The 72,089-nt window shown below is 39.3% G+C and overlaps 2 protein-coding genes across 5 annotated transcripts in view; one reads left to right on the forward strand and one right to left on the reverse strand.

The window, feature by feature from the left end:
- Nucleotides 1-19,200: 19,200 nt before the first annotated feature.
- LOC113881926 (chorionic somatomammotropin hormone 1) lies at nt 19,201-31,890 on the forward strand. 3 transcript variants are annotated; one of them, XM_027525056.1, is made up of 5 exons: nt 19,201-19,410; nt 26,675-26,859; nt 28,464-28,571; nt 30,588-30,744; nt 31,482-31,890. In XM_027525056.1, the coding sequence occupies exons 1-5, from the start codon at nt 19,239-19,241 to the stop codon at nt 31,553-31,555; spliced, it is 696 nt and encodes a 231-aa protein (XP_027380857.1). In that variant the 5' UTR covers nt 19,201-19,238; the 3' UTR covers nt 31,556-31,890. The 3 variants fall into 3 exon arrangements, with proteins under 3 accessions (XP_027380857.1, XP_027380855.1, XP_027380856.1); XM_027525054.1 differs by having other exon boundaries at nt 19,202-19,410; nt 30,588-30,767; XM_027525055.1 differs by lacking the exon at nt 28,464-28,571 and having other exon boundaries at nt 19,206-19,410; nt 30,588-30,767.
- A 32,901-nt stretch (nt 31,891-64,791) lies between these two features.
- The window catches only part of PRL (prolactin), an 8,645-nt gene continuing 1,347 nt past the window's right edge, over nt 64,792-72,089 (reverse strand). The window contains exons 2-5 of one of the 2 annotated variants that reach the window (XM_027524257.1): nt 70,422-70,603; nt 67,970-68,077; nt 65,763-65,942; nt 64,792-65,134 (exon numbers count right to left, since the gene is read on the reverse strand). In XM_027524257.1, coding sequence (XP_027380058.1) covers nt 64,943-65,134; nt 65,763-65,942; nt 67,970-68,077; nt 70,422-70,603 — 662 coding nt within the window. In that variant the 3' untranslated portion in view covers nt 64,792-64,942. Of the gene's footprint in view, nt 65,135-65,762; nt 65,943-67,969; nt 68,078-70,421; nt 70,607-72,089 lie in introns of both variants that reach the window. The other variant, XM_027524256.1, reaches the window with a different exon arrangement.

Below are 72,089 nucleotides of genomic sequence, written 5' to 3' on the forward strand. Positions count from 1 at the left end.
GGATTGAACCTTCAAGGAATTTAATTCACTTGGTAAAACTTATGCAAACTAGACAAGGAATACAAGGTAGAATATGATCAGTTCTGTAAAAGAGATAAGAATCAAGTTTTACAGAGCATAGGAGATATTTCCATTTGCTGGGTAATTTGGTAAAGATTCACTTAAACTTAGGAAATGTGGTTTCTATTGCTACATTTGCACCAAGTTTTATAAGTTTAGATAAGCGACTTAATCAATATTGGATTTACTAATATATCTTTAACATGGGAGGATTGTCTAGATAATTTCCAAAGTTTCTTCCTTTTCTAAATATCCAGTGAATCCCACTGGTTATTGTCTGGAATTAAATCCTTTTACAAGCCAAGAGTAATGGCTGAAATATCTACAAAATTGTATTAAAAAGCATTGAAATTTTTTCTCTTCTTTCAGTTTTTTAAAAATATAATTTCCAAATAAAATGGCAAGATATTTAAAGTATACATGACAATTTAAATACGTATACATTACGAATGGATTCCCTCATTGATTTAATTAACATATCTATTAATATCACCTCACATATTTACCTTTCAAGATCTTTTTGGTGAGGACTTTTAAGTTTTACTCTCTTACATGTGTGCTAAGTCACTTCAGTCATGTCCAACTCTTTGTGACTCCTGCCAAGATCCTCTGTCCATGGGGATTCTCCAGGAAAGAACACTAGAGTGGGATGCCATGCCCTCCTCCAGGGCCTCTTCCTGACCCAGGGATTCAACCCACGTCTCTTATGCATCCTGCACTGACAGGAGGGGTCTTTACCATGAACACCACCTGGGAAGCCCCACAAATGTCAGTAACACTTTACAAACCGTAGTCACCATGTTACACATTAGATCCTCAGACCTTATGCATCATCTTACAGCTTAAAGTTTGTGCACTTTTACAAAATTTATTCTTAAATCATTGACTTCTCAGCACTTATTTTTACATGACCTGTGACATGTTCTTGTATTTATGATTTTGGAATCAGGAAGAATGATGTCCCACTCCTGTTGTAAGCAGTTTAGTGATAGATCTTTAAGGGATGCTCTTTAACTAGCAGATCCAAAGCCACCCCTATCATTGTCAGAAATCAAGATGATTTACACAAGTAAGGAAAATAAAGAGAACTGGCTTCCCTGGTGGCTTAGATGATAAAGAATCTGCCTGCAATGTGGGAGACCTTGGTTGCACCCCTGGGTCAGGGAAGATCCCTGCAGAAGGGCATGACTATTCACTCCAGTAATCTTTGTCTGAAGAATCCTTTGGCCAGAGTAGCCTGGCAGGCTACAGTCCATGGGGGTCATAAAAAGTTAGACATGCCTGAGTGACTAACAGACAATAAACTTTAAAGATTAAAGTTCATTGCTTTAAAGGAATTAAAAGGAATTCCTTAAAAGGAATAGTAAAACTGTTTGAGACAGGCAAGAACAGGATACATGAACACTTTCAGGCCCACAGGGCAAAGAAAGAAAATGGATATTGCAGTCTCTAGAGAGACTTGTACATACCTGCAGATAAACTTGAGGGCTTCTGACCAGAGATCTGGCCTTCAGTGGAGAAACTTGGTCACATCCCAGCAGGAAAGGAGTCTGAAAAGAATCAATCCACTAATCTCTTTCTCCACAGACTCACCAATCTCTTTTGTACACCACTGGCCAAACTCAAGTAGAAGTCAGAGGCCAGGAGAGCTAGAGGGATAAAGTCTGGTCTTCTCAGCCTCTAAAGGTTCATAACATAATAGAAAATGATCAACAGGGTTCCTGAGGGTCATATAAAGAATACCAAACACACCCACCACTTCTTGGTAGAAATGCTTTCTTTATCTTAATCTAGTTGTAGTAATTTTTGCTAGACTTTTAGAAACACTGGGTATGATTAACTTTAGTGGGAGAAGTTAGTTTCTGATTTTACCTAGTTTGAGCATTTGTCACTGCATTTCTGGTATGATATTATTACTAGGAACCTAACTAACTGTACCCTTGATTCACATAAACCCATTGAAGAGATAGGTAATATGACCAGACTTACAAAGGGACCAGAAACTATCAAGAGATGTTTTTATACATTGCTGGATTCATTTGGCTCATTTGTATGTGTAAGAGTAAAGACTTTTAATTCCAAATTTATGAGAGGTGTTAGTCTGAAATTTCCCTTTTTTGTACTGCCTTTGTCTGATTTTGGTATAGGGCAATACTGGCCCCATCAAATTAGTTGGGAATAGTTTCCTACTCTTTTATTTTCTTGAAGAGATTATGTCAAATTGATCTTAATTTTTAAAATATTTGTTAGAATTCTCTGGTCAAACTATCATGAATTGATGATTTCTTTTTCAAAAGTTTTATATTACATTTTCAATGTCTTTAAATGTTATAGGACTATTCAGATTATCTATTTTTGCTTCAAATATTTTGAGACTGTGTTTATTGGTGTACATGTATTTAGGATTATTATGTATTCTATCTGGATTGATTCTTTTATCCTTATATAATGCCCTTGTATTCCTTTGTCTTCAGAAATTTTCTTTGCTCTAAAGTCTAATTTACCTGATATTATCATATTTTTTATCCTTTTATTTTCTACATATCCTTGCCATTAATGAGTTCCTTGGGCTTCCCTGGTGTCTTAGATCATAAAGAACCCACCTGCAATTTGAAGACCTGGGTTTGATCCCTGTATTGGGAACAGCCTCTGGTGGAGGGCATGGCAATACACTCCAATATACTTACCTGGAGAATCTACTTGGACACAGGAGTCTGGCAGGCTACAGTCTATGAGGTCGCAAAGAGTCAGACATGGCTGAACAGCTAAGCACAGCACACAGCACACTGAGTTTCTTTGAAAGAACATATAGTGTTTCGTGTTTTGTTTTTTTTTTAATTCACTCTGACAACTCTGTCTTTTGATCAGTATATTTAGACCATTTGTAGGTTAGGTTAATGATATGTTATTGCTTAAGTCAAGCTTCCCAGATGGTGCTAGTGGTTAACAACCCTCCTGTCAATGAGGAAGTGTAAGAGATGAGGCTTTGATCCCTGAGTAGGGAAGGTTCCCTGGAGGAGGGCATGAGAACCCACTCTAGCATCCTTGCCTGGAGAATCCCATGGACAGAGGAAGCTGGTGGGCTACAGTACATGGTGTCACAAAAAGTCAGACACAACTTAGGAACTAAACGACCACCAGTATTCCTTCACCTTTATTCCTGGGGAGGAATGGCCCTACTCAGGTTGCCTTCTGATGGTAGGTTGGAGATCAGAAATGTTGGGTCTGTGTTGCCTTCTTCTGTTAGGTGCTGCTGTCTGGCTCTTCCAGTTCAGTTCAGTTCAGTTGTTTAGTCATGTCCAACTCTTTGTGACCCCATGAACTGCAGCCCTCCAGGCCTCCTTGCCCATCACCAACTCCTGGAGTTTACTCAAACTCATGTCCTTTGAGTCCATGATGCCATCCAAACATCTCATCTTCTGTCATCCCCTTCTCCTGTCTTCAATCTTTCCCAGCATCAGGGTCTTTTCAAATGAGTCAGTTCTTCGCATCTGGTAGCCAAAGTATTGGAGTTTCAGCTTCAGAATCAGTCCCTCCAATGAATATTCAGGACTGATTTCCTGTAGGATGGACTGGTTGGATCTCCTTGTAGTCCAAGGAACTCTCAAGTGTCTTCTCCAACACCACAATTCAAAAGCATCAATTCTTTGGCACTCAACTTTCTTTATAGTCCAGCTCTCATGTACATACATGACTACTGGAAAAAAGACAGACTTTTGTTGGCAAAGTAATGCCTCTGCTTTTTAGTATGTTGTCTAGGTTGGTCATAACTTTTCTTCCAGGGAACAAGTGTCTTTTAATTTCAGGGCTGCAGTTAGCATCTGCAGTGATTTTGGAGCCCAAGAAAATAAAATCTGTCACTCTTTCAACTGTTTCCCCATCTATTTGCCATGAAGTGATGTCACCAGATGCCATTATCTGTTTTCTGAATGTTGAGTTTTAAGCCAACTTTTTCACTCTCCTCTTTCATTTTCATCAAGAGGCTCTTCCAGTCTTCAGGCTCTAAACTAGTTCACCTTCCTCTTGCCAACCATAAATGGTCTCCTTTAGTGGCCTCTTCTTATTTCCAGAACAAACAGAGGAGTGGGCACAAAGAGATCAAGACTATCTTGTCTGAACCAGAAGCCCAAGGTGTGTTTTATAACCCAGGGAAGAGATTTCATGGAGGGAAGTTGAGGAGGAAACTGGAAAGGAGTCCATAGCAGGCTGGAGATGAAAGTCGTGGAGTCCCTTTCTTTAAAAGTCATGGGAAGCTTAGAAAGTATTTATTCTAGGTGACATGTATATTCAGCTCTGAATGAGTACACTTTCTCTTTCAGCAAACTGTAAGTCTTTTGTATTTTTTTATTAATATTCCTTGCAAATGTATATGTATAATGATATCCACACAACATTATATTTATTCTTCTAGGCCATTGTTCTGCTTTTATTATGACTTGAGATTTAAACCTTTGTAAAAAAGAAATCTATTGTAGAGTTTGGATTATGTAGCAGTAGATGAATTGATGGAATAATAAAAGAACTAATGATGATTACTTAATTGAGCTTACAAAATTTTATATATGCATATGAAAATTTATTCACATATAATTTTATTCTTGGCCCCTTGTGGTATTCTGAGAGCTTTGGTTGAAGTTATATGTAAAAGAAATTTCTTTATTATGATAGTTAAATAACTGTGGGATAATTATGTGTGTACATTCAGAATCCATTAGTCCAGTGGCCATAAAAATAAGTGTCCTTATCCTCTGGGGAAGAAAATGTTAGCCTTTCTATTTCTATTTATTTTTTAAATTTATTTATTTATTTTAATTGGAGGCTAATTACTTTACAATATTGTAGTGTTTTTTTGTTTTGTTTTAATTTTTTTGCCATACATTGACATGAATCAGCCATAGATGTACATGTATCCCCCATCCTGAAACCCCCTCCCAACTCCCTCCCTATCCCATCCCTCAGGATTGTCCCAGTGCACTGGCTTTGAGTGCCCTGTTTCATGCATTGAACTTGGACTGGTGATCTATTTCACATATGGTAATACACATGTTCAATGCTATTCTCTCAAATCATCCCACCCTCACCTTCTCCCACAGAGTCCAAAAGTCTGTTCTTTCTCTCTGTGTCTTTTGCTCTCTCTCATATAGTGTCATCATTACCATCTTTCTAAATTCCATATATATGCGTTATATATATGGCTTCCCAAAGTCATGCCACACCCATAGACATCCCAAAACCCACTACTGGACACTTTATTGCACTCCAGAGAGAAAAAGATCCAGCTCTACCCACCATAACACAGATGCAAGCTTCCTTAACCAGGAAACCTGAAAGCTATTAGTCCAACCCCACCCACAGAGAGCAACCTCCACAATAAAGAGGAACCACAAACTTCCAGCCTACAGAAAGGCCACCCCAAACACAGCAATCTAAACAAAATGAAAAGGCAGAGAAATATTTAGCAGGTAAAGGAACATGATAAATGCCCACCAAACCAAACAAAAGAGGAAGAGATAAGAAGTCTACCTGAAAAAGAATTCAGAATAATGATAGTAAAGATGATCCAAATCCTGAAGACAAACTGGAGCTATACATAAAAGACTAGAGAAAACGTTTGAGAATATGCAAGAAAAGTTTAACAAGGACCTATAAGAAATAAAAAAGAGTCAATCAATAATGAATAATGAAATAAATGAGATCAAAAGCACTCTGGAGGAAACTAACAGTAGAATGACTGAGGCAGAAGATAGGATAAGTGAGGTGGCAGATAGAATGGTGGAAATAAATGAAGAAGAGAGGGAAAAAGAAAAAGAATTTAAAGAACTGATAACAACCTCAGAGACATCTGGGACAATGTTAAATGTCCCAACATTTGAATCATAGGAGTCCCAGAAGAAATAGACTAAAAGAAAGGACATGAGAAAATATTTGAGGAGATAATAGTTGAAAACTTCCCTAAAATGGGAAAGGAAATAGCCACCCAAGTCCAAGAAACCCAGAGAGTCCCAAACAGATTAAACTCAAGGCCAAACACCCCAAGACACATAGTAATCAAACTAATGAAGATGAAACACAGAGAGAAAATATTAAAAGCAACAGGGAAAAGCAACAAATAACACACAAAGGAATCCCCATAAAGATAACTGCTGATCTTTCAATAGAAACTCTTCAGGCCAGAAGGGAATGGCATTACATACTTAAAGTGATGAAAGAGGAAAACCTACAACCCAGATTACTATACCCAGCAAGGATCTTATTTAAATATGGAGGAACAATCAAAAGCTTTACAGACAAGCAAAAGCCGAGAGAATTCAGCAACACCAAACCAGCTCTTCAACAAATGCTAAAGGATCTTCTCTAGACAGGAAACACAGAAAGGGTGTATAAACTCAAACCTAAAACAACAAAGTAAATGGCAACAGGATCATACTTATCAATAATTACCTTAAATGTAAATGGGTTGAATGCCCCAACCAAAAGACAAAGACTGGCTGAATGGATACAAAAACAAAACTCCTATATATGCTATCTACAAGAGATCCACCTCAAAACAAGGGACACATACAGACTGAAAGTAAAGGGCTGGAAAAAGATATTTCATGCAAATGGAGACTAAAAGAAAGAAGGACTAGCAATACTCATATCAGGTAAAATAGACTTTGAAATAAAGGCCATGAAAAGAGACAAAGAAGCACAGTACATAATGATCAAAGGATCAACCTAAGAAGAAGATATAAACATTATAAACAGATATGCAACCAACATAGGAGCACTGCAATATGTAAGGCAAATGCTAACAAGTATGAAAGGGAAAATTAACAGCAACACAATATTAGTGGGAGACTTTAATACCCCACTCACACCTATGGGTAGATCAACGAAACACAAAATTAGCAAGGAAACACAAACTTTAAATGAAACAATAGACCGGTCAGACCTAATTGATACCAATAGGACCCCAAAACAATGAATTCCATCAAGTTCTCAAGTGCACATGGAACATTCTCCAGGATAGATCACATCCTGGGCCATAAATATAGCCTTCTTAAATTCAAAAAAATTGAAATCATTTCAAGCATCTTTTCTGATCATATTGCAGTAAGATTAGATATCATTAAAAAGTGAAAGTGAAGTCGCTCAGTTGTGCCCAACTCTTTGCAACCCCATGGACTGTAGCCTACCAGCCTACTCCATCCATGGGATTTTCCAGGCAAGAATACTGGAGTGGGTTGCCATGGGGCGGGGGGGGGGGGGGGGGGAACTATTAAAAATACAAACACATGGAGGCTAAAAAACATGCTTCTGAATAACCAGCAAATCGCAGAAGAAATCAAAAAAGAAATCAAAATATGCATAGAAACAAATGAAAATGAAAATATGACAACCCAAAACCTATATGGAATTCAGTAAAAGCAGTTCTAAGGGGAAGGTTCATAGCAATACAAGCTTACCACAAGAAACAAGAGAAAAATCAAATAAACGACCTAACTTTATACCTAAAGTAACTAGAAAAAGAAGAAATGAAGAACCCCAAAGCTAGTAGAAGGAAAGAAATCATAAAAATTAGGGCAGAAATAAATGAAAAAGAAACAAAGGAGTCTATAGCAAAAATCAACAAAACTAAAAGCTGGTTCTTTGAGAAGATAAATAAAATAGACAAACCACTAGCCAGACTCATCTAGAAAAAAAAAAGAAGGATCAAATCAACAAAACTAGAAATGAAAATGGAGAAATCACAACAGATGACACAGAAATACAAAGGATCATAAGAGACTACTATCAGTAACTATATGACAATATAATGGACAACTTGGAAGAAATGGACAAATTCTTTGAAAAGTATAACCTTTCAAAACTGAACCAGGAAGAAACAGAAAATCTTAATAGACTCATCACAAGTGCAGAAATTGAAAATGTCATAAATGTCATAAAAAATCTTCCAACAAACAAAAGCCCAGGACCAGATGGCTTCACAGGTGAATTCTACCAAAAATTTAGAGAAGAGCTAACACCAATCCTACTCGAACTCTTCCAGAAAATTGCAAAGGAAGGTAAACTGCCAAACTCATTCTATGAGGTCACCATCACCCTAATACCAAAAGCAGACAAAGATGTCACAATAAAAGAAAACTACAGGCCAATATCACTGATGAACATAGATGCAAAAATCCTCAACAAAATTCTAGCAAACATAATCCAACAACATATCAAAATGATCATACATCATGAACAAGTGGGCTTTATCGCAGGGATGCAAGGATTCAATATTCACAAATCAATCAATATGATACACCACATTAACAAATTGAAAAATAAAAACCATATGATTATTGCTGGGGACCAGCCCCGGCTGATCCAGGGTATTCGAAGGAGAGACGGCTTAGGCGACCTATTCAAATGTTAATTAGAGATATAAAGAGTAATAGAATGAGGATAGATCAGTAGGAAAATTCAGTGGAGAAAAGAGGCTGAGTAGCTTGGTTTACGCAGAAAATCAATATAACCTGTGACACCAGGTTAGCTCTGACCACAGAGGCCGCAGGCGCCCTCTCGAATAGCGGAAGGTGCCCCACCTTAGACACCTTCTCGAGTGGGTCTTAGAAGCCCAGGCAAATAAATGGTCGCAGAGGATATCCGCGCTCCAGATGGAGACTCAGCTGGAAGGGAAGAATGACATGGGGAGACCAAGCGTTGGTGAGCAAGGCCCGTAGCTTTATTTTCAACAGGGGCTTATATACCCTAAGTTACACATAGAGGATAATAGGGGATGCAAAGTCAGCAGTCTTTGATCCTTATCAAAAACCAGGGTTTCTTTCCTGCAAATTTATCGTATACAAATGGTTTAGGTGATTTACATCATCTTCTGGCCAGAAGGCCTAGTAACATTTTATGACTCTTGACAAGGACTTATCAACAAAGACTTATTTTCCCTAAGAGTAATTATTTTAAGGTTTGGTGCCATGTTCCGAAGATAAAATTGCATTCCTATAGGGCGGATGTGTAATGAGTTTACAACAAAGGAAAGGATTTATTACCTTAAGGGTCTAAAGTTACTAACACCAAGGCCACTACTTATTTTTTCTATATACCAACTATATTAATTAATACACATTCAAGGATACAATTCAGGGGATGTGAAAACTTGGCAACAAGCATTGGTTCATCAATGAAATCTTTTACTAGTTTTATTCTGACAGTTTCTAACTCTCTGAGAGGCTCTAAGCTATTTGAATATCTTAAGACTGTAAACAATCGTATGCATAGCCGTAGGAGTCCGGGTAAACTTGTCAGGCGAGTTAGAGAGCCATCTGAGGGGTTTGGATTTAAACACTCCTAATTGCCCAGGAACTTTTATTAATTGGAGCTGTAAGTTAACTCTTTGACAGAGAGAGTGAGATGGTGGTGGGGGACAGCCCCCAGTAAAGTCAGAGGTGAGAGCACAAAGCAATAAAGTAGGCAGACTCTGGTTTTTTGGGAGTAGATGCTCGAGAATATCCGGGGGGACTCCTGAGGCTCGATCCCGCCTTTGCATATGCTGAGCCTCCTTCCTCATGACCTTTGTCACGAGTGGAATGTCTCTCGCCGGCTCCCGGCAGATTATCTTAATAGATGCAGAGAAAGCCTTTGACAAAATTCAACATCCTTTTATGATAAAATCCCTCCATAAATCAGGCATAGAAGGAACATGCCTCAACATAATAAAAGCCATATATGATAAACCAACAGCAAATATTATCCTCAATGGTGAAAAATTGAAAGCATTTCCCCTTTCAAGTCAGCAACAAGACAAGGGTGTCCACTCTCACCACTACTATTCAACATAGTTTTGTTAGTTTTAGCCACAGCAATCAGAGAAGAAAAAGAAATAAAAGGAATCCAGATTGGAAAAGAAGTAAAACTCTCACAGTTTGCATATGATATGATCCTCTACATAGAAAATCCTAAAGACACCACCAGAAAACTACTAGAGCTAATCAATGAATATAGTAAATTTACAGGATATAAAATTAACACACATAAATATCTTGCAATCCTATACACTAACAATGAGAAAACAGAAAGAGAAATTAAGGAAACAATTCCATTCACCATTGCAACAAAAATAATAAAATACTTAGGAATAAATCTACCTAAAGAAACCAAGACCTATATATAGAACTATAGAACACTGATGAATGAAATCAAAGATGACACAAATAAATAGAGAAATATACCATGTTTATGGATCAGAAGAATCAATATAGTGAAAATGAGTATACTACCCAAAGCAATCTATAGATTCAATGCAATCCCTATCAAGGTATCAACAGTAATTTTCATAGAACTAGAACAAATAATTTCATAATTTTATGGAAATAAAACAAACCTCAAATAGCCAAAGCAATTTTGAGAAAGAAGAATGGAGTGGGAGGATCAACCTGCCTGACTTCAGATTATACTACAAAGTTACAGTCTTCAAGACAGTGTACTGGCACAAAAATAGAAATATAGATCAATGGAACAAAATGGAAAGCCCAGAGATAAACCCATGCACCTATGGACACTTATCTTTGACAAAGGAGGCAAGTATATACAATACAGAAAAGGCAATCTCTTTAACAAATGGTGCTGGAAAAACTGGTCTACCACCTGTAAAAGAATGAAACTAAAACACTTTCTAACAACATACACAAGGATAAACTCAAAATAAATTAAAGACCTAAATGTAAGACCAGAAACTATAAAACTCCTAGAGGAAAACATAGGCAAAACACTCTCCTATGTAAATCACAGCAGGATCCTCTATGACTGACCTCCCAGAGTACTGGATATAAAAGCAAAAATAAACAAATGAGACCTAATTAAACTTTAAAAGCTTCTACACAGCAAAGGAAACTATAAGCAAGGTGAAAAGAAAGCCTTCAGAATGGGAGAAAATAATAGCAAACCAAGCAACTGACAAAGAATTAATCTCAAAAATAGACAAGCAGCTCATGCAGTTCAATACCAGAAAAATAAACAACCCGATCAAAAAATGCACCAAAGGACTAAACAGACATTTCTCCAAAAAGGCATACAGATGGCTAACAAAGACATGAAAAGATGCTCAACATCACTCATTATCAGAGAAATGCAAACCAAAACCACAATGAGGTACCATCTCATGCTGGTTAGAATGGCTGCTATCAAAAAGTCTACAAACAATAAATGTTGGAGAGGGTGCAGAGAAAAGACAACCCTCTTACACTGTTGGTGGGAATGCAAACTAGTACAGCCACTAAGGAGAACAGTATGGAGATTCCTTTAAAAACTGAAATAGAGATGCCATATAACCCAGCAGAGGATGTGATGGTTGGATGGCATCTGACTCAATGGACACAAGTTTGAGTAATCTCCGGTTGGTGATCGACAGGGAGGCCTGGCATGCTGCAGTCCATGGGGTCGCAAAGAGTCAGACAGGGCTGAGCAACTGAACTGAACTGACAACCCAGCAATCCCACTTCTGGGCATACACAGTGAGGAAACCAGAATTGAAAGAGACACGTGTACCCCAATGTTCATCACACCACCATCTACAATAGCTAGGACATGGAAACAACCTAGATGTCCACTGGGAGATGAATGGATAAGAAAGCTGTGGTACATATGCACAATGGAATGCTACTCAGCTATTAAATCAGTTCTAATGTGATGGATGAAACTGGAGTGTACTATACAGAGTGAAGTAAGTCAGAAAGAAAAACACCAATACAGTATATTAATGAATATATATATGGACTTTAGAAAGATAGTAATGATGACCCTATAAGTGAGACAGCAAAAGAGAAACAGATAGTAAGAACAGACTTTTGGACTCTGTGGAAGAAGGCGAGGGTGAGATGATTTGAGAGAATCGCATTGAAACATGTATATTACCATGTGTGAAATAGATCACCGGTCCAAGTTCGATGCATGAAACAGGACACTCAAAGCTGGTGCACTGGGACAACCTGAGGGATGGGATGGGGAGTGAGTTGGGAGAGGGTTTCAGGGTGGGGGACACATGTACATCCATGGCTGATTCATGTCAATGTACGGCAAAAACCACTACAGTATTGTAAAGTAATTTGCCTCCAATTAATATAAGTAAATTAATTTAAAAAATAGACATATCTAAGTCTTCAATTTCCCTTAGAAAAACATTTTTTACCATGAGGCATAGGAATTTGCCTTTGTAAGAAAGACAAAATTGGATACATAATTACTTTCTTTGATACAAATGTAATATTCAGAATATAACCACATGGATTTGAATATACCTACAGGAAGACCGTATCTCACAAATATACTTTTGGGTTGCTTAACTGTGGCCAAACAAGAATGGAAGACAGCGCTCGTTCATTTGTTGGCATGTCCTACACTAAAACTGGATTTCCCAGGGGGCTAAATGGTAAAGAGTCTGAAGAAGATGCAGCTTCAGTCCCTAGGTTGGTAAGATCCCCTGGAGAAGGAAATGGCAACCCACTCCAGTATTCTTGCCTGGGAAATCCCATGGACATAGAAGCCTGGTGGGTTACAGTCCATCGGGTCGAAGAGTCAAACATGACTGAAGAAACAGAGCACACAACAGCTTGTTTTAAACCTGCCTTTTCTTAATCTTGATATTCTTGGGTTCGCTTGCAGAGAAAGCAACAGGAACTTTTGAGAGAAGAAATGTCTCAGAGCATAATAGTTTGCTGCAGAAGTTTTCAGATCCTGAACTATGCAAACAAACATTCTGATTATCCCAGAGGATGCAACGGTTAGCAGCAGAATCCTCCTTAACCAAAGGATTGCACCAGTAGATTTTCGTTGTTGTTGTTAAATGAAAATGTCCTTTAGATATATTTATTTTTGATGTGTCTCTTCTGTGTGGCCATGGCCTCTTTTGGTTATGCCCATTTAGTAGTTTCCAATCCCCTCCTCTTTCTTTTTGTTCAAAAGTCAAAATTATCACACATCATCTATAATTACTACATTCAATTTTGTAAAATAAAATAGTACATAAACACAGGGGGGAAAATGAGTACAGACGCTAAGCTTTAATTTTTTTTCTCTTTACATGTCATAGATCATTCCTAATTGGATAGTAATGTTTTTAGACTCAAGGGTCTTACCAATATTTTTCATTTTTGTTTTTATTGAAATTGCTCCCATCACACTCACATGTCATTCATTTCAGTTCAGTCACTCAGTCATGCTTGACTCTTTGCAGCCCCATGAACTGCAGCATGGCAGTCTTCCTTGTCCATCACCAACTTCCCTGTGCATCACCAACACCATCACCAGCTCAGTCATGCCTGACTCTTTGTGACCCCATGGAATATACAGTCCTTGGAATTCTCCAGGCCAGAATACTAGAGTTGGTAGCCTTTCCCTTCTCCACGGGATCTTCCCAATCCAGGGATCACACCCAGGTCTCCCACATTTCAGGCAGATTCTTTACCACCTGAGCCATAAGGGAAGCCCAAGAACACAGGAGTAGGTAGCCTATCCCTTCTCCGCGGATTTTCCTGACCCAGGAATCAAACTGGGGTCTTCTGCAATGCAAGCAGATTGTTATTATCCACATGTCATTAGGATCATTACATTATATAATTATAATAGCAAGCACCATGGGCATTAACAAGTATGAGGACTAACAAAACAGTCTCTGCTGAGTGTTAACTCACTTGAAGGGAGCTGCAAGGGGCCAGTTGCAGAGGGCCCCCAGCCCTGGGGTCACTACTCAGCCAGCTCTTGGCACTGATATTTATGTTTTAGAAGAGAAAAAGGCATTCCTACAGGAGTTAATTAAGTGGGAATAATTTGGGTAAAAGTTCATATGTGCCAATGTTCCATGAAAGACATTGCAGAGGACCTTGATTTGAAAGACCACAGGGCTCCCTTGTGGCACAGTGGTAAAGAATCTGCCGCTGATGCAGGAGACACAGGTTTGATCCCTGGTCTGGGAAGATCCCACGTGGCAAGGAGTAAGGATAAGCCCTTGTGCCACAACAGTTGAGCCTGTATTCTAGAGCCCTGGAACTGCAACTACTGAAGCCCACGAGCTTAGGACCTGTGCTCCACAACAAGAGAAACCACTGCCATGAGAAGCCTGCACACTGCAACCAAGAGTAGCCCCTGCTCATCACCACTAGAGAGAAGCCCAAGCAGCAATGAAGGCATAGCGCAGACAAAAATAAATCAATAATGTTATAAAAAAGATTATAAAGTCTCTTTCAAATCTAAAATCATTTGTGATTGTTAACAATGCATTCTATGAAGTTTTTTTTTTCCCTCATTATATGTGGTGTTTTCTCAAGAAGACTACAGAGCCTTTTAGGGTAGAATATATGTGTTTCACTTATTTGTATCCCATGGACTAAATATTGCAATGTTCTATCCAAGAGGTGTTTGCAGCATATATTTAAACATTAGTAATTACCTCCTGTGTTATAGCATGAGTGATATAGACAAAAATGTCTTTAGTATAAGATGATCCCAGTCACAGTATTTTCTCAGTGTTTAGCCATCTGAAGGCTGTTCTCAGTTATCCCAAATTGATGTTGCTTTTTATCAATTATCATGACATGGAACGGTTTGGGAAACTTCAAGGCACTTTCCAATTTATAATGACATACAAGCTAACTGTTAGGATTTGGTAAAAGTACCGCTTGTGGTATCATCGGAAGCACTGATCTGCCACTTAAAAGTGTTTAGGTAGAAATGAATGATTTCTTGATAAGAATCTGCCTGAGTTCAAAAGAAATTTGCAACATGTGAGGCACTTACACAGTGATGGCAGAAAATATGCTACCTAATTAAAGCCTAAATAATAATCAAGAATCTAGTGGTGAGTTTTCTTGCCACTCCTGCTCAAGAATTGTGGATCTTGTTTCAAATGGGGGTAGGAAGCAGTATAGAGTTTCCCTGTATGTGGTAGCATGAAAAATTTTCATTTCTATATCTACAGGAAAGTATACTGAAAAAAACTGGTTAAGTGGCTGTCATAAAAGATGATCATTGAATAACTTCATAGCTCTGATTATCCTTTTCTTGATCAACTCACACACACCCTTTGTTCTGTCTCCACTGTAAGATTTCCACAAAGGGCAGATTTGGCTCAAACACAATGTTGTCTATTACAGGGTGCACACATCCGATAATTCTTATGAGTAACATCATTTGTCCACTGAACAAATTAAGGATATTAAGAAACCTGATGCAGTAGAAACATAGTGAGTATTTGTTCCAGGCAGTTGGCATTCACAGTTAAGAAATTTCCCTGTTTTTTTTTTTTAATAATTATACTTTTTAAGAACCGAATTATGAAACATACCAAGAGTTTCTATAAAGAGCATTGCATGCAGCATTTTTATTTAGTTGAAAATAAGCAAACTCTTGATTGCTTAGTGAAATTGTCACTTCCAGTGGCTTTTCCCCCCTGAAGAATATTCCTCCTAGTACTAAAATTGCAAAAGATATAAATTGATGAAAGAAAAAAAGTCTTACACAGTTATTCTGTCTTAGAGAATCTCATTGAGTACCTCAAAGGTTTAATATTCCATTGCTGATGGTCAAAATCAATTCATCTTTCAAGTGAACTTCAACAGAAAATCTTCTTCTGGCTTCATAATTCATGTAAAACATTGTTGCATTTCTCAAATGTCTAGTTATGCAGTCAGTATCTAAAAAAATTCTTTCTTAAGAGTTAGTGAGAGATTGAAGAAACCTCTGAACTCTCTCATGTTTACAAATGCAGTCATAACTAGTCAGTTTAATAAGCAAAGAGAAGTGGCCTGGGGCTGAATATTCACTATCAAACAACAAACCTTCAAAAATCGTCGCTGCTACCTTTACACGATAAACACCACACACTGTACATCGTAGGGGCCTAAATTAATTTGGAAATCATAAAATGTCCATGCAAAGTTACAAAATGGATGCAGGTAGCAAGAAAAATACATTCCACTAATATTCCAGTTGTGTTGGAAAGAAGATCTCCACAGCTGCTGTTTTTCAAACTTTCACCAATAAGAAAGCAAGGTTCATGGGATTCCAAAAGGTCTTGCTGTCCCCAAATCTCCCTCCAGAGTAAAACTGGCACCAAATAGAAGCAGGTAAGCACCAGGCAACACATACCAAAAATCAATGACTCCTGAAAATTTAAAGCAAACTTAAATACCTACTCACCCACAATAAGCCAGTCATAGATCTTTGTTTCTGTGTCTTCAGCAAACTCTCATCTCATTAGAGATGCCTGGAAAAGTCTGGAAGGAGAAATGAAGGAATGTGTGTACATCCCTCATCATCTTTGGTTTCATGCAATCTGTAATCATTGTAAATTGCTAACAACTAAAAAGGTGTTTACAAATATCAACAGAAATAACCTAAACAAAATCAGAGCCAAGGTTTGCACTTCTATTACTCACCACTGTTTGGACTGGGAATTATTAAACTTCATAGATTAAATAATTACTGATAATCAGAAACTAGATTCACCTTCCACATACGAAAAGCTTGCCAACAAGTGAATTTCTCCCCTTATTGACAAAAACAGATACGGCTATCTATATGGCAGCAACTTATCTCTATCCTCTTGGCATTGCATAAGTAATCCCCCAGTAATATGATTTATAAGACACCTGTCAGGGAGAACTTAAGGAAGATTAGAAGATGATAAAAATATAACTTTAAATTTTAGCACTAAATTCAAGATCAAAATTGAATTAGTTTATGATAGATTTCACAAGAACGTTCTAGATTATATAAATTTTCAAAACACGCAGATATACCACTAAGCAGTCACTTATCTTCAAAATACTATTTTAAAGTATATGTTCTATTATCAAAAGGAATTTGGAACCTTCTATTATCTAAAACTGGATCTAAAATACTATTCCTAGGGCAGAAAAGAGGAAAAAGCAAGTATGAACCTTATGAGTCACACCAGCCCTTCCCCAAGGTAGCAGTAAAATGGAGTGAAAACTGGACTCTCTTGATGAACACACATGGGCTCTAATCCAGGTGTGGCCAGGGCAGGAGATTCAACCTCTCTGGTTTTCTGGTTTTTTTGTTTGTTTGTTTGTTTGTTTTTTGTTTGTTTGTTTTTTTAATTCTTTTTGTATTTGACAACTGTTTACTGAATGATTCATCAGCACCAGATTCTTCATTACAGGATGAACATACTTAGATAAACAGGACAGGCGAGCCACTGATTTCAATAAGTTTATATTCTAGCAGAAAATACAGATACTTGAACACAAAACAGCAATCTGGAAGAAATGTTGAAACAGGAAGGATTGACATTGTGAGAGCACAGAGAAGGGTAACTAGGTCAAAGGAACTTGGCTCCTAGTCCAACAATTAGGAATCACTGTCCAAGGAACTGATGCAGAAGCTAAAAATCTAAAAGATACATGGGAGGAAGCTGAGGAAATGATAGGAAGAAACATTCTAGGCAAAAAAACAAGAGAGGGAAGACAGTGGAGGATGATGGTGTTTTCGGGGAACAGGTAAGGTCTGGCGTAGCTGGACTGGAGAGAGAAGAGAAAAGACAGGCCAGGAGTGAATCTGAAGCTCAGACAAGGGCAAGATCTAGGTGAGACCCAAGAAGAGTGAGAAAGAAACTAGACTTTCTTCTAAAGACAAGAGTCAGCCATCCAAGGGTTTAAGGAGCAGAAACAAAACTATAATTGCATTTTTAAAGCAAAATCTGGCTGAAGAACAGAGCCAGTATTAGACAGAAATAAAGGGGATCACAGGGATATTAGGGGACTGGGGCTCTTCCAGGAGTTGGACAGAGCAGTTTGTGATAGAAGGTCTGGAAAGAAAAGGACAGCTCACTAGGAGATTTAGGAAAAATAATGGTTAAAATTGACATCAAAATCTAATATGTAGGAAGTGTATGGAAAGCAAGAGAGAAAGTTCTCTACCTCCAAAATAATGATATTTATCCCTGCCATGTATGGTTGTGACATACATTTATAAAAATATAAATGTGACAGTGCATATAACATTAGGTGTCTTATACTGCCTAATGCACAGTACAGTAGAAACTAAAAAATATATATATATTTTCAAAGTGAAAAGAAATTTCTTGCTTCTCACAAGCAAGAGAGTTGAATTTTTTTCTGGGTTAAATCCCTTATCTTTGACTCTTTCATTGTGTGCAAACACTGTTGCCCATCAATGCAACTGGAAAAGAATGTGACAAGATATTGTCTTGATGTGAAAGAGCCTGTATGGACTCCTCCAGATTATGAATGCTCCAGCTTTACCACTTGGCAGCCAATAAAAAATTTATTTGAGAATATATCTGAATGAGTTTGGTGAGATTTATCACCTACATTTATGAAGATGATAAAGACTATGAGTTTGTATTCTTTTCTACGCAGTCTGTTTTTATTCTTAAGGGTTGTGCCTTCCTGATAAAACCCACTGGGACTGAATAAAACGTCTTGAGACACTGCACAGTTTGCATCTCCAGTGGCTAAGACAAAATTCTTTGTGACGATGCTGCATAATTGCAGCGGACCCCCACACAAGGTGTACATAGATGGAGTTGGCCACCCACTGACCTCCCTGAACAGGAGGGTACAGGAAATCCATCCCAGGGCAGAGGAAGCCTGTCCTAGTTCTTTAACCGTAGACATAGACCACCACTACCACTGAGGAAGAGTGTGGTTTTTCTGTAATAAACATTAACACACATACATTTAGATGTTAAATTTTAACACAAGTCAAAATTGAGATAGTAAGACAATAGGATAGATAGGGTAGCCTATATATAGGCTTCCCAGGGGGTATTGGTGGTAAAGAACCCACCTGTCAATGCAGGAGAGGTAAGAGACACTGGTTAGATCTCTGAGTAGGGAAGACCCCCTGGAGAAGGGCATGACAACCCATTCCAGTATTCTTGCCTGGCAAATCCTCCTGAACAGAGGCGCCTGGTTTCTATAGTCCATAGGGTCTCAAAGAGTTGAATACACCTGAATCAACTTAGCACGCCCGCATAGGGTGTATACAGATACTGAAATTTTCTATTGCACAGTGCACTGGTCACTTGAAGGCCACCATCACTGTGATCTTTCCCTATTGCTCTTATGCAGGCACCAGCATTGATAAGAGAGAATAAGGTAAGAGAGAAGCAGTGAAAACTCCACCCCCAGGGTGTGACTAATCAGTAGCACCCTATTTCTATGGTTGCCAGGTTTTCCTCCTTAGGCATTCCCCACCACAGATTTCCTCCATTCAGTCCTGTTGGGCCATCTCCCCATCAGCAGCAGTCCTCATCCTGGGATTTCTCTCCAATCCTCATGGCTCCAGCATCTAGCCATCGTGGGCACCAGTGGATTTGTGACCTTGTTCGAGGTATATAAGGCTATGGCATGGATTATCTGTGTGGTTCCACTCCATCTGGACTGTCACAGATCAGCTACTTCACTCTCCAAAAGCCTCAAATGCCTCCCTTCTGCCCAACCAATTGCCCCGAATGCCGGGATCTCTCCCCTGCTTCAGCTCCCTGACCCCCTGGTGCAAATTGATTCTGCTTGCTTTCCCACCTCCTTCTATCCTTCATCCTAGTGAGTTTTGCATGAATCTATGACTTCCTTTCCAGTGGTCAGGAACTCCTGATATATCTCTAGAGGTACTTAAATGTGCATTGCTATGCTAAGTCACTTCAGTCGTGTCCGACTCTGTGCGACCCCATAGACGGCAGCCCACCAGGCTCCCCCATCCCCGGGATTCTCCAGGCAGGAACACTGGAGTGGGTTGCCATTTCCTTCTCCAATGCATGAAAATGAAAAGTGAAAGTGAAGTCGCTCAGTCGTGCCCGAATCTTAGCAACCCCATGGACTGCAGCCCACCAGGCTCCTCCATCCATGGGATTTTCCAGGCAAGAGTACTGGAGTGGGGTATTAATTTCTTTTTTTAACACCATCCTTGTAGAGGAGGGGGACAAGAAGAAGCAAATGTAGAAAAATATGGAAACCTATTGAAAATGTGTTCATTTCTTATTTCCCCAGTATCTGTCGACTCCCCCATCATGCAACACAAATTAACGCAGCTCATGTTTTCCTAGACTTTTCTTTTTTTTTTTCTAATTTTATTTTATTTTTAAACTTTACATAATTGTATTAGTTTTGCCAAATATCTAGGTACAGAGAGTGGGGGACAGTCTCTAGGTGCAGCATACAGGGCTTCTCACTGTGGTGGCTTTTCTTGTTACAGAGAACGGTCTCTAGGTACACAGGCTTCAGTAGTTGTGATATGGAGTTCAGTACTTGCAGTTGCTAGGCTCTAAAGCACAGGCTCAATAATTGTGGTGCATGGGACTAGTTGCTCTGTGACATGGGAGATCCTTCTAGATCAAGAATCGAACTCATGCCTTCTACATTGGCAGGCTAATTCTTTACCACTGAGCTTCCAGGAAAACCCTGTACATGAATTCTAGATGCATCCATGGAGAGAGATGTACTCCATGTCCACCTACTCCTCCACCATCTTGTTGACCCCAATGTATGTATGTCTTAGAAAATATTTTCCTTTTCTATTGAGTTCAGTAACAAAGTCATCACCCCACAGGTTTACTGTTTATTTTTTTTGTAAAGAACATATAAGCTCCATTGTTTTAGGCAATTTCAATTATACAGCACAATCTTATCCCTTATAGTCACCACGCTCTACATTAGAGCTTCAGACCTCATTAAATGAGAATGTGTAACCTTTTAGAAATCTCTCCTTATTTTCTGCACCCTCCAGCTCTTGGCAATCACTTTCCTGTTCTGTTTCTGAGTTCCAATTCTTTTTAGATTCCAGATAGTTGAGATCATATGGTATTTCTCTTTCTCTGACTTATTTCACTTAGCATCAGGCTCTCCAGTTTTATCCATTTGCCACAAATGGTATAATTTCTCCCTTTTTAAAATGGCTAAATAATATTCATGCACACACACATATATACCATATCATATTATTTTAATCTGTTCACCTGTTGACAATATTGAGATTGTCCCTCTATCTTGGCTACTGTGAATAATGCTTCAATGAACATGGGAGTACAAATATCTCTTTAAGATAATGATTTCATTTCCTTTGAATATATATCCAGAAGTAGGACACTGTGGTTTCGTTTTAGTCATTAAGTTGTGTCCAACTCTTGCGACATCATGGACTGTAGCCTGCCAGGCTCCTCTGTCCATGGGATTCTCCAGGCAAGAATACTGGAGTGGGTTGCCACTTCCTTCTCCAGGGGACCTTACCAGCCCAGGAATCAAACCTGGGTCTTTGAGGTAAGCTTTGAGCTTTGAAGTAAGCCAGAAGTAGGATTAATGGATCATATAACATTACTCTTTTAAATTTCTTGAGGAATCTGCACAGTCGCTTTCCGTGGGAGTTGCACCAATTCACACTCCCAGCAACAGTGCACAAGACCTACTGTTTCTCCATACCCTCATCAACACACGTTATTAATATTTCTTACCTTTTTGCTAATGGCCATTCTAACAAGTATGGGGGAAAATCGCTTGTGCTTTTGATTTGCATTTTCCTGGTAATTACTGATGTTGAGCATCTAGTCATATACCTCTTGGCCATCTGTACGTCTTATTTGGGGGAAAAATGTCTATTCCATAAAGCTGTAGCATATATTTTGTTTACTGTATTCCAATATGCAAAACTCAGTTGCCTATCCATACACCAATAGCAAACTATCTGAAAGAGAAATAAAGAAAACTATAAATATATAAATTAATAAAAAAGCAATGACATTTGCATCAAAACATATACACATGTCAACAGGCCAGAACAGAGAATCCAGAAAGAAGCACACACCCATGTATTGTCAATTAATGTATGACAAAGGAACCAAGAATATCCAATGGGAAACGATGGTCTCAATAAACGGTAATGGGAAAACAGGATAGTTGTACACAAAAAAATTAAACTGTACCAGAAACTGATTTAAAAGTTTAACATAAAACCTTAAACCATGAAACTCCTAGAAGAAAACATTGAGAGAATCTCCTTGACATATGTCTTTGCAATATTTTTTTTGTTTGTTTCACACAAAAAGCAAAGGCAGCAACTGAAAAAATAAACAAGTGGGACCACATCAAACTCAGAGGCTTCTGCACAGAAAAGGAACCCATCAACAAATCAAATGGCAACATATAGAATGAAAGGAAATATTTGCAAATCACATATTTGATAAGCTCTTACTATCCAAAAATATATGAGATTCATACAACCGAAGAGCAAAAAACATAAATAAACCCAAATTTTTAAAAAATCAAAGGAAGAATAAGGGTTTTGTTAAATCTGGAGATTAGACTGTAGATGAGAGACACAGCAAGCTTTTCCTACCAGAACAACAAAAGCCTATGTCTTCCTTGCATTGCTTCCTTTCATGTCCACTCATCTTTTTGACGATTATAGTTCTCAGTTCACAGCCTTCATCAAAAGCAATCACCCCACAGGGAGCTCTAATATGTGCTAGGAATAGCTCTAATATGTGCTAGTTTTTGTGCTACTGTACCAAAACTAACATTTACACAGTTACTAATTAGAAGCACAAGCTGGAATCAGGATTGCCGGGAGAAATCTCAATAACCTCAGATATGCAGATGACACCACCGTTATGGCAAAACTGAAGAGGAACTCAAAAGCCTCCTGATGAAAGTGAAAGAGGAGAGTGAAAAAGTGGGCTTAAAGCTCAACATGCAGAAAACGAAGATCATGGCATCTGGTCCCATCACTTCATGGGAAATGGATGGGGAAACAGTGGAAACAGTGTCAGACTTTATTTTGGGGGGCTCCAAAATCACTGCAGATGGTGATTACAGCCATGAAATTAAAAGATGCTTACTCCTTGGAAGGAAAGTTATGACCAACCTAGATAGCATATTCAAAAGCAGAGACATTACTTTGCCAACAAAGGTCCGTCTAGTCAAGGCTATGGTTTTTCCTGTGGTCATGTATGGATGTGAGAGTTGGACTGTGAAGAAAGCTGAGCGCCGAAGAATTGATGCTTTTGAACTGTGGTGTTGGAGAAGACTCTTGAGAGTCCCTTGGACTGCAAGGAGATCCAACCAGTCCATTCTGAAGGAGCTCAGTCCTGGGTGTTCTTTGGAAGGACTGATGCTAAAGCTGAAACTCCAATACTTTGGCCACCTCATGTGAAGAGTTGTCTCATTGGAAAAGACTCTGAGGCTGGGAGGGATTGGGGACGGGAGGAGAAGGGGATGACAGAGGATGAGATGGCTGGATGGCATCACCAACTCAATGGACATGAGTTTGGGTGAACTCCAGGAGTTGGTGATGGACAGGGAGGCCTGACGTGCTGCAATTCGTGGGGTCACAAAAAGTCGGACATGACTGAGTGACTGAACTGAACTGAACTGAATGAGACATATAAAGAGCAAAGTAATTAATTGTCAGCATTTACCACTCCATTGTTCTCTATATTCTGTCTCAAAATTGAACCAGTTAGTAATGAAACATGAGTTAGGGTGTCTCAATAATATTTGGATAGAATATCTTTTAAAAATGGGAGTATTTATGGATATTAATTTGGGGGGATTTATTATTACTATTTTGATTGTATTCCTTTTAATTATCTGCTACATCAGGTTAAGAATTTATTATAAATATTAATGCCAATGTAAAGACACATAGTACTGAAGTTACAGTATCTATAAAAGGACAAAGACAAAATATGAGGCAGGAAGAGAAATTATAGAAAATCCGCAATGGTATCAAAATAAGGGACAGTATTGCATAGAGAGAAAGCTAACTTCTCAAAGTTGCTTGAGGCACCAAAAACAGCCAGATGTAAAAATCCAGATTAATTTGAATACCAGAAGCTGGACCAAAAGGAAAATGAAGTTCAGAAAAATATGGTGATGCTAAAAGCCAAAATTTAGACAGCAAGAGGATAGGGTAGGGCAGCTGTAGATACTGAAATTCAGGAATATATGAAAGCAAATACATTAACAAGAATCAGGAAAAACAAAGAAGAAAAGGGTCTGAAAAATAAATCATCAAGAGGTTGGATAGCCTGATCAAAAGAACAAGAGAATTGATAGGAAAACCAAAATACAAACACCTGTGTAAACAGGAGACCCAGATGATGCTCAGGAGAGAAAGCCTGGGACTTAGTGGACCAGAGAACAGAGATTCCAGCATCAAGAACACAAACTCTGCAGCAGGGCTCATATCTATGAATTTCTGGGAAGAGCCCCGGTTTCTTTTTTTTTTTGACTTTCTATTTTTTTAATATAAATTTATTTATTTTAATTGGAGGTTAATTACTTTTCAATATTGTATTGGTTTTGCCATACATCAACAAGAATCCACCACGGGTATACACATGTTCCCCATCTTGAACCCCCCCTCCTACCTCCATCCCCATACCATCTCTCTGGGTCATCCCAGTGTACCAGCCCCAAGCATCCTGTATCCTGCATTGAACCTGGACTGGCAATTCATTTCTTGTATGATATTATACATGTTTCAATGCCATTTTCCCAAATCATCCCACCCTCTCCCTCTCCCACAGAGTCCAAAAGACTGTTCTATACATCTGTGTTTCCTTTGAGCCCCAGTTTCAATGCTTAGGCACAATAGCACCTAAGATTGTTATAGGCAAAGAGTATAGCTTACTGGGAAACAGTGGATGACTATTTTGGGAGGCTCCAATATCACTACAGATAGTGATTGCAGCCATGAAATTAAAAGACGTTTACTCCTTGGAAGGAAAGTTATGACCAACCTAGACAGCATATTAAAAAGCAGAGACATTACTTTGTCAAAAAGGTCCACCTAGTCAAGGTTATGGTTTTTCCAGTGGTCATGTATGGATGTGAGAGTTGGGCTATCAAGAAATCTGAGCACCAAAGAATTGATGCTTTTGAACTATGATGTTGGAGAAGACTCTTGAGAGTCCCCTGGACTGCAAGGAGATCCAACCAGTCCATCCTAAAGGAGATCAGTCCTGGGTGTTCATTGGAAGGACTGATGTTGAAGCTGAAACTCCAATACTTTGGCCACCTGATGCTGATTCACTTGAAAAGACCCTGATGCTGGGAGAGATTGAGAGCAGAAGGGGACAACAGAGGATGAGACTCTGTCATCACCGACTCAATGGACATCAGTTTGGGTGCACCCCTGGGAGTTGGTGATGGACAGGGAGGCCTGGCATGCTGCAGTTCATGGGGTCGCAAAGAGTCAGACATGACTGAGAACTGAACTGAACTGAACACTGAGAAAAGGACACAAGTGTTTATCAGTTTATTTTGCTCATTAAACTACAAGGTTAATGCATAGTTATCCATTGATAATTGATTCCTTCAGTTTACAGTGTGGATAACACACTGAGATCCTCTTCAGTCATATATTGGATATTTAGATCTGTTATATGATCACCAAATTATATTTTAATAGAAAAAAATCCATATAGTTAGCTGTCTTCCAATAAATGATCAATTACATTCGGATTTATCATATTCTGCTATCCTTCAGTTCAGTTCAGTTCAGTCTCTCAGTTGTGTCCAACTCTTTGCAACGGCATAAACTGCAGCATGCCAGGCTTCCCTGTCCATCACCAACTCCTGAAGCTTGCTCAAACTCATCTCCATTGATTCGGTGAGACCATCCAACCATCTCATCCTCTGTTGTCCCCTTCTCTACCTGCCTTCAATCTTTCCCAGCATCAGGGTCTTTTCCAATGAGTCAGTTCTTTGCATCAGGTGGCCACAGTATTGGAGCTTCAGCTTCAGCAACAGTCCTTACAATGAATATTCAGGAGTGATTTCCTTTAGGATTGACTCATTTGATCTCCTTGCAGTCCGAGGGACTCTCAAAAGTCTTCTCCAACACCACAGTTCAAAAGCATCAATTCTTCAGTGCTAAGCTTTCTTTATGGTCCATTTCTCACATCCATACATGACTATTGGAACAACCACAGCTATACTTATTGCCTCCTATATAGTTTAATTTTTAAAAAGCACAAAGTTCCATGTAGGAATTATGTGCATATTTGTCTTTATGTATAACACATGCATATACACACAGAAATATATGTACACAAATATGCCTGTGTTATATGAACTATTATTCTCCTTGCTTGTCCCAATAAGCTTAGATGTTCAGAGATACAGTCCCACAATTCTCCAACTTAATTCTGCTTTTTGAAGAGTCACTTCTTTTACTTTCATCACTTAATTTTAAATAACCATTTTATTCTTAGATACCATGGCAATATACAACTAAGAGAGGAAGAAACCTTAAAAATTCTAATGTTCTTCTTTTTCAGTCCCTAAGTCATATCCAACTCTCTGTAACCCCATGGACTGCAGTATGCCAGGCTTCCCTGTCCTTCACTATCTCCTGGAGTTTGCTCAAACTCTTGTCCATTATGTTGGTAATGCCATCCAACCATCTCATTCTCTGTTGCCCCAATCTCTTCCTGCCCTCAGTCTGCCCTAGCATCAGGGTCTTTTCCAATGAGTTGGCTCATTGGATCAAATTCTGCTCAGGGCAACAGGGAGAGATGAGGCTTCCCTGGACAGGATGGCTTTTGCTAACCCCAGGCTAACACATCATCTCAGAGTGGCTCATGTTTTTATTTATGCAGGGTCCTGCCTGCTCCTGCTGCTGGTGGTGTCAAATCTACTCTTGTGCCAGGGTGTGGAGGATTATGCACCATACTGTAAAAACCAACCTGGCAACTGCCGGATTCCCCTTCAAAGCCTGTTTGAGAGAGCAACATTGGTGGCTAGCAACAACTATAGGCTCGCCAGGGAAATGTTCAATGAATTTGTAAGTACTGTACTTCTTGCTTATTTCCATAAGAAATTTTGATGAAAGTGAGTGGGATATATTATCCTTTAAACAAAAAGGCTGCATCAGCCAAACTTCAAATAACACACTTCCTAAGTCAAACACGGCATCAGCTCATAAGATGTGTAAATCGAAGAAAGGATCAATTTCATGAAATCTCAAAGACTCTTAAAGAGTGAAATATCTGCTTCAATTTTCTTTCAGTCATTTTAATTTTAAAATTTTCAAAATAAATTTAAAGCACCTGTGTTTGTCACCTTGAAGGTGTGTGTTAGTCTCTCAGTCATGTCCTACTCTTTGTGACCCCATGGATTGTGGCATTCCAGGCAAGAATACTGGAGTGGCTTATCATGCTCTTCTCCAGGGGATCTTCCTAACCCAGGGATTGAACCCATGTCTCCTGCATTGCAGGCAGACTCTTTACCATCTGAGCCACCAGGGAAGTTTGGAGTCCCATTAAATAATACCACTGACTCAGTGGATTAAACAACATAAACCTATTTCCTCACAGTTCTGGGGACTAGAAGTCCTAGATCAGGGTGCCAGCAAGGTCCGGTTCTGGTAAAAACTCTCTCTTCCCAGGTTGGCTTCTTCCTGTGTCCTCACAGGTTGAGAGAGTAGAGAAGAGAGACAGAGGCAGAGACACAAAAACAAAAGAGAAATCTCTCTGGTGTTTTTCCTCATAAAGACACTAATCCTACTTGATCAGTGTCCCACCCTATGAGCTCATTTAACTTTAATTAATCTTCATAAAGGCCCTTTTCCAACCACAGTACATACTGAATCCATGTCAGGAAAACAAAATGATGATAGTTTTTTAAATGCTACTAAACATTGTTTTGTCCTCCCTGAGAGCTCAGTTGGTAAAGAATCCACCTGCAATGCAGGAGACCCTGGTATGATTCCTGGGTAGGGAATATCCCCTGGAGAAGTGATAGGCTACCCATTCCAGTGTTCTTGGGCTTTCCTTGTGGCTCAACTGGTAAAGAATTCGTCTGCAATGTGGGAGACCTGGGTTTGATCCCTGGGTTGGGAAGATCCCCTGGAGAATGGAAAGGCTACCCACTCCAGTATTCTGGCCTGGAGTATTCCATGGACAACTCCATGGGGTTGCAAAGAGTTGGACACAACTGAGCAACTTTCACTTCAAACATTGTTCTCAGATTGGCAATGAATAGGTTTAGAAGTACAATAGAAGGATTGTTTAGAATTGGAACCAATTATTCTCTTTCTGATGAAAGTACCAAGTGGCCCACTGTAGAGCAGACACTGATAAAAAGTTGTGCTCATGTTTCTATTTGTGGTAATTTTAGCATTTGCTGTCCTACTATTAACTGGAAAGGACGAAGTTAAACCTGGGAAGAGCAAAGAAGGGAAGAGTTTCAAGTTTAGGAAAATTAGGTGAAAAACAATTGTTTATAGTGATAATGGGAAAAAATAGGAAAACTAATGATGTTCAATTGTTATGTAACCCTCATTAAAAAAATTATACATCTATCAGCTGTGTTAATATTCTGGTAATGAATTCATTTATTGAATGCCAAAATAACCCAAAGGAATTGAATGTGCTTGATCACTCCCAGAATAAACAGTTTGGCGAGGGCAAAAACTTCACTTCCAAGGTCATCAACAGCTGCCACACCGAATTCATGACTACCCCTAATAACAAAGAAGCAGCTGCAAATACAGAGGTGAGGATTTTATCTGGGTTTTTCACTTGAGCAACTGAGACAGTGCACTCGTGTTACTAGGCTTTAGATTATTAGAGTAATGGTAACTGCACATGCAGAGAAATGTGGAGGAGTACTAAGCAATCAAAGAGAAAATTACATTATGCAGTTGATAACGTATGAATAGAATCAAGTGATGACTAAAGATCTGTAGTAGCAAAAAAAAAAAAAAACCAGATCTATAAATTCCCATGTAGATAACCTTAGTTTAACCAACACATTAGGCCCAGGATTGCAGCTATTATACTGTATGAAAGCATGGGTTGAACGAAAATTCTGTGTGTAAAATATATAAGGTTGGCAGAATTCGTGGATATATAAGAAACACAACCACAGTTTTGAGTATTCCCTGTAACCAGTGATGCCTACACAGGAGTCACTCCTACACTGCACCATTTGAGACATTGCTTCTGACTCTCAAGGCTCTCCTGATTCTTCTGCTTCTCTGAAACCTACTTCATTATCATTCTCTATGACTCTTCTGTTACTTTTATTCATAATTATGAGTCTCCTCCCCAGATGTCCTGTAAAATATCATGTTTTGCTTCTCATGGTTGCAACAATTATCTCTGTTCTGATGAAAACACAGTCTACAAATCAAGCCTCAATCATTTATCCCAGCTCCAACTTTTTTTCATTTTAATTGTTCCTTTCTGATTCCCACATGAACCACAATCCTAACATTATTTAAAATATTTTCACATACATCTTCTCTTAAATACAATCTGTTCTCTTACTAAAACTTTGTTAATAATATCAACATTCTTTCCGTCTGCTCAGCATCTTAATAATGGAGATGATAAAATGAAGGAAGAAGGTCAAGGAGAAGGAGGATGTTTTTAATGAATTTAAAATAAATTTAAAATTTACTGAGGGCTATTATACTGCCATATAATTTATAAAGTGCTCTGTGTTCATTACTATGCTTAATCCTCACAAAAAATCCTGTAGCACAGTGACTGTTATTACACTTCCTGAGATGAAGAAACCAAGGCTCAGAAAAGTTAAGGGATTTCCACCCATCACACAGGTAATAAGCAGTGAGTCTAGCTTTCATCCAACTCAGAGTTCTCACTCTTCATCCTTAAGCTACAAGACCCCCTGAAAACTTATATTTCTATTGCAATGTCTATTCGCTTCTTCTCTGCTCTTCATTTCCTGTACCACTAAAGTATTTCATGCCCATCAAGAAATCAAGACTTTTAATTTTAATTTTTAACTTTTAACTCTAATTTTAATTAGAGATATTCAGCCCCTGGGAGTTTCAGGCCCAATCCTGGAGTAGTGGACTCAGTGGAGGGGACCTTCCATTGTGAATCCCACTGATGCTGTTACTAAAGACAACACTGTGCCATTTTCTGCCCGGACACATGTCAATAGAAAGACTGCTCTGATAGCAAATAGGACTGGTGTTGGTATGGATTGAGGAAAATGTGTTTAAGAATTTCATGTCTTCTTCATTATCTCTTTGTTCAAATATCATAAAACTACCAATCAGAAAATGAATACACTAATGAATGATTTGATTCATTAATACAAATGAATCATCAGGTGAAAATGATGTGGGCATGGGTAGGATCCATGTTTCCTGGGTCAGGTACTCTAGGCCCATATTGAGTTCCAACAAAATATTTAGATTTCTCTCCCTGGACAAGCAAAGCATTCAAATATTAAAAAACTCACTGAGCAGATGGTCTAATTTCAGAGGGGAAAAGAAAATATTTCATGTTCTAAATTAGAACTCATCAAAAGGATGATTTATGTGACAGTTTTTTTTTTAAAGAATTTCAGCAAAGTATAAACTAATAATATACATTTTATAATTTTATATCCTTAACATCTTTAAATTTTTTTGCATACACAGAGGAATAATAAAGGGTTTTTTTATATGCTCAGCCTCCCTGAGCAAAAATCACATGTTACCAAGCCCACTGAATTTTGTTTATTTTAATGAGATTGTTTCCTGTGATTGTTTAGGACGAAGCCCTGTTGAGGTTGGTTATCAGTTTGCTCCACTCGTGGGATGAACCTCTGCATCAGGCAGTCACAGAGTTGTTGCACAGGAATGGAGCCTCACCTGATATCTTGGCAAGGGCTAAAGAGATTGAGGACAAGACCAAAGTACTTCTAGAAGGTGTGGAAATGATACAAAAAAGGGTGAGCCATCTCCTGAAGCCTTCTTTGATTTCCTTATGAAGGAAAGAAGATGACCTCTGAATTGAGGAATGAGTTTTGAAACATCTCACTTTGTAAGGACAAGATTCAGACCTTCTATATTCTAATTGCTGTTATATAAAGCGAGAGCCTAATCATTCATAATGCTAGATTCTATTGTAAGTGAGTTAGAATTCAACTACAATTTTTGACAGGTGCAGCGTTCCCTGCATTGCACACAATTCCACCAAAAGCTAGCCTCTTACTGGGCACATGTGGTTGAAATACTTTCATGGGTAAGAGAACTGGAGCATAGAATTTGTAAGATCAATGTTTTCTTAAAAGCAACCCAGGTGATCTGCTACTGAACGTCTGCTCATATTCTTTCTTTGTCCTCTTCAAAGTAAAGGATGAGAGTGGAAAGGAAGGGAAGAGAAAGTCAAAACCAAACTCATACTTGAGTTCTGCTTCTTGATTTTAGATTGCTAATAGATTTTCCATACGCTGGCTCCAAATTCATGTCCAGAGAGTTTCGTAAGTCTTCCCCAATCTTAATTTGATAATAAGAAGGAACAAAGAAGAGCAAATACTAATAAAACTCATAAAATTAAAAAATAATTAAAAAATATTAAAATTTTTATTTTTAATTAATTTAAAAAAATTGAAAAATAAAAAACTAATAAAACTCATAAAATTCATTATCTTTTGGGTGCTTAGGTTCATCCTGGAGAGAAGAAGAACGAGCCCTATCCAGTGTGGTCAGAAAAGTCCTCCCTGACAGCAGACGATGAGGATGTGCGCCAAACTGCCTTTTATAGAATGTTCCACTGCCTACACAGGGATTCGAGTAAAATTAGCACCTACATCAATTTGCTTAAGTGCCGATTCACCCCATGCTAAGCCCACAATTAACCCAACCAGTCCTGAGATGGTTAGTGATGATCCATCCCGTCAAAAGCTTCTTTGAGTTTTATAGCTCTTTAATGCATGTTTGGGTGTAATGGGTCTCATCTGAAACAAAATAAACACAGATTCTGTAGAGATGTCAAAATCTAAGAAGGAAATTTGTCAATGTCTTTATCTTCATTTAATAGAAAATCAAAATAAAATCCATCCCTACCTCTGAGAGAAAGAATTTTCCTATTAAAATTGGTCACAAATAGCAGGAACTGACATGACAAAGACCATTAAAGAGCTTACTAAAGAATCACATGAAATTATTCTGGGTCAAGTTATAAGAATCAAAGAATTAGATAATTACTTATTGTGCTGGTCATGCTACCAAGAAGACTGAATTCTGAGAATTCTTTATGAAAGCAAGCCACAAACTGTCAGCCGATTCTTACATTGTCTCAGTGTTACAACAGACAATATAAGTGCTTTGCACATGGCTACCTAAATAGCATGAGGTTTACTGAACTGCCTAAAAATTGTTAGAATGCTGTCTTAATCCTTCTGGGCTGCTGTAACAAAATATCATAGAATTATAAACAATAGAAATGGATTTTCGCAGTGTGATCAGATAAGGCCCTCTTTCCGTCTCACACTTCTTACTATATCCTCACATCAGGGAAAGGGCTAGAGAAATTCCATGTGTCTGTTATATATAAAAGCAGTCATCTCATCCAGGAGGCTCCATCCTTTGTCACCTCCATAACTTCATCACCTCCCAAAGGCTCCACCTATGAAATACCATCAGTAGGAGTCAGGATTTCAACATATGAAGTTTCTGGGCGACACAAAGGTTGAGACCATAGCAGACACAAAGGTGAACTGGCTCTATCCTCCTCCAGTGGCTGTCTTCACCCACACTCCACTGCAATCTCATTTCCTGCATCATCTGGCAAAAATTCCATAGGTTCTATCACTCAGGTTTAACAAGTCTAGCTTAGTTAACTGTCAATTGTCCCCCAACTAGGGAGTCTAGACGATTGTCCAACTGATCACATAAAAACCAAGTAGCTAAGAAAGCTGGATTCATAAACACATTTATCTGAGAAGTGAGATACCATTCTCTCTTAAAGTAACTATCCTTGTCATTAATTATTTGGCCTTACACACATGCCCTAGTAGGTCCCCAAATTATAAAATCATCCAAACAGACTGAGTCTCTACTGAGACTGAAGCAATGTGACTGGATTAGGGTTGCTCTGCTTATTCAGTTGCCTCCAAACAACCTGGTATGAGGGCCAATCTCTTGACTGGCTCTCCTAAGATTCAGTGATGTTGCTGGGCTGGTTTACAGCATCTTAGGGCTTTAGCAGTAATTCCTAGTAATCAGAAAATGGGAAATACAAAGGTAGAAGGGAAAGGGGGGATGAATAAGAGAGAAAGAAGAGAAAGACAGAAGGAAGAAAAAGCAGCAAAGGGAAAGTGAGTCAAGGACTTGGGTAGTGAAGGATGAAATGCTGTTAGAACACTTTATTTTTAAGGATGCAAATATATATGCATTTTTTTAATATCCTAAAAGCAAATATCTCATATTCCTTTTTATTTCCATTTTATCTTATTACCTCTTTTTTCTGAAATTGTCCTTTATATTAGATTCAGTTCAGTTCAGTCACTCAGTCGTGTCTGACTCTTTGCGACCCCATGAATTGCAGCACGCCAGGCCTCCCTGTCCATCACCAACTCCCGGAGTTCACTCAGACTCACGTCCATTGAGTCAGTGATGCCATCCAGCCATCTCATTCTCTGTCGTCCCCTTCTCCTCCTGCCCCTAATCCCTTCCAGCATCAAAGTCTTTTCCAATGAGTCAACACTTCACATGAGGTGGCCAAAGTATTGGAGTTTCAGCTTTAGCATTATTCCTTCCAAAAAAATCCCAGGGCTGATCTCCTTCAGAATGGACTGATTGGATCTCCTTGCAGTCCAAGGGACTCTCAAGAGTCTTCTCCAACAACACAGTTCAAAAGCATCAATTCTTTGGCACTCAGCCTTCTTCACAGTCCAACTCTCACATCCATACATGACCACAGGAAAAACCATAGCCTTGACTAGACGGACCTTTGTTGGCAAAGTAATGTCTCTGCTTTTGAATATGCTATCTAGGTTGGTCATAACTTTCCTTCCAAGGAGTAAGGGTCTTTTAATTTCATGGCTGCATTCACCATCTGCAGTGATTTTGGAGCCCCAAAAAATAAAGTCTGACAGTGTTTCCATGTTTTCCCCATCTATTTCCCATGAAGTGATGGGACCAGATGCCATGATCTTCGTTTTCTGAATGTGGAGCTTTAAGCCAAATTTTTCACTTTCATTTCATCAAGAAGCTTTTGAGTTCCTCTTCACTTTCTGCCATAAGGGTGGTGTCATCTGCATATCTGAGGTTATTGATATTTCTCCCAGCAATCTTGATTCCAGCTTGTGTTTCTTCCAGTCCAGTGTTTCTCATGATGTGCTCTGCCTAGAAATTAAATAAGCAGGGTGACAATATACAGCCTTGACATACTCCTTTTCCTATTTGGAACCAGTCTGTAGTTCCATGTCCAGTTCTAACTGTTGCTTCCTGACCTGCATATAGGTTTCTCAAGAGGCAGGTCAGGTGGTCTGGTGTTCCCATCTCTTGAAGAATTTTCCACAGTTGATTGTGATCCACACAGTCAAAGGCTTTGGCATAGTCAATAAAGCAGAAATAGATGTTTTTCTGGAACTCTCTTGCTTTTTCCATGATCCAGTGGACGTTGGCAATTTGATCTCTGGTTCCTCTGCCTTTTCTAAAACCAACTTGAACATCTGGATGTTCACAGCTCACGTATTGCTGAAGCCTGACTTGGAAAATTTTGAGCATTACTTTACTAGCGTATGAGATGAGCGCAATTGTGCAGTAGTTTGAGCATTCTTTGGCATTGCCTTTCTTTGGGATTGGAATGAAAACTGACGTTTTCCAGTCCTGTGGCCACTGCTGAGTTTTCCAAATTTGCTGGCATATTGAGGGCAGCAGTTTCACAGCATCACCTTTCAGGATTTGAAATAGCTCAACTGGAATCCCATCACCTCCACTAGCTTTGTTCATAGTGATGCTTTCTAAGACCCACTTGACTTCACATTCCAGGATGTCTGGCTCTAGGTCAGTGATCACACAATCGTGATTATCTTGGTCATGAACATCTTTTTTGTACAGTTCTGTGTATTCTTGCCACCTCTTCTTAATATCTTCTGCTTCTGTTAGGTCCATACCATTTCTGTCCTTAATTGAGCCCATCTTTGCATGAAATGTTCCCTTGGTATCTCTAATTTTCTTGAAGAGATCTCTAGTCTTTCCCATTCTGTTGTTTTCCTCTATTTCTGTGCATTGATCACCAAGGAAGGCTTTCTTATCTCTTCTTGCTATTCTTTGGAACTCTGCATTCAGATGCTTGTATCTTTCCTTTTCTCCTTTGCTTTTCACTTTTCTTTTCACAGCTATTTGTAAGGCCTCCCCAGACAGCCATTTTGCTTTTTTGCATATCTTTTCCATGGGGATGATCTTGATCCCTGTCTCCTGTACAATGTCACAAACCTCCGTCCATAGTTCATCAGGCACTCTATGAGATCTAGTCCCTTAAATCTATTTCTCACTTCCACTGTATTATCATAAGGGATTTGATTTAGGTCATACCTGGATGGTCTAGTGGTTTTCCCTACACTCTTCAATTTCAGTCTGAATTTGGCAATAAGGAGTTCATGATCTGAGCCACAGTCAGCTCCCGGTCTTGTTTTTGCTGACTGTATCGAGCTTCTCCATCTTTGGCTGCAAAGAATATAATCAACCTGATTTCGGTGTTGACCATCTGGTGATGTCCATGTGTAGAGTCTTCTCTTGTGTTGTTGGAAGAAGTTGTTTGCTATGACCAGTGCATTCTCTTGGTGAAAATCTATTAGCCTTTGCCCTGCTTCATTCCATATCCCAAGGCCAAATTTGCTGTTACTCCAGTCCCCTATAATAAAAAGGACATCTTTTTTGGGTGTTAGTTCTAAAACGTCTTGTAGGTCATCATAGAATCATTCAACTTCAGCTTCTTCAGCGTTACTGGTTGGGGTATAGACTTGGATTACTGTGATATTGAATGGTTTGCCTTGGAAACTAACAGAGATCATTCTGTTTCATAAATAGCTTTTGGCAAACTCCCCCAAATTAAGTAACATTTTATGCAGTAAATTTTGATACTTTTCTGTTTCCTGAAGAACTAATCTCCATAGTATTTTCCACTTTTCAACACACTGTCAGTGCCCTAAACTATATAATGTAAAAATATTATATATGCAATGCTATTCTAATATATTCAGAGAAGGCAATGGCACCCCACTCCAGTACTCTTGCCTGGAAAATCCCGTGGATGGAGGAGCCTGGTAGGCTGCAGTCCATGGGGTCGCTAGGAGTCAGACACGACTGAGCGACTTCACTTTCACTTTTCACTTTCATGCATTGGAGAAGGAAATGGCAACCCACTCCAGTGTTCTTGCCTGGAGAATTCCAGGGACGGGGGAGCCTGGTGGCTGCCATCTATGGGGTCACACAGAGTCGGACACGACTGAAGTGACTTAGCATAGCATTCTAATATATTATGACATTTTAAAAATATACACAAAATATAAATTGAATGACAGTGAGGTAAAAATAAATAGAAATGGGTCCCATTTGTTTATTTTTGCTTTTATTTCCATTTTCTGGAAGGTAGCTCATAGAGGATCATGCTGTGATTTACTTCAGAGAGTGTTTTGCCTCTGTTTTCCACTAGGAGTTTTATAGTTTCTGGTCTTACATTTAGATCTTTAATCCATTTTGAGTTTATTTTTGTGTATAGTGTTAGAAAGTATTCTACTTTCATTCTTTTGCAAGTGGTTGACCAGTTTTCCCAGCACCACTTGTTAAACAGATTGTCTTTTCTCCACTGTATATTCTTGCCTCCTTTGTCAAAGATAAGGTGTCCATAGGTGCATGAATTTATCTCTGGGCTTTCTATTTGTTCCATTGATCAATATTTCTGTCTTTGTGCCAGTATCATACTGTCTTCTGTCTGTAGCTTTGTAGTATAGTGTGAAGTCAGGCAGGTTGATTACTCCTTCCATTCTTCTTTCTCAAAATTGCTTTGGCTATTTGAGGTTTGTTGTATTTCCATACAAATTGTGAAATTATTTGTTCTAGTTCTATGAAAATTACTGTTGATACCTTGATAGGGATTGCACTGGATCTATAGATTGCTTTGGGTAGTATACTCATTTTCACTATATTGATTCTTCCAATCCATGAACATGGTATATTTCTCTATTTATTTGTGTCATCTTTGATTTCTTTCATCAGTGTTTTATACTTTTCTATATACAGACTTTTTGTCTCTTTTGGTAGATTTATTCCTAAGTATTTTATTCTTTTCATTGCAATGGTGAATGGACTAGTTTCCTTAACTTCTCTTTGTTTTCTCATTGTTAGTGTATAGGATTGAAGGGATTTCTGGGTGTTAATTTTATATCCTGTAACTTTACTATATTCATTGATTAGCTCTAGTAATTTTCTGGTTGCGTCTTTAGGATTTTCTATGTAGAGGATCACGTCATCTGGAAACAGTGAAAGTTTTACTTCTTTTTTTTCCAATCTGGATTCCTTTTGTTTCTTTTGCTTTTCTGATTGCTGTGGCTAAAACTAACAAAACTATTTGAATAGTAGTAAGAGAGTGGACACCCTTGTCTTGTTGCTGACTTTAGGGAATGCTTTCCATTTTTCACCATTGAGGATAATCTTTGCTGTGGGTTTGTCATATATAGCTTTTATTATGTTGAGGTATGTTTATTCTACGCCTGCTTTCTGGAGGGTTTTTTATCATAAATGGGTGTTGAGTTTTGTCAAAGGCTTTCTCTGCATCTATTGAGATAATCATATGATTTTTATCTTTCAATTTGTTAATGTGGTGTATCATATTGATTTGTTTTTTTTTTAATTTTATTTTATTTTTAAACTTTACATAATTGTATTAGTTTTGCCAAATATCAAAATGAATCTGCCACAGGTATACATGTGTTCCCCATCCTGAACCCTCCTCCCTCCTCCCTCCCCATACCATCCCTCTGGGTCATCCCAGTGCACTAGCCCCAAGCATCCAGTATCGTGTATCGAACCTGGACTGGCAACTCATTTCTTACATGATATTTTACATGTTTCAATGTCATTCTCCCAAATCTTCCCACCCTCTCCCTCTCCCACAGAGTCCATAAGACTGTTCTATACATCAGTGTCTCTTTTGCTGTCTCGTACACCGGGTTATTGTTACCATCTTTCTAAATTCCATATATATATGCGTTAGTATACTGTATTTATGTTTTTCCTTCTGGCTTACTTCACTCTGTATAATAGGCTCCAGTTTCATCCACCTCATTAGAACTGATTCAAATGTATTCTTTTTAATGGCTGAGTAGTATTCCATTGTGTATATGTACCACAGCTTTCTTTTCCATTCATCTGCTGATGGACATCTAGGTTGCTTCCATGTCCTGGCTATTATAAACAGTGCTGCGATGAACATTGGGGTACACGTATCTCTTTCCCTTCTGGTTTCCTCAGTGTGTATGCCCAGCAGTGGGATTGCTGGATCATAAGGCAGTTCTATTTCCAGTTTTTTAAGGAATCTCCACACTGTTCTCCATAGTGGCTGTACTAGTTTGCATTCCCACCAACAGTGTAAGAGTGTTCCCTTTTCTCCACACCCTCTCCAGCATTTATTATTTATAGACTTTTGGATTGCAGCAATTCTGACTGGTGTGAAATGGTACCTCATAGTGGTTTTGATTTGCATTTCTCTGATAATGAGTGATGTGGAGCATCTTTTCATGTGTTTGTTAGCCATCTGTATGTCTTCTTTGGAGAAATGTCTATTTAGTTCTTTGGCCCATTTTTTTGATTGGGTCGTTTATTTTTCTGGAGTTGAGCTGTAGGAGTTGCTTGTATATTTTTGAGATTAGTTGTTTGTCAGTTGCTTCATTTGCTATTATTTTCTCCCATTCTGAAGGCTGTCTTTTCACCTTGCTAATAGTTTCCTTTATGTGCAGAAGCTTTTAAGGTTAATTAGGTCCCATTTGTTTATTTTTGATTTCATTTCCAATATTCTGGGAGGTGGGTCATAGAGGATCCTGCTGTGATGTATGTCAGAGAGTGTTTTGCCTATGTTCTCCTCTAGGAGTTTTACAGTTTCTGGTCTTACGTTTAGATCTTTAATCCATTTTGAGTTTATTTTTGTGTATGGTGTTAGAAAGTGTTCTAGTTTCATTCTTTTACAAGTGGTTGACCAGATTTCCCAGCACCACTTCTTAAAGAGATTTGAAGAATCCTTGCATCCCTGCAATAAAGCCCACTTGGTCATGTTGTATGATCTTTTTGATATGTTGTTGGATTTTGTTTGCTAGAATTTTGTTAAGGACTTTTGAATCTAAGTTCATCAGTGATATCGGTCCGTAGTTTTCTTTTTTGTGTGTCATCTTTGTCTGCTTTTGGTATTAGGGTGATGGTGGCCTCATAGAATGAGTTTGGCAGTTTGCCTTCCTCTGCAATTTTCTGGAAGAGATTGAGTAGGATAGGTTTAGCTTTTTAAATTTTTGGTAGAATTCACCTGTGAAGCCATCTGGTCCTGAGCTTTTGTTTGTTGAAAGACTTTTTATTACAGTTTTGATTTCTGCACCTGTGATGGGTCTGTTAAGATTTTCTATTTCTTCCTGGTTCAGTTTTGGAAGGTTATACTTTTCTAAGAATTCCTCAATTTCTTCCAAGTTGTCCATTTTATTGTCATATAGTTGTTGATAGTAGTCTCTGAGGATACTTTGTATTTCTGTGTTGTCATGATTTCTCCATTGTCATTTCTAATTTTGTCAATATGATTCTTCTCCCTTTTTTTCTTGATGAGACTGGCTAATGGTTTGTCTATTTTATTTATCTTCTCAAAGAAACCAGCTTTTACTTTTGGTTTTTTCTATAGTCTCCTTTGTTTCTTTTGCACTTATTTCTGCCCTAATTTTTATGATTTATTTCTTTCTACTAAACCTGGGCTTCTTAATTTCTTCTTTTTCTAGTTGCTTTAGGTATAAAGTTAAGTCATTTATTTGATTTTTCTCTTGTTTCTTGTGGTAACCTTGTATTGCTATGAACCTTCCCCTTAGCACTGCTTTTACTGAATCCCATAGGTTTTGGGTTGTCGGTTGTCGTGTTTTCATTTTGCTTTGTTTCTATGGACATTTTGATTTATTTTCTTATTTCTTCTGTGATTCCTTGGTTATTCAGAAGCATGTTGTTTAGCCTCCATGGATTTTGTACTTTTTCCTGTATTTGACATCTAAACTTACTGAAATGTAATCAGAAAAGATGCTTGAAATGATTTCATTTTTTTTAATTTACCAAGGCTATATTTATGGCACAGGATGTGATCTATCCTGGAGAATGTTCTGTGTGAACTTAAGAAAATGGTGAAATTCATTGTTTTGGGGTGTAATGTCCTATTGGTATCAATTAGGTCTGACTGGTCCATTGTACTATTTAAAGTTTGTGTTTCCTTGCTAATGTTGTGTTTTGTTGATCTATCCATAGGTGTGAGTGGGGTATTAAAGTCTCCCACTATTATTGTGTTGCTGTTAATTTTCCCTTTCATACTTGTTAGCATTTGCTTTACATATTGTGGTGCTCCTATGTTGGGTGCATATCTATTTATAATGGTTATATCTTCTTTTGGGGCTGATCATTTGATCATTATGTGCTGTGCTTCTTTGTCTCTTTTCACGGCCTTTATTTCAAAGTCTATTTTATATGTTATGAGTATTGCTAGTCCTTCTTTCTTTTAGTCTCCATTTGCATGAAATATCTTTTTCCAGCCCTTCACTTTCAGTCTGTATGTGTCCCTTGTTTTGAGGTGGATCTCTTATAGACAGCATATATAGGAGTCTTGTTTTTGTATCCATTCAGCCAGTCTTTGTGGAGTAGGCAATAGCAACACACTCCAGTACTTTTGCCTAGAAAATCCCATGGACAGAGGAGCCTGGCGGGCTGCAGGCCATGGGGTCGCAAAGAGTCGGACACGACTGAGCGACTTCACTTTCACTTTTCACTTTCATGCATTGGAGAAGGAAATGGCAACCCACTCCAGTGTTCTTGCCTAGAGAAGCCCAGGGATGGCAGAGCCTGGTGGGCTGCCTTCTATGGGGTCGCACAGAGCCAGACACTACTGAGACGACTTAGCAGCAACAACAGCAGCAGCCAGTCTTTGTCTTTTGGATGGGGCACTCAACCCATTTACATTGAAGGTAATTATTGATAAGTATGACCCCATTGTCATTTACTTTGTTGTTTTGGGTTTGAGTTTATAAACCTATTCTGTGTTTCCTATCTAGAGAAGATTTTTAGCATTTGTTGAAGAGATGATTTGGTGTTGCTGAATTCTCTCAGCTTTTGCTTGTCTGTAAAGCTTTTGATTTCTCCTCCATATTTAAATAAGATCCTTGCTGGGTATAGTAATCTGGGTTGTAGCTTTTCCTCTTTCGTCACTTTGAGTATGTAATGTCATTCCCTTCTGGCCTGAAGAGTTTCTATTGAAAGATCAGCTGTTATCTTTATGGGGATTCCTTTGTGTGTTTTTTGTTGCTTTCCCCTTGCTGCTTTTAATATTTATCTTTGTGTTTGATCTTCATCAGTTTGACTACTATGTATCTTGGGGTGTTTCACCTTGGGTTTAATCTATTTGGGACTCTCTGGGTTTCTTGGACTTAGATGGCTATTTTCTTCCCCATTTGGGGGAAGTTTTCAACTGTTATCTCCTCAAGTATTTTCTCATACCCTTTCTTTTTGCCTATTTCTTCTGGGACTCCTATGATTCAAATGTTGGGACATTTAACATTGTCCCAGATGTCTCTGAGGTTTTCCTCATTTCTTTAAATTCTTTTTCCTTTTTTCCTCTCTTCTTCATTTATTTCCACCATACTGTGTGCCACCTCATTTATCCTATCTTCTGCCTCTATTTCCCTCCAGAGTGCTTTTGATCTCAGTTATTGCATTATTCATTATTGATTGACTCTTTTTTATTTCTTCTAGGTCCTTGTTAAACATTTCTTGCATATTCTCTATCATTTTCTCTACTCTATTTATCTATAACTCCAGTTTGTTTTCAGGATTTTGGATCATCTTTACTATCATTATTCTGAACTCTTTTTCAGGTAGACTTCCTATCTCCTCTTTTGTTTGGTTTGGTGGGCCTTTATCATGTTCCTTTACCTGCTAAATATTTCTGCCTTTTCATTTTGTTTAGATTGCTGTGTTTGGGGTGGCCTTTCTGTAGGCTGGAAGTTTGTAGTTCCTCTTGATTGTGGAGGTTGCTCCCTGTGTGTGGGGTTGGACTAGTGGCTTATCAGGGTTTCCTGGTAGGGAAGCTTGCATCTGTGTTCTGGTGGGTGGAGCTGGATCTTTTCTCTCTGGAGTGAAGTGAATTGTCCAGTAGTGAGTTTTGGGGTGTCTATGGGTGTGGCGTGACTTTGGGCAGCCTGTATTTTAATGCTCAGGGTTGTGTTCCTGCATTGCTGGAGAATTAACATGGTGTGTCTTGCTCTGGAACTTGCTGGCTTTTGGGTGGAGCTTGGCTTTAGTGTAGGTTTGGAGACTTTTGGATGAGCTCCTTTCAAATAATGTTCCCTGGAATCAGGAGGTTTCTGGTGTTCTCAAGTTTTGGATTTAAGCTTCCTGCTTCTGGCTTTCAGTCTTATTCTTACAGTAGCCTCAAGACTTCTCCATCCATACAGATGACAAACCATCTAGGTTAATGGTGAAAAGATTCTCCACAGTGAGGGACACTCAGAGAGGCTCACAGAGTTATGCAGAGAAGAGAAGAGGGAGGAGGGAGATAGAGGTGACCAGGAGGAGAAAAGGAGGAGTCAAAAGGGGAGAGAGCAGTCTAGCCAGTATCAATTCCCTATGTGCTCTCCACAGTCTGGAACACCCAGAGAGGTTCATGGAGTTACACAGAGATTAGAAGAGGGAGGAAGGAGATAGAGGTGACCAGGAGGAGATGAGGGGTAGTCAAAAGGGGAGAGATCAATCTATCCAGTAATCAGTTCCCTAAGTGTTCTCCACAGCTCAGAACACTAAAAGTGATTCACAGAGTTAAAAAGAGAGGAAAGGGGGGAGGGTGGAGATAGAGGTGACCTGGGGGAGAAAAGGGAGAGTCAAAAGGGGAGAGAGCAATCAAGCCAGTAATCACACCCCTAAGTCAAAATGGATACTGAAGATTAGATTCTTAAAGGTACAAGACGATATTACCAAAAAGTAAAGATTAATAATCTAGAGTAGAAGTTAGACTCTCAAAAATACAGTATTAAAAGTACAAAACAAAATCAATCACAAAAATGAAAAAATATGTATATATGAAATTTGTTTTAAAAATAGGGTCTTTTCTTGCAAGGTAATAGTAGGTTATAAAAATGAAAATTAAAGGAGTAATAAAAAGCTTAAAATTTTTAAAAATTTTTTAAAACTATAATAGTAAATATATATCCAGGAATTTCTCTGGAGCTGTTGTGGGCAGTGTGGGGTCAGTTCAGTTTCAGATAGTTCCTTGTTCCAGCTTATACTTATGCTCAAGTTTTAAGGCCCCTTCCAATGCTCGCTGCTGCTGCTGCTGCTGCTGCTAAGTCACTTCAGTTGTGTCGGACTCTGTGCGACCCCACAGACGGCAGCCCACCAGGCTCCCCCGTCCCTGGGATTCTCCAGGCAAGAACACTGGAGTGGGTTGCCATTTCCTTCTCCAATGCATGAAAGGGAAAAGTGAAAGTGAAGTCGCTCAGTCGTGTCGAACTCTTCGCGACCCCATGGTCTGCAGCCTACCAGGCTCCTCTGTCCATGGGATTTTACAGGCAAGAGTACTGGAGTGGGATGCCATTGCCTTCTCCACTTCCAATGCTTAGTCAATGTTAACTACAGGGTTTTAATCTGTTGCACCTGTCGCTTCCAGAGTGGTTCCCTCTTGTTTGTTTACTTTGGCTTCCTCTGTTTGCAAGTTTTTTCAGTGTCTATTTCCACTCTGACACAACTTATATATGTCTATATAGTTGGTTGTGAGTGATGTAAAAAGTGGAGTTAGTAAATATCCATTATCTTATCTGCCATAAAATTGACATTCATTGTAAATTGCACAATATTATCATACATTATTAGTGAAATGAAATGAAACATGTGAAATGAATGAGTTATATTTAAAGGCTCAACCACTTTGTAGGTGATGGGTATTTGTAACAGTGTTTTATTATGTTTCCTGATGTGAGCGAAATATAAACTGAGTAATACTCCATGTACTGGCTATTAAAAACAGTGCTACAATGAACGTTGGGGTACACTTGTCTCTTTCAATTCTGGATTCCTCAGTGTGTATGCCCAGTAGGGGGATGGCTGTGTCATCAGTTCAGTTCAGTCACTCAGTTGTATCCGACTCTTTGCGACCCCATGAATTGCAGCACGCCAGGCCTCCCTATCCATCACCAACTCCTGGAGTTCACTCAGACTTATGTGCATCGAGCCAGTGATGCCATCCAGCCATCTCATCCTCTGTCGTCCCCTTCTCCTCCTGCCCCCAATCCCTCCCAGCATCAGTCTTTTCCAATGAGTCAACTCTTCGCATGAGGTGGCCAAAGTACTGGAGTTTCAGCTTTAACATCATTCCTTCCAAAGAAATCTCAGGGCTGATCTCCTTCAGAATGGATTGGTTGGGTCTCCTTGCAGTCCAAGGGACTCTCAAGAGTCTGCTCCAACACCACAGTTCAAAAGCATCAATTCTTTGGCACTCAGCTTTCTTCATAGTCCAACTCTCATATCCATACATGACCACTGGAAAAAAAATAGCCTTGACTAGACGGACCTTTGTTGGCAAAGTAATGTCTCTGCTTTTCAATATGCTATCTAGGTTGAGCCGGCTGGGAGAAATATCAATAACCTCAGATATGCAGATGACACCACCCTTATGGCAGAAAGTGAAGAGGAACTAAAAAGCCTCTTGATGAAAGTGAAAGTGGAAAGTGAAAAAGTTGGCTTAAAACTCAACATTCAGAAAACGAAGATCATGGCATCTGGTCCCATCACTTCATGGGAAATAGATGGGGAAACAGTGGAAACAGTGTCAGACTTTATTTTTCTGGGCTCCAAAATCACTACAAATGGTTACTGCAGCCATGAAATTAAAAGACACTTACTCCTTGGAAGGAAAGTTATGTCCAACCTAGATAGCATATTCAAAAGCAGAGACATTACTTTGCCAACAAAGGTTCGTCTAGTCAAGGCTATGGTTTTTCCTGTGGTCATGTATGGATGTGAGACTTGGACTGTGAAGAAAGCTGAGCGCCGAAGAATTGATGCTTTTGAACTGTGGTGTTGGAGAAGACTCTTGAGAGTCCCTTGGACTGCAAGGAGATCCAACCAGTCCATTCTGAAGGAGATCAGCCCTGGGATTTCTTTGGAAGGAATGATGCTAAAGCTGAAACTCCAGTACTTTGGCCACCTCATGCGAAGAGTTGACCCATTGGAAAAGACTCTGATGCTGGGAGGGATTGGGGGCAAGAGAAGAAGGGGAGAACAGAGGATGAGATGGCTGGATGGCATCACTGCCTGGATGGACGTGAGTCTGAGTGAACTCCAGGAGTTGGTGATGGACAGGGAGGCCTTGGGTGCTGTGATTCACGGGGTCGCAAAGAGTCGGACACGACTGAGTGACTGATCTGATCTGATCTAGGTTAGGCATAACTTTTCTTCCAAGGAATAAAAGTCTTTTAATTTCATGGCTGCAGTCACCATCTGCAGTGATTTTGGAGCCCCCAAAAATAAAGTCTGACACTGTTTCCACTGTTTCCCCATCTATTTCTCATGAACTGATGGGACCACATGCCATGATCTTCGTTTTCTGAATGTTGAGCTTTAAGCCAACTTTTTCACTCTCCTCTTTCACATTCATCAAAAGGCTTTTTAGTTCCTCCTCACTTTCTGCCATAAGGGTGGTGTCATCTGCATATCTGAAGTTATTGATATTTCTCCTGGCAATCTTGATTCCAGCTTGTGCTTCTTCCAGCCCAGTTTTCTCATGATGTACTCTGCATAGAAGTTAAATAAGCAGTGTGACAATATACGGCCTTGACATACTCCTTTTCCTATTTGCAACCAGTCTGTTGTTCCATGTCCAGTTCTAACTGTTGCTTCCTGACCTGCATACAAATTTCTCAAGAGGCAGGTTAGGTGGCCTGGTATTCCCATCTCTTTCAGAATTTTCCACAGTTTATTGTGATCCACACAGTCAAAGGCTTAGGGATAGTCAATAAAGCAGAAATAGATGTTTTTTCTGGAACTCTCTTGCTTTTTTCATGATCCAGCGGATGTTGGCAATTTGGCCTCTGGTTCCTCTGCCTTTTCTAAAACAGCTTGAACATCTGGAAGTTCACGGTTCATGTATTGCTGAAGCCTGACTTGGAGAATTTTGAACATTACTTTACTAGCGTATGAGATGAGTGCAATTGTGCAGTACTTTGAGCATTCTTTGGCATTGCCTTTCTTTGGGATTGGAGTGAAAATGGACCTTTTCCAGTCCTGTGGCCACTGCTGAGTTTACCAAATTTGCTGGCATATTGAGTGCAGCACTTTCAGAGCATCATCTTTCAGGATTTGGAATAGCTCAACTGGAATTCCATTACCTCCACTAACTTTGTTCATAATGATGTTTTCTAAGGCCCACCTGACTTCACATTCCAGGATGTCTGGCTCTAGGTCAGTGATCACACAATCGTGATTATCTTGGTTGTGAACATCTTTTTTTTACAGTTCTGTGTATTCTCGCCACCTCTTCTTAATATCTTCTGCATCTGTTAGGTCCATACCATTTCTGTCCTTAATTGAGCCCATCTTTGCATGAAATATTCCCTTGGTATCTCTAATTTTCTTGAAGAGATCTCTAGTCTTTCCCATTCTGTTGTTTTCCTCTATTTCTGTGCATTGATCGCTAAGGAAGGCTTTCTTATCTCTTCTTGCTATTCTTTGGAACTCTGCATTCAGATGCTTGTATCTTTCCTTTTCTCCTTTGCTTTTTGCTTCTCTTCTTTTCACAGCTATTTTTAAGGCCTCCCCAGACAGTCATTTTGCTTTTTTGCATTTCTTTTCCATGGGGATGATCTTGATCCCTGTCTCCTGCACAATGTCACGAACCTCTATCCATAGTTCATCAGGCACTCTATCTGTCAGATCTAGTCCCTTAAATCTATTTCTCACTTCCACTGTATTATCATAAGGGAGTTGATTTAGGTCATACCTGAATGGTCTAGTGGTTTTCCCTACACTCTTCAATTTCAGTCTGAATTTGGCAATAAGGAGTTCATGATCTGAGCCATAGTCAGCTCCTGGTCTTGTTTTTGTTGACTGTATACAGCTTCTCCATCTTTGGCTGCAAAGAATATAATCAATCTGATTTCAGTGTTGACCACCTGGTGATGTCCATGTGTAGAGTCTTCTCTTGCATTGTTGGAAGAGGGTGTTTGCTATGACCAGTGCATTTTCTTAGCAAAACTCTATTAGTCTTTGCCCTGCTTCATTCCATATTCCAAGGCCAAATTTGCCTGTTATTCCAGGTGTTTCTTGACTTCCTACTTTTGCATTCCAGTCCCCTATAATGAAAAGGACATCTTTTTTGGGTGTTAGTTCTAAAAGGTCTTGTAGGTCTTCATCAAACCATTCAACTTCAGCTTCTTCAGCATTACTGGTTGGGGCTTAGGCTTGGATTACTGTGATATGAATGGTTTGCCTTGGAAATGAACAGAGATCATTCTGTCGTTTTTGAGATTGCATCCAAGTACTGCATTTTGGACTCTTTTGTTGACCATGATGGCTACTCCATTTCTTCTGAGGGATTCCTGCCAGCAGTAGTAGATATAATGGTCATCTGATTTAAATTCACCTTTTCCAGTCCATTTTAGTTCTCTGATTCCTAGAATGTCAACGTTCACTCTTGCCATCTCCTGTTTGACCGCTTCCAATTTGCTTTGATTCATGGACCTGACATTCCAAGTTCCTATGCAATATTGCTCTTTCCAGCATCAGACCTTGCTTCTATCACCAGTCACAATCACAACTTGGTATTGTTTTTTCTTTGGCTCCATCCCTTCATCCTTCTGGAGTTATTTCTCCACTGATCTCCAGTAGCATATTGGGCACCTACTGACCTGGGGAGTTCCTCTTTCAGTATCCTATCATTTTGCCTTTCATACTGTTCATGGGGTTCTCAAGGCAAGAATACTGAAGTGGTTTGCCATTCCCTTCTCCAGTGGACCACATTCTGTCAGACCTCTCCACCATGACCCGCGCATCTTGGGTGGACCCACGGGCATGGCTTAGTTTCATTGAGTTAGACGAGGCTGTGGTCCTAGTGTGATTACCATACTGTCTTTAGCACGGGCAGCTGCAAACTGCGCATTTAGCACGGGCGGCTGTGACCGGCGCATTTAACGCAGTGGAAAGGAGCTACCCCACGCCCGATTTCAGGGCAGAAGCCGAGAGGACCCCATGCCCGAGGGGAGGCAGCCAAAAGGAGTTACCCCACGTCCAAGGTCGGGGTGGTGGCCAAGAGAAGCTACCCCACGTCCGAGGCCAGGGGCGGCGGCCTGGAGGATCTACCCCACCCCAGAGGCCAGGGGCCCTGGCCGGTAGGAGCAACCCCACTTCCAAGGAGCGGTGGCTGCATGGGCGCAGGAGGGCCTAGAGGAGCTATTCCACGTTCAAGGTCAGAAGCGGTGGCGGTGAGGAGATACCCCTCGTCCAAGATAAAGAGCAGTGGCTGCGCTTTGCTGGAGCAGCCGTGAAGAGATACCCCATGTCCAAGGTAAGAGAAACCCAAGTAAGATGGTAGGTGTTGCAAGAGGGCATCAGAGGACAGACACACTGAAACCATACTCACAGAAAACTAGTCAATCTAATCACACTAGGACCACAGCCTTGTCTAACTCAATGAAGCTAAGCCATGCTGGGTCATAAGTCAGTTCTATTTCCAGTTTTTTAAAGAATCTCCACACTGTTTTCCATAGTGGCTGTACTACTTTGCATTCCCACCAACAGTGTAAGAGGGTTCCCTCAATTCTAATGAGGTGGATGAAACTGGAGCCTATTATACAGAGTGAAGTGAACCAGAAAGAAAAACACCAATACAGTATACTAATGCATATATATGGAGTTTAGAAAGATGGTAACGATAACCCTGTATGTGAGACAGCAAAAGAGACACAGATGTATAGAACAGTCTTTTGGACTCTGTGGGAGAGGGGTGGGGGGATGATTTGGGAGAATGGCATTGAAACATGTATAATATCATATAAGAAAGGAATTGCCAGTCCAGGTTCAATGCAGGATACAGGATGCTTGGGGCTGGTGCACTGGGATGACCCAGAGGGATGGTTCGGGGAGGGAGGTGGGAGGAGGGTTCAGGATGGGGAACACGTGTACACCCGTGGTGGATTCATGTTGATGTATGGCAAAACCAATACAACGTTGTAAAGTAATTAACCTCCAATTACAATAAATAAATTTATATTAAAAAAATATAAACTGAGATATAATATTCTGAGGTGATTTAAATTTTGGAAAGGTAAATGAAGTTTTCGATTGAGAGGAATACATTAAATAGTTTGGTTTTACATTAGAATTTCTTTATGTATATATTTCATAATAGGGCTTCAAATACGTAAAAAGGAACCATTCAATAAGCTAGAGTTCAAAGTTCATTTAAATATTTAATGATTTAATGAAGTTTTATTAGTGATATGGGCTTCCCTCATACCTCAGTTGGTAAAAAAATCTGCCTGTAACACAGGAGACCCGGGTTCAATTCCTGGGTCAAGAAGATGCCCTCAAGAAGAAAATGGCCACTGACTCCAGGATTCTTGCCTGGAGAATCCCATGGACAGAGGAGCCTGGAAGGCTACAGTCCATGGAGTTGCAATAATTGAACACAACTTTGCGACTAAAGAGAGAAAGAGAGCGTAATATTCTTTGCTTTGTCGATTAAAATTTGACAGAAGTCTCATCTGTTTTCTCTTTTCTCTTTCTATTTTGAAAAGCATCTTGGATTTTTTTTTTTTTTGTATACATATACTATTTATTTCTTAAGGTATTTTTGTCACAACTGAAATTGCCAAGAAAAGAAATAGTAAACAATTGTGATGCATCAAAATCCACAAAATTTATTCATTGCATTTCTCTTTTGATTTAAAAACTGACATACTGTCTCTAGTGAAAATTTTGTTTGCTTTGCTCCACTTTTATCGTTATAGTAATCAGTTCATTTCAGCTCAGTCACTCAGTCGTGTCCGACTCTTTGTGACTCCATGAACTGCAGCATGCCAGGCCGCCTTGTCCATCACCAACTCCCGGAGTCTACCCAAACTCATGTCCATTGAGTCAGTTATAGTAATAGCCTTTGCCAAAGTACAGCAACTGTTTCATGGCCCTTCTCTCAGGCCAGGTGCAAATGATGCTTGCTATTGTGCTAAACCTTGGGTCTCAGATAGGACTGAAGCAGAATTGTGGTTGATCAAACTGACAGTGAAGAAGAAGAGTAAAAAGTAAATTACATCAATTATACCTAGTAGTTCATATGGTAAAACATCCGCCTGCAATGCAAGAGTCCCAGGTTCATTCCCTGGGTTAGGAAGATCCCCTGGAGAAGGAAACAGCAACCCACTTCTGTATTCTTGCCTGGAAAATTCCATGGATGGAAAAGCCTGATGGGCTACAGTCTGGATTCACAAGGAGTCACACATGACTAATCAACTAAGACACACATACCACTATCAACTATTTATTCACTATAAGGGTGTGGAGGTACCCCAAGTTTATACATCAGGATTATGAAGGTACTTTTAATGTATTGGTTATGGACTTACCATAAAGAAATCTTACTATTTGCAATAACAGGAATGAATCTTGAGCACATTATGCTATATGAAATAAGTCAGAGAAAGACAAATGCTGCATGATCACACTTAAATGTGGAATCAAACAATAACCACGATGAACAAAAAATAAATACAGAGAACAGATTGTTGGTTTCCAGACGCAGGGTTTGGGTGGGCAGCCAACATGGGTGAAGTGGGTTTAAAGGTACAAATGTACAGTTACATATAAGTCATGGGCATATAACACAAAGCCTAGTGGTGACTATAGTAAATAGTAGTGTATTGCACACTTACAAATGTACAGTTACATATAAGTCATGGGGACATAACACAAAGCGTAGTGGTGACTACAGTAAATAATAGTGTATTGTACACTTGAAAGTTGTAGAGACTAGATCTTAAAAGTTCTCACCTCAAGAAAGAAATCATAACGAAGTGTGATGATGGATGTTAACTAGATTTACTGTGGTGATTATTTTCCATCTGAGCCACCAGGGAAGCCCTTATTTACAATATATACAAATACCAAATCATTGTGTTGTACATCTAAAACTTGTATGATGCTATATGTCAATTATATTTAAAAATATACCTTAAATAAAAAAGGAGAGAGAGATTTTGATTGTATGCATTTCTATGTTTTTTATGTTCCTATTTCAGCTATATTAATTGACATAAGAATCTATGCCCACATAGCCCTGAATAACACGATGACTTGAGAAATTTTACTGACAAGAAGAGAGAAAAGGAAGAGTCTAGGTTGTAATATTCATGAGACAGGCATTTGACCTGGAAAGCAGAATAAAACTCCCCAGATTTTACTGATAAACCCTCTGCCCTTTGTCCAAGTGGTGAACAATGAACGTGAAAGCTGCTCAGTCATCTCTGACTCTTTTTGACCCCATGGTCTGTATTCTCCAGGCAAGAATACTGGAGTGGGTAGCTGTTCCCTTCTCCAGGAGATCTTCCCAACCCAGGGATCCAACCCAGGCCTCCTGCATTGCAAGCGGATTCTTTACCAGCTGAGCCATGCTTCTGCTGCTAAGTCACTTCAGTCATGTCTGACCCTGTGCGACCCCATAGACGGCAGCCCACTAGGCTCCCCCACCCCTGGGATTCTCCAGGCAAGAATACTGGAGTGGGTTGCCATTTTCTTCCAATGAATGAAAGTGAAAAGTGAAAGTGAAGTCGCTCGGTCATGTCAGACTCTAGAGACCCCATGGACTGCAGCCTACTAGGCTCCTCCCTCCATGGGATTTTCCAGGCAAGAGTACTGGAGTGGGGTGCCATGCTGCTGAGCCATGAGCCATGAGCCATGAGCCATGAGCCATGAGGGAAGCCCAAGAATACTGGAATGGGTAGCCTATCCCTGTCTAATGTATCTTGCCAACCTAGGAATTATACTGGGGTCTCCTGAATTGCAGGCGTATTCTTTACCAGCTCAACTACTAGGGAAGTCCCAGTTGTGATCAATAGTAAAAAGTTACCTTTGTGTTGTTGTGGTTCTGTCCTTTATTTAATTGGGGGTACTTTTACAAACCACTTGAGGAACCAATACTTGTATTTTCCTAATAGCTTAAATAATACCGACTTAAATAAAATATACGCAACACAGAGACAAATGTCAAGTTTAAGTGGACACAGTGTCCGTATTACATTGAACCTAGATTAAAACTATTGCTATCAATATATTATAGAATTAGGGGAAATACATATGTGTACAGCAGAGCCATAAGAAGAAAATAGGTCACCCAAAGTAATAGCAGCCAGAGATTAAAAAGACAAACACAATTGCTTTTCAAAAGTTACCTTTGAATGTCAAGTACAACTGTCAGTTTTTTTCAAGGATTGCATTATCTTAAGAATTTGTCTTTATAGATGAAATTTTTTAAAGTATTCACATTTGGAAAATGTTTGAACTGATTTTGAGTTTACTATTTTATTCCTTTATATTCATAAAAATTTAACATTATCCTGAGCTGTAGCCTAAAGAATTTTGACATGAGCAATGACCTTGATAATCAATTTATAAATAAATAATATATTTTACACATTTTATTCAACACACTTTTATTAAATATTTATGAATGGCTATTGTTTGAATTTAAGACTTCCTGGTCCCATTTTTCATGAGGAGATAAATATGTGAATAAATAATTAGTCAGTTGTATTAATTTCTATGATAAGTATAAGTAAAACCTAGTATAGTAACCAAAAGGACAGAAGAGCTGATTTGCCCAGAAAAGTGATGAGAATTTTCAAAAAGGAAGTGAAATTGAATCTGGAGGAGCTCTCCAGGAGTGAAAGGGGACAGGACTCCAAGGTGTAGAAGAGCTTATACAAAGAAAGACATTTAAACCTAAAAGAGCACTGCAGGTTTGGGGAAAGATCATGACTTCCATCAGCTCTTTCCTATCTTTTAAAGGGACAGGCAAAAGCAGCAACGGAGCCCTAGCTTGGGAGTTACACATCTTCACTTGCTTCCTGTAGTTCTGTCCCTACTATGAGTGGACTTCTGGGCAGACACACTGACACATGAGCTTAGGAGTGAACCCTCCATTACCATCATCCCAGAGACAAGCCTCCTCATATGGCCTTGGGAGAGAGTGTCTAGCTTAGTAGGCAGAAAATTCCAGCGTTTCAGTGATTTAGGTCTAGAAAAATGGAAACAAAGATCCTGAGAAGAAATATCCTCTTGGTCTAGGGGAGAAGGCCTGAACGGGGCTTTCTACTACCATGCCCAGGTCAGAGGTCATGTGCCAGGTCTAAGGATGGAGCTCAAGTTGCTTATGGCTCATAGATAGATTGCTTAGAGTTGGGTGGGCATGGAAGATGAAACTGGATATTTGGATTAGAATCAACTGAGATTATATTTTAAAAAAAAAAAAAAAAACCTGACATCCAGCAATGTCAGACCATTGCTCTGACAATATAATTTGTGCATCTAATTTTTTCATGTAGGATCAAAAAGTTAAACCAGAAGATTGCCACTGCTCAGTTTATGACATTGTTGTAAGTGAATTTTGATTTTCATTTTCAAAGAAGGGGAATACAGGAACTATTCTCAAGTCAAAAGTTGTGTTAGATATAATTTTTTTTTCTCTCCAAATTTCACTGTTGCTAGCATTTATAAATTTACAATGATTCACAAAAAGTTATAAGCATAGTTTATTAGATACTGGTGGGATTCCCTGGTGCTCAGTGGTAAAGAAGCTACCTGCCAATGCAGGGGACATGGGTTCTACCCTGGGTAGGAAAGATCCCCTGGAGATGAAAAAGGCAACCCACTCCAGTATTCTTGTTTGGGAAATTCCAGGGACAGAGGATGCTGGTGAGCTACAGTCCATGGGGTCCCAAAACCATCGGACAGGACTTAGTGACTCAATGACATCAATGAACTAGTTGTTGTTGTTGTTCAATCATTAAGTTGTGTCCAACTCTTTCCAACCCCATGGACTGCAGCACACCAGGCTTCCCTGTCCTTCACCATCTCCACCAGTTTGCTCAAACTCATGTCCATTGAGTTGATGATGCCATTCAACCATCTCATTCTCTGTCGTCCCCTTCTCCTCCTGCCTTCAACCTTTCCCCGTCAACAAATGAAAGGATTGTGATTACATTGGGCCTTTTAATTGTCCTGGGGTTAGCCTTTATTATAACTCATATGTATTGAAGTTATTCTATATGTGTAATGTAAGAGTCGGAGAAGGCAATGGCAACCCACTCCAGTACTCTTGCCTGTAAAATCCCGTGGACGGAGGAGCCTGGTAGGCTGCAGTCCATGGGATCGCTGAGGGCCTGACATGACTGAGCGACTTCACTTTCACTTTTCACTTTCATGCATTGGAGAAGGAAATGGCAATCCACTCCAGTGTTCTTCCCTGGAGAATCTCAGGGACAGCAGAGCCTGGTGAGCTGCCCTCTGTGGGGTCGCACAGAGTCGGACACGACTGAAGAGACTTAGCAGCAATGTAAGAGTGATTGTATCTCATAAATATCTCACCACAGGTGAGGCCTACCGAATATGTAACTAAAACTTTCCATCAAGGTAAATATTGTGGTTAAAGAACTATATAGCCTTAGGATAACCATATCCCAAGAGTTTTTAATTGTTTGTTTTTTTTTTTTTTATACCAATTACCATGTTTCTTTTAATAATTCTGATTTATATATCTAAATATTTTTTCTCATGGAACGTGACTCAAATTTGCAATGAATCTAATATATTTGCTAAGAAATCTTGTGGCTAATGACACAATAGGGGAATAAAATGGAAAAAAAATAATAAGGTAGTTAAAGCTGAAACAGGAGAAAAAGAAGAGAACAAAAAGACATTTAAAGCTATGCATTGGATAAAGTGCTGGGTGGTAGGTGGGAACAGTCAGTTGCCTCTTTATGGATAGTAGCCATGTGTAGACACCTCACATTAAGATAAGGTATCAATTTTTCTATAAAGCTTACACTTGCTGGGGACAGTGGGTATTAAGAAATTAAAAATTAGAACTTATTTCGCTAGAGTAAATTTAGTAAAGAAGAGATGCATTGGGTATGGTAGGAAAAAAGTCACTATTCTTAGCAAAAGACATATCTCAGGGCATATTCTAGAAAAATCAAGGTTATTAAAAAACAGGCAGCTGTACTATCTTTTTAAAAAAAAGAAATAAAAGAATTTAATCAGTACAAACTCAAAATCTTTAGTGTTAGGTAGATGGAACATCCAGATACTATATAAAAATCAGCTTTGTTAGATGGCCAGCTATTTAGGCAAAATATGTAAAAGTCTTAATTCCATAAAGAATAAGTAAGATGTCAGAATTTTTTCTGCTAAATTAATAAATACTTCCTAGATACCTGGCTAAAACATTAAAATTTTTGTTTAAAAAGTATTGATTTTGCTTTTCAAATATTTGAAAATTTTAAATGTTTTCTATTGGGGTCGATATATTTGTGTATTTGTATGTGTTTGGTCATGCCATGAAGCTTGCAGGATCTTAGTTTCCCAACCAGGGGTTGAACCTGGGCCCTCCACTGTGAAAAAGTGGAGTCCTAACTCCTGGGCCACCCGGGAATTCCCGGTGTCAATCTGTTCTTAATTTGTTGGGACATATCATATAAAAACTAAATAGTAATAACAATAATAATTATAGTTACACTTAGAGGGAAAAAAGCTATCCAGAACAAGAGCCATTTCTCTAGCAATATGATAATATTCTACAATGATGGAGTTCCCTGAATTTTTAAAAGCTTCCGTATATATTTTCTCATTTAATTCCCCAAATATTTTTTTGAGAAATTTAAATCACATCTCCTTGCTTTATTCCCTATGCATGCCCTTGTACTCTGACTGAGCTTACTCATATGATTGCTTTGGCCCCTCAAACAGCAGCAAATGTGGTGCAAACAGATCCTTGCTAAGGGTTGTGCACTGCACTTACCCTTTCTTCCTGCTGGAAATCCATCTGCCTGAAGGTGAAGAGACATGGGCTGGCCTCCTAGAGGCCCAGAGAAGGCCTAAGACATGCAATAAGGTGGTCTTATATCAACCAGTTCCAGCAAGCCACTCTAGGGGATAGAACCACGAGATAACCCATATAATTGTGCACGAGTGATTGTTGGTTTTTCCAGTGGTCATGTATGGATGTGAGAGTTGGACTGTGAAGAAGGCTGAGTGCCGAAGAATTGATGCTTTTGAACTGTGGTGTTGGAGAAGACTCTTGAGAGTCCCTTGGACTGCAAGGAGATCCAGTCAGTCCATTCTGAAGGAGATCAGCCCTGGGATTTCTTTGGAAGGAATGATGCTAAAGCTGAAACTCCAGTACTTTGGCCACCTCATGCGAAGAGTTGACTCATTGGAAAAGACTCTGATGCTGGGAGGGATTGGGGGCAAGAGGAGAAGGGGACGACAGAGGATGAGATGGCTGGATGGCATCACTGACTCAATGGACATGAGTTTGGGTGAACTTCAGGAGTTGGTGATGGACAGGGAGGCCTGGCGTGCTGCGATTCATGGGTTCGCAAAGAGTCAGACATGACTGAGCGACTGATCTTATCTGATCTGATCTGATTGTTGTTTTATAGTACTGAGTTTTGGGGTGATTTGTTAAACTGCTGCTGTCAAGGCACTAAATCGTGTCCAACTTTTTGCAACTTGATAGCCTGTAGCCCACCAGGCTCCATTGTCCATGGGATTTTTCAGGCAAGAATACTGCAGTGGGTTGCCATTTATTTCTCCAGGGGATCTTCTCAACCCAGGGATCGAACTTGCATCTCCAGCTTAGCAGGTGGATTCTTTACCACTGATTCACCTGGAAAGCTCAGCAAATACTAGTTTATAAACCTAGCATCAGAAGCAGGAAGACACAGGACCAAAACCCATATCTTTGTGGTTCAATTTCAGCAATCCTTGGGAAATCCTGGGAAGGAGTGGGTGTTTTACTTATATGATGACTAAAATTGGTCTATAGGTTTTAAAAATTGAAAAGAGAGAAATCAAATCCCTTTACAGTGATATCAGAGGCTTTATTTTGGTTTACTTTTACAAAATTCTTTTATCTTTTCAGTTAAATAGCTGTCATCTACAGGCTCTCTTTTGTTCTACTTTTAGAGTTGCTCTGCAGTCTGTGGCATTATGGTATGTGTCTTTTATTATGGGTTAAATTTTCTAATAAAAATGTAAGATACAATCATTCAGGTTTATTCATTTATTGTCTTGACATATTTGTAATTCATGGTATATGTATTTTACCTTCTACAGGCCTATGGAGTTGAATAAAATAAACAAGGTAATATAAAATATCATTCTTTATTTTCCAAACTTCTTTTGCAGTGATTTTTCACACTCATATCAGGCATTCACAACTACCTTGCAAAAAAATGTTATTTTTGCTGTTGTTTCTTTAAATGACACCCAAAGTCTTATACAATGCAGAATATCCAATATTTTCAGTATTTATTGTCTTTGTTGTTGCTTTGGTGAATTTCCTTCAACTCTTCATCAAGTTTCTTCTGTTGTTTTGGTACCAAGATTGATCATTTTCAAGCCCCATGTGATTTTTAAAAAATTAAGATTTCATTCCAATGGAGATGGGGGAAATGTAACACAATGGCTTTTCCAGTGAAGCTGGCAGCAACTTTGAAGTCCAGACCTGTAGCTAAGGCTTCAGAATGACCCACTGGGGGAAAAAAAAAAACCAAATCCCACAGAAAAGTAAACATTCTGACAAGGATCTAGACATTAATTGGAGCTTATCCAGTGTTAAACAGAAACACATGCTTTGTTCAAGGCTTTTGCAGAAACAAAACCATCCTGCCTTCTTTAATTAATTTATTATTTAAGTTCAAATCTTCTATTTATGCTATGTTATGGCTAAAGGTGAGCGCCGAAGATGATGCTTTTGAACTGTGGTGTTGGAAAAGACTCCTGAGAGTCCCTTGGACTGCAAGGAGATCCAACCAGTCCATTCTGAAGGAGATCAGCCCTGGGATTTCTTTGGAAGGAATGATGCTAAAGCTGAAACTCCAGTACTTTGGCCACCTCATGCGAAGAGTTGACTCATTGGAAAAGACTCTGATGCTTGGAGGGATTGGGGGCGGGAGGAGAAGGGGACAACGGAGGATGAGATGGCTGGATGGCATCACTGACTCGATGGACGTGAGTCTGAGTGAACTCCGGGAGTTGGTGATGGACAGGGAGGCCTGGCATGCTGTGGTTCGTGGGGTCACAAAGAGTCAGACACGACTGAGCGACTAAAATGAACTGAACTGATGGCTAAAGGAGTCCATGGAATTGGAAACAAAGGCAAATTCTTTCAACTAAAGGTGAAACCCTCCCACTCTCCCAGCCCCAGAGCCTTTTTCCTTGACCTATCCAAGACCTATTTTCTTCCCATCCTGCCCTACCTTACTCCTCCATGAATACTATCAAAGCACTTTACTCAAGTATTATAAATGCAAATAAAAAGAAAGCTGGACACACACCCATGCTATGAGTCAATCCTTTTTTGTTTATTTTATATCCTACCTTATGTAGCTATAATTGCTGGTGCTGGAAGTTTCCAATTCTAGAAACAGGGAGCCCACTTCATCCTCTAAACTAAAAATTTGAAAAGTTACCTCAAATAATCCACAAATTTGAAGGACTATGATGTATTACATAGCATTTAATAAAAGTGTGTTTAGTTGCTCAGGGGCATCCAACTGTGACCACATGAACTACAGCCTGCCAGGCTCTGTCTATGGGATTCTCCAGGCAAGAATAATGGAATGCGTAACCGTTCCCTTTTCCAGTGGGTCTACCTGACCCAGGGATTGACCCAGGATCTCCTTTATTGCAGGCAGATTCTTTTATCTCCTGAGCCCCCAGGGAAGCTCATTAAGTAACAATAATAGTCAACACAAAGTAAAACTAGATTGTCAATCCAATAGGATAAACCACCATAAAACCGAAGCAAATGCCCCCCACATCCAGTATAGTTTTGGTTTTTTTAGTAAGAATGGTACAATTGGTTGATTAAAATTTTTCACTTTTCAACTCATTATGTTGATGTGAATGCGGTGCCTTTCTTGTTTTATTAAGAACACAGCTTTGGAGTATTTGCAGAGTGTTATTACAATGAAGTGCTGACAACGTTTTGGCCAAATTTATTTAAGGGTCATTTATTTTCTAATCAGCGTAAAATAATCATCTGAATAAGGTAGTTTTACATATGAAATCTCACAATTACCTCTTTATAAAATTTAAAGGCAGTAAATAGAAGAACATCTGTATTTAGTATTTCTTTAAAATCACAATTGTAACTGCTGTTTCCAAGGCCACCCATCTGAGGGGTGGGAGACACAATATCCTCATAAAAAGGACTCTAGACCCAAATTGAAATTCCATGGCTCAGGCTCCCCAGTTGGCTTCCTGGAAGGAGTTTGAGCTCCTATCTTTCTTCTTCCAGGAATCTTTCTCTGAGACAAAGGTAGAACTATGAGTGTGTGTTGGGGGCAGGGGGGCGGGGTGGTGTAGTCATCGATGTTTTCCCATTAAAAGCACTTTTTGTTGCTTAGAACTGGTCTGTGGTGCTCTTCCATCTCTGTGTCATTTGTATTATTGCTGATATTCTATTTTGAACACCACTGGCTACAAAAGATCACTGTCATTAATGAAGGTCTGTGGGCTGAAACACTCCTCTATCATGCTACCACAGCTTAGACTCCATCATTTAGTAGTATGGCTACATCTTTTAGATTAGCTGAACTTCTGCTGAGAGTAAGAAAATGCAGGGATAGTAAACAAGGGTGGATTTGGGCAAAAGGAATGAGAAACTCTTGGAGGAAGTGGACACATGTTTAAGGAGAGCATTACTTATGTTTTGTTTAGGATTTGGCTCAGGCTGGCTCTGTAAAGGAATGGATCGTTTTTACTTTATTTCCATTCATCCTCTATACTATACAGTGTATGACTTATTTAAGTGTTGAAAGTGACCATAGACTGACTGCTTGTAATCACTGAGTAGTGATGCTTTGGTTCTGGTATTTGATAAAGTCTAGCAGAGGCTCTTGAGTGCACTTATTTCTGTGATTTGCTGCAGTAACTTAACTTTTTTTTTTTTTTTAATGTTTTCTGGTGTAAAGTCAATGAAATACAGGAAAATGATGCTTGTGGCCAAAACCTTAATTTATCTCTTTCTTTTCCTCTGACTTTTCTTTCATTTACTTACTCATCTAGTCCCACGTTTTTTTGATGCCTTTTTGACTCATGTCTACCTCATTCCACCTGTGTGGTCAAGGCCTATTTCTTTTCCTGTATCTTTCACATTCTTTGCTTCTTTTTGCTTGACAGAGCCATCTTTTATTTTCTTTTAGTGTCATAATATTCCAAGCTGTTTCTGGACTGCTTCTTTTTCTCTATAAGCCCCAACATCCACAACTTCTCAATACAGATTAAGATTTCTCTTTTCTAATTCTGGACATGCTGTTCTCTTGCATTAAAATGTTCTGGTTTCCTATTGTGTTTTAGAATAAACACAAATTTCCCAAATTGTCATAAGTGATTCTCCACAATGCATAAACTATCCTTAAAAGATTTTCTCCATTCTAATCCTACAGTAATCTATATAGCACATTCTGGGAAAATAATCATGAGAAACATTACATATCTGTTAAATAAGTAAACATTTCTTGTGTTTTGGTTAAGCTTGATTATTCACTGGTAACTTACAATGCTATATGCATTAAGATCTCAGTTCCCTTGGTCCAGGATGTATGAAATATTTACTTCATAAGATGATCCTAAATGAGTTAACAGATATGTTTTCTTCCTATTTTTGCATATCAGTATCCCATCAGCCTTTCAAAACTCCATCATAAAGCCATCACTGTTTGTTACTCAAAAAAATCCTGTTCTCACACCCAGATAGCTCCTAGCTGTACTTCAATCTACTCTAGCACCCTGTTTCACCTGTTATTCTTACTTTGCTCTTCCAAATAATATAGCAATTTGCACGTTTATGTGATATTCTGTTGTTCCACAACTTGAGAACCAATTTATGGAAAATAGAATTTTTTTTAAACCTACATCCTTCCCAAATATTCTCTTTTCAACTACCCCTTGCTGATTCTACAAAATGCATATGACTTTGCTCAAAATTGTCTGGAATCTACAGTATTCAGTTTACATGTCATGGTTAAGCTGGGAGAGGCCTTGCAATGTCAGCATCTCTGTTGATCTAAAGTCCTAAATTATGCTTAGAATAAACTTTATAAGAGACAAATGGGAGATGATGTGTGTGAGCTAGTGGTGAGTATATATTTCCTACTATTGCATTGCCCCCTTATTGCCAAATTCCCCTCTAATAAATATCATCCAACGACAAAGAATGAAATAGTTGGGTGGCACCACTGACTCAATGGACATGAGTTTGAGCAAGTTCCGGGAGATGGTGAAGGACAGGGAAGCCTGGCATGCTTCAGTCCACAGAGTCACAAAGAGTGGGACATGACTGAGTGACCGAACAACAACCTTGTTTGGAAATATATAGGCATTGAAGGAAAGCAAGTTAAGCAGGTAACACAATTGAATTAGCTGTTTCAGGCAATAAATAACTTAGATAGAGAGTGTATACAGGTTTTTTCATGGTCTTCTGCCTTTTAAAAGAAGAGGTGAAAATCCTAGAATAATGACTTTTTGCATGCATTCTGGAGCCAAAGGAGAGACAGACAGATTGTTTGGGGGCAGAGTATTCTGTCATGTTCTGTAAGGCTGGGGTCATCATAGCTAAAGGCATGAGCAAGACAGGCAAAAATAACTCTGTCTATGAGAGAAAAGGTTGGTTTTGCTGGAAAGTGTTCTTGTATGTGTGAAAGGTGTCTTTGTATAACAGAAGGAAATTGCCTTGACTTCTGAGCTGAAGAGTTGACAAGTTGTGTTCACTTGTAGAATCATCACAGTCAGTAAGTAGCAACAAAAGAATATTCCTAAACAAAGGAAAATTTCAGAAAAAGAGAAGAGGAAATAGAAGGAAAAGGAGAATATGAGATGCTGTATAGTCAAAGCTATGCGTTTTCCAGTAGTCAAGTATGGTGTGAGAGTTGGATCACAAAGAAAGCTGAGCACCAAAGAATTGATGCTTTTGAACTGTAGGACTGGAGAGGACTCCCAAGAGTCTTCTTGTCTGCAAGGAGATCAAACCAGTCAATCCTAAAGGAAGTCAACCTTGAATTTTCATTGGAAAGACTGATGCTGAAAGTCCAATAATTTGTCCACCTGATACAAGAGCCAATTCATTGAAAAGGCTCTGATGCTTGGAAAGATTGAAGGCAAAAGAAGAAGAGGATGAGATGCTTAATGCTATCTAACCATCTCATGGACATGACTGAATGGACATGAATTTGAACAAAGTCTGGGAAATAGCAGAGGACAGAGGATCCTGGTGTGCTTCAGTATCTGCGGTCACAAGAGTAGGACATGACTTAGTGACTGAATGACAACAAAAATGAGATGACATTTGCTCTTAGAATATAAAATTGAAATCTTATGTGTCTGCATCGTGTCCAACTCTTTGCAAACCTATGGACTATATAGCCTGCCAGGCTCCTCTGTCCTACGAAATTAACCAGGCAATAATACTGGGGTGGGTTTCTATGCCCTTCTCCAGGGGATCTTTCCAACCCAGTGACTGAACCCATGTCTCTTATGTCTCTTGCACTGGCAGGCAGGTTCTTTACTGCTAGTGCCACCTGGGGAGCCCATATGTATTTGAGAGTTTACCAAATAGAGTGTTTTAATAGCATTTCATCCTTCACAAGTTTTCACTCACTTTCTATCTTTCTCTTCTTTCTTTCATCTTTATCCACCTTCCCATCTACCTTTTTATTTCATTTCTCCCAAGATGTTGGATGGAATATTTCCCATTGTCTGTTGTCTAGGAATTCTTGCTAAAGCCCAAATTATGCTACAAAACCAGCCCAGCAACATCACTGCCTTCTTCAGGAGAGCTTGGCCCTCATTGCAGGTTATCTAGAAGCAGTTGAACAAGCTGAACAACCCTAATCCAGTCACTTCTCTCCAGTCTCTATAGAGGCTTAGTCTATTTGGAGGGTTTCGTAATTCAGGGACCTAATAGGGGAGGTTTGATAATTGACAAAGATAGTTTAAAAGAAGAGAATGGTATTTCACTTTCCAGTTTTTTTATGAATCCAACTTCCTGATCTACTCTGTGTGTATGTAATCAGGCAGAGAATTGTCCCGAGACCCCAAGAGGGGATCAGATGCACACCAGTATTTTTGCCATTCGGTTGTTTGGAGTGTTGATGATACATGGGTATCTGGTGGGTCAGCTAGTAGGCAGCTGACCTTAAGCCAATTAATTTTCTCCAGATGGTGTTTGTAGAGTGAGGGAAACAGAGGCTGTGGAGAATACTGCAAGTGGGGAGTTGTGGGTGCTAGAACATTTCCCCGGGTTAAAAAAGAAACTATGCTGCCGAGTATCCACAACTTATGAATGTCCTGAAAAATCACAAGGGTGCCCCACAAGACAGATGTTTGTCAGTCAAGGGGAATTGCAGATCAGTCTCTTTTAACCATGAGAAGGCTACATCAGCACCACATAAATCAGTGATGTCAGAACTTTCTCATTTTATCACCCCTTGCCTACTTCCAACATGGCCCGAAGAATGAAGATCTAGAGAGGGAGAGAAGGAACCTTGCAGAAATGGACATATCTGCTTTCCCTGGTAGCTCCCCCAGGGCCTCAGCAGAGGAGAGAGAAACATTTAAATAGGCTGAATATGAGATGGAGTTGACACTTAACTGAGCAGGACTTGTTAAACCCAGAGTGATAGAATGTATGGAATGCTGCAAGATGACGCAAGAAATGAGGATGCAGTGGAGCATGGGGGAAGACAGCCCCTGGAGGAGGATGGAGCCAGTTCACCTTTGTATCTGCTCCGGTCCCAACCTTTGTGTCCCCCAGAAATTTCATAGGTTGAAATCCTGACTCCCATGGTGATGGTGTTTCATAGGTGGGGCCTTTGGGTAGTGAAGTTATGGAGGTGGTGAAGGATGGAGCCTCCTGGATGAGATGACTGCTTTTATATATAAGAGACACACGGAGTTCTCTAGCCCTTCCCCGACGTGAGGATACAGTAAGAAGTGTGTGACCAGAAGAGGGCCCCACCTGACCATTTCCAAACAGTGGAAATCTATTTCCATTGTTTTTAAATGTTTTTAAGTCTGTGATATTTTGTTATAGCAGCCCCAAAGGACTAAGACAGCATTATAACAATCTTTAGACAGTTCAGTAAACCTCATGCTCTTTGAGTACACTAATTTCATAGCATTTACATTGTCTGTTATAATTCTGTGAAAGTTGGCTGACATTTGGAAAAAAATCCTGAGAATTCAGTCTTCTTGGTAGCATGACCAACACAATGAATGTTTATCTAATTTTTAATTCTAATAACTTGACCCAGAATAATTTGCTGTGATTCTAAAGTAAGTTATTAATGGTCTTTGTAATGTCAGTTTCTGCTATTTGTGACAAATTTTAATCAGAAGTTCTTTCTCTCAAACATAAGGAAGGATTTTCATTTGATTGTCTATTAAATGAAGATAAGAAACATTGACAAAATTGCAGTCTTAGATTTTGACATCGCTACAGAGTCTGTTTTTATTTAAGATGAAACCCATTAGAGCCAAGCATGCATTACAAAGCTATAAAGCTCAGAGAAGTTTGCCAGGGAATGGATCATTAAGAACCATCTCAGAAATGGAAAGGATGAATGTGGGCTTAGCAGTTGTTGTTGTAGATGATTCTGCAATTCAGGAGCTTAAGGTAAGTGTCAATCTTGCTTGAATCCCTGCGCAGGCAGTGGAGCAGGTTATAAAAAGCAGAATAACGTGCATCTTCATCCTTAGTTTGCAGGGACGGGAGTCCTGACCACACAGGGTAGGGCTCAGTCTCTTTGGCTCCAGGAATTACCTAAACATCCAAAAGATAACGAGTTATTATGAGTTTTAGTAGTATTTGCTCATCTTTGTTCTTTCTAATTATCAAATTAAAAATTAGGGAAGATACATGAAAGTCTCTACATTTGGATTTTGGAGCCAGTGTATCAGATATATGTTAGTAATTTATTAATAAAAACTAAAGCAGAACTCAAGTATTTGGTTTTGATCTTCTCTTTTCTTTCTTCTCACTCTCATCCTGTGGTTTGAGGAGAATAGAGAAAGAATACAAGCTGAATTTCAGTAGAGGATATCTTGGGATATTTTGAAGAAAACATTTATCTTGCAAATTGTATTCTCTAATTCTCTTATCCTTGAAAATATTTCAGCCATCTGTACCCAGGAAGAGGCAAGATTTTGGTGTAACTGTACAATTCAAGAAAGACTATACCTGTGAAAAATTGCTGTGGAATTCTAATTCACTTACAATAGAATCTATCACTATGAATGAACAGGTTCTTGCTTTATGTAACACCGGTCTAGAAAAAGAAGGCCTGAATTGTGTTCTTGTACAGTGAGATAGTTCAAAACTCATTCCTCATTACAGAAATCACCTCTCTCATTCATGAGAATAGCAAGGAAGCTTTCATGAGGCTGCTCACCTGGCCAAATATCATCTCCATGCCTTCCAGAAGTCGTTTGTTTTCTTCCTCAATCTCTATGGCCCTCGATAGGATAGCATCTGGGGCTCCTTTCATACCCCGTACCTCGGTGACTAGGTGATACAGAGGGTCATTCCAGGAGCGCAGCAACCCAAGAATCAAGCTCATAAGGACTTCATGCTGAACAACCACAGGAAACAATCTCATTAAAAATAAGCATAATTCAGTGGATTTGGTAACATGTGATTTTTGCTCAGAGTGATTGACCTAAAAAACTCCTGGTTTTTCCTATATGTATTGAAAATTTTTTGAAGGTTGCAAAATTATAAAATGTAAGCTATCGGTTTATACTTTGCTGAAATACTTAAAAATCTGGCTTATTTTAGTAACCAGTGTTTCTGATGAGTTCTAATTTATAACATAAAGAATTTTCTTTTTCCCTCTGAAATTCTGCCATCCACTGAGTGAGTTCTTTTATATTTGAATGCTTTGCTTGTCTGGGGAGAGAAATCTAAGTATTTTGTTGGAACTCAGTATGTGCCTGGAGTACCTGACCCAGGAAAGAAGGACTCCACCAGTGCCCAACTCATTTTCACCCAGTGATTCATTCATATTAATGAATCGATGTATTCATTCATGTATTTTTAGTTTTTGAGTGGTAGTTCCTTTTATGATATTAGAACAAAGAGGCAGTAAAGAAGATATGACATTCCTAACCACACTTCGCTTAGTCCATCCCAACATCAGCCCCCAAGCTGATATCAGAGCAGTCTATTTTGTTGACATGTGTCTGGGCAGAAAATGGCACAGTGTTGTCTTTATTAAGAGCATTAGTGGGATTCCCCATGGAGGGTTTTGCCCCCTAGTTCACTACTATCGGGACTGGACATGCTCCCAGGGGCTGAGCATCTCTGATTAAAATTCTTGATTTCTTGATGGCCATGAACTACTTTAATGGTACAGGAAATGAACAGCAGAGAAAAATCAAACAGACATTGCAATAGAAACATGATGGGATGTGAGAGTAAGGGAGCTGAAATGAAATTCAGACTCTAGGGTGAGTGGCAGCATGGTTTTCCTGGGGGCGTTGTAGCTTAAAGAGGAAGAGTGAGAGCTCTGATTGGAAGAAACCCAGAATCACTGCTTACTACCTATGTGACTGGTACAAATTCCACAATTTTTCTGAGTCTTGGTTTCCATATTACAGGAAGTGTAATAACGGTCATTGTGCTACAGGAATTTTCATGAGGATTAAACATAGTAATGAAAACAAAGTACTTTGTAAATTGTATGGCAAGGTAATAGCTCTCAATAAATTTTAAATTTATTTTAAACTTATTTTAAAAGTCCTCCTTTTTCTTCTTGACCTTCTTCCTTCATTTTATCATCCTCCTTATTAAGAAGATTAGCAGATGAAAAAAATCCTGGTATCACTAACAAAGCTGAAGCAAGAGAACAGATTGTACTTAAGGGGAGGTGCATGTGGAAATATTTTAAATAATGTTAGCGCTGTGCCTAGTTCAGGGAATGAGGAAGGAGCGATTATAATGATAAAAATTTGGATCTGGGATACATGATTGAGGCTTATCGGTAGACATGTGGTCATCAGAACAAAGGCAATCATCACAACCATGAGAAGCAAAACATAATATTTTTTAGGACCCGTTTTGGAGGGAGATTTATAATTAAAAATAAGAGGTGTTAGAGGAGTCAGTCAAGAATGAGGTAGGTGTCAGAGAAGTAGAAGAATCAGGTGAGCCTTGAAAGGCAGAATTGGTGGCTTAAGTAGTGCAGTGTAGAAGTGACTCCCATGTAGGAGTCACTAGTACAGGGAATACTCAAAACGGGTTGTGTTTCTTACATATCCACGAATTTTTTAAATCTATATTTTAAACATGGACATTCCATTTATTTCATGTTTTCATACAGTATAATGGCTGCAACCTTGGATCTAATGCATTGGTTGAACTTATGTTGTCCACATGGACAATTCATAGATCTGTTATTTATTTTGCTGCTACAGATCTTTATAGTCATCCCTTGATTTTACTCATATTTCATCAACTGCATAATGCAACTGCATAATGCATAATGTTTCTCCACCTTTCTCTGCATGTCCAGTTACCATGACCTCTAATAACCTGAAGCCTGGTGACACCAGTGCACTGTCTCACTTGTTCTGGTGAAAACCCGGATAAAAGACTCACGTGGGTCTGTTGGGCTTGTTCTTTATCTTCAGGGGTAGGAAGGGAGGAGGTATGGCAGCTGTTGAGGGCCATGGTAATGAACCCTTTGCCCTGGGCATACCGTTTATCCTGGAAGCAATCAAGCAAATTCAATTCGTTAGGGTTGTTTGGGCATTCAATAAATGAACCTTTAGCAGAATATTAACACGTTTGATAGATGAATAATTTTTTTTAATGAGGGTCACATAAAAATTGAAAGTAATTCTTTTTCCTACTTTTACTTTCTATTATCTCTGAAAACAGTTGCTTGTCATCTAAATTCCAACCTCTTTCCTTCTTTTTTTTTCCCTTGTTTCATTTCATCCTTCCCATAGTTACTATTTGGATAGCAAACACTAAAAATAACCCAAATATGAAATATTAACTGCTTTATTAAGTATCATCTATTTTTAGTATTTGAACCAAATATAGTGCATATGTATGATACCTATGTAGACATTTAATCTCTTGTTTACTTTGGGTTGGAACCAATGTACTCCCTTAAAAGAAGATATATAATTATAACTTTTCTTTGACTAATCTGAATCCACAAACCTATAGCTTAGTATGCTTCACAGATGCAGAATACAGCATTGTTGATGATGAGAAAGTGGTAAGTCAGAAAAACATGGCATAAAATTTTTGAAAATAGTAAGCAATGGACTGAGAAGGAGAGTCAAAATAACTAGCTAACATGTTGATAAAGAAAACCTTATCTTTAGCAAAAGTTGTGAGCATTTAAAGAGATTACTTCGAAGATCTGGAAAAAAGATGACAGTCAAAAATGGAAGATGAAAGGAAAACTAGTGAATAAAAAGAACTATATGAATTTAATAGAAACTTTGAGCACCATTTTTTATCAGTTTTCTGCTCTACTATGGGCTCCTTGATTGACATAAAAGAGTATACAACTTTAAAAGTAATTTCATCAGAAAGAGAATAATTTTGTTTCCAATTATAAACCAAGCATTCTATTGTAGTTATAAACCCATATATTGCACATCTTAGAACAGTAATTTGTAGCATTTAAAAAACTATCATTATTTGTTTTCATTACAGGAATTCAGCTCTGTCTAATGTGTTCCATCCACCCAGTTCACTGAAGTGCAGTTCCCATTTATTGGCTATTTACTGTGTGCTGGGTGAAGAATGCCCAGAGGGACACTGAAGGACCAGAAAATCAAGATGCTTCTTTTTCCCAGCCCCACCTAAGACTGCTTTTTGTCAGGTACTGCTATGAACTGAATGCTGCTGCTGCTGCTAAGTCACTTCAGTCGTGTCCGACTCTGTGCGACCCCATAGACGGCAGCCCACCAGGCTCCCCAGTCCCTGGGATTCTCCAGGCAAGAACACTGGAGTGGGTTGCCATTTCCTTCTCCCCCAAATTCATGTGTTGAAGCAAAAATCTCCGAAGTACTGTGTTTGGAGAAGGGTCTTTATGAAGACTGTGTGCAAGCTACGTCGCTTCAGTTGTGCACCGCTATTTGCAACCCTGTGGACTATAGCCCTCTAGGCTCCTCTGTCCATGGAGATTCTCCAGGCAAGAATACTGGAATGGGTTGTCATGCCCTCCTCCAGGGCATCTTCCTGACCCAGGGATTGCACCTGCATTTTTTATGTCTCCTGCATTGGCAGGAGGGTTCTTCCCCACGAGCACCACCTAGGAAGCCCTTATGAAGATTGACAATAAAAGTGAAAATCACTCATTTGTGTCCCACTCATGGAATTCTCCAGGCCAGAATACTGGAGTGGGTAGCCTTTCCCTTATCCAGGGGATCTTCCCAACCCAGGGATTGAACCCAGATCTCCCACATTGCAGGTGGATTCTTTACCAGCTGAGCCACAAGGGAAGCCCAGAAGATTATGAGGATTAATTAAAGTTAAATGAGCTCGTAGGGTGGAACACTGATCCAAAATGTTAGAGTCTTTATGAAGAGAAACACTGGAGAGTTTTCTCTTTTGTCTCTGTGCCTTTCCTCTGTTTCTCTTCCCTGCCCCCAACCCTGCATGGACACAGGGAGAAGCCAACCTGGGTAGACAGAGCCCTTACCAGAAACTGACCTTGCTGGCACTCTGATCGGGGACCTCCAGCCCCCAGAAGTGCAAGGAAATAAAGTTCTGTTGTTTAATCCACTGAGTCTATGGTATTCTGCTATGAGAGTCCAAGCTGACAAATACAGGTGCTTTAAATTTATTTTGGAAATTTAACAAATAAAAGCAAATTGAAACAGGTATGTCACTGCTTAAGAATCCTGGAGATTTCATGAAACATCTTTTCTTCAGTTACCACATCTTATGAGCTAATGTCTTATTTGACCTAGAAAGTGTGTTCTTTGAAGTTTGGCTGATGCAGCCTTCTTGTTTAAAGGATAGTATAGCCCAGTCACTTACGCAAAGGTTTCTTCTGGAAATAAGCAAGAAATACAGTACTTACAAATTCGTTGAACATTTCCGAGGAGAGGTCATGGATGTAGTGGGACACCATGACTGCCCGGTCAAACAGGTCTCGAAGGGATACCTGGCAGTTGCCAGGCCCATTGGGACAGACGGGGGTGGAGACCACACCCTGGCACAAGAGTAGATTTGACACCACCAGCAGCAGGAGCAGGCGGGACCCTGCTTAAATAAAAACATGAGCCGCTCTGAGATGATGTATTAGCCCAAGGTTAGCAAAAGCCATCCTGTCCAGGGAGGCCTCATCTCTCCCCGTTGCCCTGAGCAGGATTTGGTGCTGTAGCAGCTGGGGTGGGGAAGAAGCAACACCTTCCACTGTGTAAATTTAGATGGATGATGATATTTGCACAGATATATAGTTGCAGAAGTAGGTTACCCCATGCATTTTTGTATTGCTCCCAGAAGTGCTCCTGTGTTCTGCAAACACTTGGAATTTAAATTAATGTGAGTCAGCGTGTTTAGGTCATTCTCCTACGATAGTCTAATGTCTTGGGATTCTCTGCAGATTCTCAGCAGCTTGTAGGAGTTTGTCATTTTTTCACTGTTACTGACTCATGCTTGCATTTTAGACACTGAAATGGCAAGAACAGCACAGTTGATTTGTGTGGTTTACCATCATGGTGGGTAAGAAGAAACACATGACTTCCTGAACCCTATTATTGAACACAAAGAGAATTCTAAGAGAAAAAGGATACTGCATCTTGGATCTGCTAACCCCATCCATTTCCTTGATACTTTGCTAAAAGCTTTTAAAAATGTGTAAAATTTGTGTTTCATGATAATCCTCTGAGATAGCCTTGGCCTTCACTGTATTATTGTTGTGCATAACTAAGTTCAGTCTCTTTGTCACCCCATAGACTGCAGCATTCTAGGCTCCCCTTCATTCATTATATCCTGGAGTTTGCTCAAATTTATGTCTGTTAAGTCAGTGATGCTATTTAACCATCTCATCCTCTCCCGCCCACTTCTTGTATTGCCTTCAATCTTTCGCAGCATCAGGGCTCTCTCCAGTGATCTCCATTATTATCATCAGATTTTATTAATAAACAGTGACTTAGGGCAAGTGATTTTCCCCCAAGTCCCATGATTAGCAGATGGAGATGACTGGGGACCACACTGTCATCTTTTCACTTCCTCATGTCACAACACACAGGCAGTTGGGCTCTTGGGTTGCATGTGTGTAACAGGGACCCCATCAGTAGCTGTGATGACCCGTGCTTGGGGCGATCATTGCCGTTACTAGTAGAGAAAAATATTTTGTCTTTGCATGACAGCAGTGACCCTAGAAAGACGATTTTATCCACTCATTCTGCTCTGTCTATAAAACATTCATTTTTAAAGTCCTTTACAATTAGCAGAGACAATGTAGTCACCAATTTACTATCTCAGCAGATGGACTGATATGAACCACTAACATATCAATAACTTACACTTTCAAAAGGAAAAAGGCAATGATTTAAATCATGTTTAAGTTCAAATTGCTCCAAATAAAATAAAGAATGTAGAAATGTGTTTACCAAAAAACTCCTTTCGTCTGGAATCTTGAATAAATGTAATTGGAAAGTGTCCAAGACAAAACGAGGCAAGGGCTAAAGATTTAGGGTGAAAAAATACCTAACCTTCAACACCTGAAAATATCTAAAAGACT

The sequence above is a fragment of the Bos indicus x Bos taurus genome, chromosome 23 (assembly GCF_003369695.1).
Source record: "Bos indicus x Bos taurus breed Angus x Brahman F1 hybrid chromosome 23, Bos_hybrid_MaternalHap_v2.0, whole genome shotgun sequence".
Classification (NCBI taxonomy): domain Eukaryota; kingdom Metazoa; phylum Chordata; class Mammalia; order Artiodactyla; family Bovidae; genus Bos; species Bos indicus x Bos taurus.

Bases quoted from the DNA above. Each gene is read 5' to 3' on its own strand.
- LOC113881926 (XM_027525054.1), top strand. From the start codon at position 19,239: ATGGTTGCCAGGTTTTCCTCCTTAGGCATTCCCCACCACAGATTTCCT. The intron at 19,411-26,674 runs GTATATAAGGCT...TTATTTATGCAG, and splicing joins GATTTGTGACCTTGTTCGAG to GGTCCTGCCTGCTCCTGCTG. The intron at 30,768-31,481 runs GTGAGCCATCTC...TTGGGTGCTTAG, and splicing joins TGGAAATGATACAAAAAAGG to GTTCATCCTGGAGAGAAGAA.